Source organism: Rattus norvegicus, chromosome 6, assembly GCF_021556685.1.
Source record: "Rattus norvegicus strain SHRSP/BbbUtx chromosome 6, alternate assembly SHRSP_T2T, whole genome shotgun sequence".
NCBI classification, from domain to species: Eukaryota; Metazoa; Chordata; class Mammalia; order Rodentia; family Muridae; genus Rattus; species Rattus norvegicus.
In genome coordinates, this window is record NC_141539.1 from 89,890,349 (window position 1) to 89,962,437 (window position 72,089).

Sequence of the window (72,089 nt, forward strand, 5' to 3'; positions counted from 1 at the left end):
ATGTGTATTGTTCAAAATGCTCCTCTTTTTTTTGTCCAATGTAAGTTTAGCCACAATATTTTAAACATATTTTTGAAAATTTCCTTCAGTGTGTTATGAGAGTCTCTTTGTGTGACTTTGAGGTTTAAGTGTTTTTAATATTCTGTCATTGTGCACATAGCAAAGTAAGTGGTCATGTTTGCTAACAATTAAAAAATGAGATATGAATTATCATGCCTATCCTAGTTTTGTGTCCTTTGCTGTGACTAAACACCGCAACAAAAAGCAATGGGAGAAAGTGATCAACTTAGGCTGCAATTCCAAACCCTAGTTCATCAGTGAGGGGAACACAAGGCAACCACATCCCCAGTCAAGAGCAGAAACAGTGGATTACTGTACACATGTTTGTGCTCAGCCCACTTCTTTTCTCAAAGTCCGGAAGAGGGACTGAAGAGCTTGCTCAGTGGTTAGAAGCAGTTGCTGCACTTACAAAGTCCCAGAGATCTGTCTCCAGTGTTGTGGTCCAGGAATCACCTCAGAAACAACATGAACACCAATAAAACTCAGACATGTATAGTCTATTGGGCATACGTCCCAGACTGATTGATCAGGGGCCATGGTCCAGATTTGGGAACTAAACTGTGTCCCTGAGTTAAGATCCTACAGGGTTTTTTAAGCCTGATGTCTGCAAATATCTGTGCCAAGCTATTCCACTTATCAAGATTTAGGGATTGGGGGTTTCCTTAGGAACATGGCTTTGTTGTACTTTATCTTCCTCCCATTGATTAGGGTGTTCAACTGTGGCAGTGTCTAATATTGCCTTGTCTAATATTCATGTCTTAACTTGTCAACCAGGATAGGCCTGGTCTTATCTAACATTCATGTCTTAACTTGACAACCAGGGTGTCAGATATCCATGAATATGTCTCTTTCTTGCCAAGTAGGATGTCAGTTCCCAAGGATGTCTTAGGAATTTAAACTATACTTGACCACTACTCAAAATGAAAATCTTATTTTAAATAGTTTCTTATATCTCTTATCTTAGGATTCATTCTTGGGGCAGCTTATAAAAGCAAACACCATAAAATACCATAAAAGCTTAAATATAGGCACAGGATGTGCTACTGGATGGTTGATTCAGGTTCAAGCTTATTGTGGATAATTACTCAAAGCAGTTGTACAGACTTCTGTCGTGATTGGATTCAAGGATATAGAACATGAAAGAGTATGTAATCAACTTGACATTAGAAAGTTTCATAGTAACATCACAAACATTTGTGAAAGTTTCCTTGTAATAACAGGCTAGTCCCACAGTTATCTAGGCCTTACCATTTCTACTAGGCCTTACATTGCATCTAGGCCTTATTTTATCTAGGTCTTAACACCTAGCACCTACATCGGTTGGCTCACAATTCCAACTTTGGGGGATCTCATACCACCTTCTGACCCTCATAAATACCAGTATACACACACATCAGTAAAGTAAATAAATAGATCTTAAAGACAAAACAGAATTCAAATTCAGTGAACGGTAACACCCACTTTTAGATTGGGTATTCTCACAAGAGTTAACAATCAAGACAGATATACAGACCAACCTAATATAGAAAATTTCTTGTTGAAATTATCTTGTCAGGTGACTCTGTATTGTGCCAAGTTGATGACTGAAACTAACCACTACAATGCCCTACTTGAGCCCTGAGATCAACACATCCTGAAGGAGGCTTCTTTCTTGCTTTTCCTCTCTCAGATTTTGTATGTCATTGAGGTGGGTGGAATGAGTTTTCTAAAACCACGGGAATTATGACAAACAGACAAGCTCCTACTGTTGATAAATGATTGACAAGACTTGTTTGCTTTAATTCTACCATCAAGCATTACAACTTGCAGAACTCTTCCAGAATAACCTTTTTGTTAGTAGTATTCCTCAAGATGTTACCTTCGGATCTTCTATAAGTGGGTTTCTTGTCCATATAAAGTTAAGTCAACTGTCTGGAATTTTTGAGTATCACAAGGCTTGTTGGCCAAAGGCTATGATGATTTTAAAGAAAAATTAATTTAAATTTGTCTTAATGTACTGTTTCTCAGCTACCTTACCTGTATTGAGCCTCTAGAGTACAAAGAACCTTTGGGAAATGCTGGACTGGCCAGAGGCCAAGTCTCTTCTCATTCTGAAAAGTTTAATTATAGTGCCAGACTGTTTCAGAAGTCAGAATCATTTTCCCCATCTGAGATTTGCTTTCCTCCTTGGGTCTCCTTCTCTGCTTCTTAACTGTGAAAATGTAGTTGATCTCAAGACTCAGATCGGATGTGACTTTATGTTACTGCTGGTTTCTAATGAGGCATAGAGACAGGTTGGGGCTGGTTTTATCAAAACAAATGAAAATGTACTTGTAGGAGGGTTAATGTGTAGTAAAATATTTATCGGATTACTTTAAAAGAATGAGAGTTTGACACCATCCAAAGTCAAGAGAAATTGGTAAGAACAGTCACAGCAGTAGAAATGGGAGAATGAACTTCTTTCTTATCAGCCAAGAAGACTTTGTCTCTAATACAGATATTTAGTATCACTGGGGCTTTGGGTTTATGGACCTGACAGTTTATATGGACTAGCTCTCTCACTAACTTTCTTGTGCTAAATCATATTCCTCATCGGGCCACAGCTTCTTTATGTGCAAAATTACAATGTTTCACTCTTGACTAGAAAATTCCCCACGGTCTCCTTCGGTTCCAATTCAGTGATCTTTATGAAACATGGTTTAAAAAGCTCCCATGTTTCATCTACTGTTTGTAAATGCAGCAATGAGCTAAAAAGTTTCCCTCCTTTTTAATTACGTTTGTACTCCCAAGAATAATTTTAGATTAACGTATGGGTCCAGACCTTCCCTGATGAGATTGGTAATACGCATGGTGGAAACAATATGGTGCTGGGAATGACCCAGTAACAAAGAAACCTAACTAGTAATGGGAAATATGAGTCGTGACTTTCTGCAATGTGTAAGTGAACAAATGAGTTTGAGAAAATTAGCATCTTCAGAGCAATAGAGCAAAGATTTTAATGCACAAACTTCTTACTGTTTCAGTGAGTTGTAAAAAAAAAATACCACAAGGGCGGGCCATAGCAGAGAGAAGATAGACAAGTCTGGGCCAAGTAGAGCGTCGGAGATTGCTTTCTGTTTTGGAGAAGAACCTTATGAGCAGGCTGGGACATCATTTCAGATTTTGTTTTCAATTCTCAGCATGTTCTTTTCCTAACCTTTTTCTTCTTAATTGCACCCTCATTTTATCCAAGCCACCAGCTCCCAAACTCCTGTTTTTTTTTTTTTTTTTTTTTTGGTTTCATGCAGACGGTTTGCAAATAGAGCATGTCAGACTTCCTCTGTGGCAGAGACTTTAAAAAGTTAACTCTGATTTTGTGACAAAATGTCTGTACCCACAGCAGCACTTAGTCATGGTCCCACACAAAGTGACTTCATTAAGCCATCTGGTCATGATGCTGCTCAAAGAAAGGCTGTAAAATGACTCAAACATGTTTAGTAGCCATAAGCAGTTACCAGTGGATGATCCTGAAGTGCACTTCTAGTGAAGAACAGCCTGCAACTTGAGGATATTTTAGAAGTCCGAGTAGTCAGTGGTGCTGACGGAGTGACCAGTTTTAATTTTCCTATGGAACTATTGGGTTTAGGAGCCATACACAGTGCCCACTTTTAGTATTAAGGGATTTTTCAGTTCAAATGTTTTCTTCTCCAGTTTGAACCTGCAATTGCAAACCCCATATTCTCCTTGCGCTTGTCATATCCTTGGGGCTTTGTTCCGCCAAATTGTTGGCTTCACCAATTTCCATGGTAATTTATAGAACTCCGTTCACTTTGTGTCACCACAGGTTACAAATGAAATTGGAAGCAATTTGCTGTTAAGAAATCTGTCTGAAAGCAAATGCAAGTAACACATCGAACGGACTAAGGCTGTTTTAAAGGAGCAGTAGAGCAATTACAGGAGGTTGTGGTACAGGAAATTTTGTTTTTTGTCTTTTGTTTTTTTGTCTAAGTAGTCTATCCCCTCCCTCCTCTCTTTTTCCTTCCTTCAGAGAATATTCTATACTTAAATTAAAATGCCTTTTTGAAGTAAGAGTTGATCCACTTCAGTTTTCCCAATCAGCTGGTGTCACTGCACTGCTGTGGGAGTGGGAACTTCACAGTTATTTGCAGCCCCAGGTCTAAAACACATCTGTAGTCACTAAGCCTTGTTGGTAGAAACAGTAATTTGTTTAATATACTACTGGGTCATCCTTTTCATATATATCACAGGTCGTGATTTAAAATATACAGCTTTTTAAGAACTGGGTTAAAATCATGGAAAGCCTTCAGTGCTGTGTGTGCTTACAGCTTCCCAGAGTATGACCTGCATCCAAGGGTCCCCCCAGCCCCCCCAGGAAAGAGGAGGTTCCTGCCCGCAGCTACCAACCATTTCTCTCTCTAGCATTTACAATTAAATGGTCATTAACTGCATCGTTATGAATTGCTAAAATGATTCATTTTTAGAAAATTTATTAATCATCAGCTCGTGGATGTCCAGAAATGACTAGCAAGAATCTTGTGCATGTAAGTGCTTATTCAGTTTGAGGAGAGATGCCACAGGGTGTTCATCCCTTTTTTAAAAAATCTGTGAATGTAGCAAAATGAGGAACTAGCATGTGAGGAGGGAAGCTCTGAGTTTTCTTAGTATAGATGGTGCTTGCTTTCCTTCCTTCCTTCCTTCCTTCCTTCCTTCCTTCCTTCCTTCCTCCCTCCCTCCCTTTCATTCATCCTTTCTTTCTTTTCCTTCCTTCCTTTCATTCATCCTTTCTTTCTTTTCCTTCCTTCCTTCTCTTTTATTTTCATGTGCCCATATTGTAGTAAATTCTTTTATAACAGAGGGTAACCTTGAACTTTGGATACTTCTGCCTCTACATTCTGAATCCTGTAATAGTTATCTGCAATATTTTGTGGGTAGAGTAGCAAATTCCCAAAATAAATTGCCTATGCTCTTATAACTGTAAGCAGTTATGGACAAATATATATATATATGTATATATATATACAAATATATATATATATATATGTGTAAAATCATATGTACACACACATGTACACATGTATGTTTTTGAGACAGGGTTTCTCTGTGTAACCCTGGCTGTCCTGGAACTCTCTGGCTGTCCTGGCTATTCTTAAACTGAGAGACCCAAGTGCCTCAGCCTTCTGAATATTGGGAGCAAAAGCACATGACATGCTGCCATACCTGGCTTAAGTTTTAGATATTATTATTCATTCTTTCAGAAAATTTCTACCAATACTGCCAAAGACCACCTTGACACCACAGGGTAAACCCAGGCAGGCAGCTGGTAGGGGTCAGCAGGTGACGGGATCTATACAGATACCTATGGGGACTACTGCCTATGGTAGCCAGTGATTAGAGAAGAGAAAAGGGGGATCAAACACTCACACACGAGAATAGTTGAAACAAAAGAGAAGCTCCAGAGATGTATTTCTTCTCTTAACCCCTTTTCACACCCCTTAAGACAAAGTTTGTTCTATTAGGAAGAAAATTATCTCATAGCTGTAAGTTACATATTTTCCAGATATAATCTTTTCACACCCCTTAAGACAAAGTTTGTTCTATTAGGAAGAAAATTATCTCATAGCTGTAAGTTACATATTTTCCAGATATAATCATCAAAACCACATATTCTTTAAAAACAGGTTAAAATCAATACACAAGAGGAAATTACAACAGGATATTGATTACATATTTTTATATGAAATTTATATCTAACTAAATGATTCTTTCCAAAAGATCATTGTGCCTCAAAGCAGTCATCTTTTAGTCATTGATTAGCAAAGTCTAAGCAGGCCTAGTCTATAGAAGCAAGCTTCTCTTTGTGCTTGGTCAACAACAATTTGTACTTACTAAAAAGCTATCTTACATCTTATTTTGTACTGTTTCGGCTAGGCTGGCTATTAATCTGCTTTCTGTTCTTATACTCATATCAGAATCATTTGCTCTTTATTATAACCTTAGTATTTCCTGGTACACACTAGCAACCTATTACCTCATCCCTGGATCCTAGATGAAGGAACTCAGGCCCAACCTAGAGTGTACGCTTTCTTTGATCATTAGCTTGTCCTAAGCCCATTCTTCTTGTTTCTATAATTATGTGCTTGTGCTTATAATGAATGCATGAATGCCCACTGTAGTCTTTTCTCTAACTCAAGCAGCTTTCGACATTCTATCAGGAAGGGGTACAATTTCCTCTTGATTCTGACTTAAAACTTCTATCAACTGTCCTAATTAGTAAACTTTATATTTTCTATCAATTACCCCAATTTCCTCAAATTATTTCCATCAAGATAATTTGCTGCTTTTTCAGTATTTCTACCCAAGATACCAAATTCAAATAAGGATTTCAGTTTACCTAGTGCAGTGATTCTCAATTTGTGGGTTACATATTAGATATCCTAGATATCAGATATTCACATTATGATTTATAACAGGAGCAAAATTACAATTATGAAGTAGCAATGAAAATATTATTATTGGGGGGGTCACTACAATGTGAGGCACTGTATTAAAGGGTTTCTGCACGAGGAAGGTTGAGAACCACTGACCTAGTGTATAATAATGTGGATGAAATAGATGATGTTTGAGAAGAGCAAAACTCAGAAAATGAATATTTCTTTTAATTTCTATAAAATTCAGACTCACTGATTAGAAAGCACAAAGCATTCAATCATACACAGAAAGGTCTTTTTCTTCGTATCATTTGTCAGCCCAACAACAGCCTAGATTCTGAATCCTGCCTGTGATCTCACATAACTTGGAGATGCAATTTGGATGATGTTACCTGTGTTGTAGTGTGTCAATAAAATATGGAAAACTACAAAATTCTAGTTTAAAGTTTTGGTTAGTACTGCAATATGTCTACCCACCAAATAGTAAGTGCTGCGATTCACAAAAATCACAAAAGACGACAAGATTCTGCCTTTGGGAACTCATATTCTTCTAAGTTGTATCATATGATGCAGCTTCAGCAGTGACTTTTGACTAATGAGCTAGAATATTTTATATTTTATACTTTATTAAGATTTACCTGTATAGAGATTTATAAATCTTAAGTGTCAAGATTCAGTACATTTTGACAAGTGTATACATACATGTAAACTACATCTACATCAAAACATTTTTTACATGGCTGTTTTTAGTGGGCCATTGTTTAAAGTTGCGTGTGTATGGTATATGTATATTTTCTTATGGGTGTGTGCACCTCTGTGGAGCTGGTGTGTGTGTACACATGGAGGCTAGTAGCACATGTTGGGTGTCTGCCTTATTGTTCTCCACTGTCTTTTTTTTTTTTGAGATAGTATTTAATCAATTTGGCCAAACTGGTTGGTCTATAAGCTCTATAACTGTTGAGACCACAAGCTGACCAGTGTACCAGACTTTTATGTAGGTTCTGGGGATCCAAATTCAGGTTGTTATGTTGGTGTGGCAAGCACTTTGGTGGCAAGCCACAGCCCCAGCCCCACTGTTTTGACTTTTATCAGTGTAAACCCGTTTGGATTACTCACCAACCTTAAGTACTTGCTGTTTTGCGCACATATTTTTGATAGGCTTCTTATTTCTTTCTTCACTACTTTGTCTCCCTTTTTTTGGTCCTCATTTTAGTAGCAAACTATTTATCTCTTAGTCTACTGATGGACTCTGGGATTTTCCAGTTTTTAGCTACTGTGTATAGAACTGCTAAAACTTTCTTATAGTTTCATACCCATGTACTCCTGTGTGGCCCTGGTTAAACCAGGAGGGCTACAATATAGAGGCGAAGACAAAACAGAAAGACATGAGAGAGGGAAGGGGGCTTGTTGAGAGAGAAAGGTGGCACAGGGTTAGGAGTGGGTAGAGCAGAGTGACCAAAAATAAGGATATATAAAAGTCAGAATAAATGGATTAAAAAACAATTAAAAATGCTCCTATTAGGAGTGTAGTCAGTAGGATTTATTTTCCTTTTGAAAATGAAGAAATTAGAACAATTAAAGATATTCATTCTTCTTTATGTTTACTTAATTTTTCTTCATGCCTGTTTTATTCCTTGGTTTTTGAGGTGCCTTAAAACACTAAATAAACATTGCCTGCTTGTCTCAGAACCGTCACCTGGCAGTCAGGAATTTGCCTTTAGTAAGTTCTTGCGACCTTTTTCCTCTAGGAAATAAATAGCTAAGGAGTCAGGTTGAACTTCAGAAAAGGCAAGGAGGGTATGGACCGTATAACCCTTGTTAGGTTAGAAGGAGCAGCTCACAGTTTGGAGACCTCGATGCTGTTTTCTTCTGTTATTTATTTCCTGCTGTTGTTTGTATTCCGAGATATACATAGGACAGAACTTTGCCTTCAGTGTGTGGGTAAATTTTGTTGTTGACTTTCGGAGTATGAAGTTTTGCTTTCTCTTTTGTCTGTCTGCCTCTGAAATATGATTGGAAGTTTTGTTTCTTGTTATGGTTCAAAAAGCACGAAGATGTGTTGGGCAAATTGCTCTCTTGCTTATGAAATACATTTGAAATGCTATCTTTTTTACAAGCAGCACACATTTGTTTCTATCAATTTTGCTTTTAAATCTTAGAATTGTCACTAATCAAGAACAACAAGTTGTGCTTTAAAAAATATTTTTAAAGTTGGGCCTGGGGAGATACTCAGTGGATAAAGTGCTTTCTGTCGAAGGACTTGAGATTGGCTTTCCAGCACTCACTTGAAAGGCCGATGTTGAGATAAGCCTGTAATTCCAGTGGTGGACAAGGTGACTGGAGAATTCCTGAGGCTTGCAGGGAGCTGGTCTAGCTACTGTGGCAAACTGCAGGTTCAGTGAGAGACTCTGCCTCAAAAAACATAAGGTAAAAAGCAATAGATTAAACCAGATGAAATCTACCCCTTATTCCACATGTGCATGTATATACACACACAACTTTTAAATTAAATGAGAAAGAATTAGTCCAGAGGAAATAGAGCATTTTGGCAGAATAGCAATTCTTGTTAGACATGTACTGTAATTACTGTTTACTTTTTCTGACAGCTGAAGGCTTTGGTGAGATACTTTTCTTATGCATCAGAAACTTCATCAGAAACTATTTTATCCTCCACTTTTACAAATTCTTTTGTTTGGTAAAAACCCTCTACCATATTAAAAAAAATTCACTGCATGTTAAGAACCTTTTAGTGAACTGTCAGCCTGCCACTGAGCTCTTTTAATGGGGTACTCTTTACCCTCAGCACCTGCAGTAATGTCTCCTGTAAGGAGATACATAGCAAGAATGTAAAAACTAAGCCCTTGGTTTAAAATTTCTATATCAGATGTCAGTTCTTTATTTTAAAACCCATCCTCTAAGGTGCTGCTTAAAAATATCGTACCAATATAATTTAGATTATTTAATGGGTCTAGCTTTATAATAGACAATGTATAGACTTTTGAACCTTATACTGTTTTATATTATTTTTTAAATTCAAGTCAGACTATAAAGAGATTACATTTTCCATTTCTTTTTTTCTTTTTATTTTTTTTATTAACTTGAGTATTTCTTATTTACATTTCGAATGTTATTCCCTTTCCTGGTTTCCAGGCAAACATCCCCCTAATCCCTCCCCCTCCCCTTCTTTATGGGTGTTCCCCTTCCCCTCCCCCCCATTGCCGCCCTCCCCCCAACAGTCTAGTTCACTGGGGGTTCAGTCTTAGCAGGACCCAGGGCTTCCCCTTCCACTGGTGCTCTTACTAGGATATTCATTGCTACCTATGAGGTCAGAGTCCAGGGTCAGTCCATGTATAGTCTTTAGGTAGTGGCTTAGTCCCTGGAAGCTCTAGTTGCTTGGCATTGTTGTTCATAAAGGGTCTCAAGCCCCTTCAAGCTCAAAGAATTATAAAATGAACTATTTGATATGCCGTACTTAAAATCTGATACCTGCTTCTTCCTTCTGTGTTTTGAAGACTTCTGTGGAAATTATTCTCTGTTCTTAGTTTTAAAACTTTTTATTAATTCTTTGTGAATTTCACATCATGCACCCCAATCTTACTCATCTCCTACTCCCTCCTTATCTGACCTCTGTCCTTACAACCTTCCTTAAAAAAGAAAACAAAACTAAAAACAAATTTTAAAAAGAAAGAGCATCATACCATGGAAGCAGCCATGTGTCACAGTGTAGCACACAGTAAACCCTTTTGCCCAAATAGCTTTACTTTCGAATGTTCATCGCAGTAAGTCACTGGTCCGTCTGGAGGCCTCTGGTTTCTGTTACACCATCAACACTAGATCCTCACTGGGACTCCTCTCAGATATCCTGTTGTTTTTCTGGGTCATGGAGATCCTATAGCTTTGGTACTGCAGAAGCAGTCCCTTCACATACTCCGGTAGCTCATTGATGGGGTAAATATTTGTGGTTCAGAATTCTGCTTCCTCCTGGGGGATGCTCAGGCACCGGTGCACATCGGATCAGAAAGGGTGGAGCAGGTCAGATCCTCGAGCGGCTGGGTCATCAGGGGCTTTATAAACCTTGGTGAGTGAGAAGGGGTTTTCCTTAGGGCGAATACACATTGGCTGAGATTTAATATAATAAGATTGCACCATTTGCATGGAGAGGCATTCCAGGTAGTTGCTGGACAGGAAAGGATGTTGAATCTGTAATTTCACAGAAGGGAAGACTGTGTGACACTCCTCAGGTAAGGGATATGGGGCTCCACAGATAAAGTCAGGCAGAGAAGATGAAGTTCCACTGGGAAAGGAAGTCCTCCATTTTGCCCTGAGCTCAATGTATCTGTCCGGACATGATAGCCTAGACCTGAATAGCAAGACCTTCCAATAGTTGTTGGGGTGAGCCAATTCTTGATCAGTTGGTCCTGAGAACATTCCAGAGTCCTGTGCTGTGTCTGCTCCTGCTGCTGCCTCAGGTCTTTGGAAGTCTGAGTACTTAGCTGGGATTTGGGAAGCACTAACCAGCCTTCATTCACTACAATCATCCACTCTCCTTTGCACACTCAGAATCAACATCTTTCCAACATAAACACCCACGGTCCCTGTAAACATTTTCAGCACACGAAAAAGATCACTTCTTTAGTTGTATTTGCTAGAGTGTGCTCGTTCATCCACACTCTTCCTATAAAAGGATTACTACATTGAAATTCTTTGATAAATCCTGTTGCAAGAGCTTTGCATAGAGAAGGAAATGACTTAAAAGACACAGAGATGATACAATAGTCACAAACTGGAGTTTTGCTGCATGTATGGAAGCACTTGCTCGTGAGTGGAAATGGGCCTGGGATCCTTTGGGATTTGAATTCTGGGGCGCCCATGGAAGAAACATGTAGGGTTGAAACGTAAAGGCACATGCAGTGCAGAGGTGAGATCAAGCATCTGGACCGTGATTCACCCAGCTTCCTTTTCAGCTTCAACCCATGAATATGCCTAGTGTAGTGAACAGAGTGAATGAGAGTAAATTGACTTTCATCCTCCAGCAGGGGAGGGGAGCTGTGCAAATGTGGATCCATCACCCGCTATGGCTGTCCTGACAGCACTCATCCGCCGGAGCCAACTTCTGTGTGGGCAATGCCAGGGAAATTTATTTCTCTGAGTGAGTTTACTGCTTGCATTCAGGGTGTCTCATCTTTCTGGCAATCAGGATAAATTGTGTCTCCCTAATAACACTGTAGCGAGCTATTCTTTACCACGAGGAGTCGGTAATAACTGTGTCTCACATTTGCATTCATTCTGACAAGATTTACTGGTGCTTGCTGATCTGTAAATTTCAAAATGGCAAACAGCATCAAAGGTCAACACAGTGATAATATTAATAGCTTTAGAAAAAGGTTGAGAGGCTCAGAAATTCCAGATGGTAGCCTGGGTAAGAGGGAAATTCACTGAGCAACGGTGTTCTTATTCCTGCTACTGCTTCTTCCTTTTTTATAGGGCAGTTATAACACCCTAGCAAATGAATCAAGCAACTCAAAAGGTCAATAATGGTAAATTTTGTTGAGTCACAGGTAATACTTTTCCAGAATCTATACCTTATAAAAGAGCAGAAAAATCTGGTAAAAGTCACGGTTTTTTATATATCAAGGTTAAGGCTAAGCATATAGGTGTGTGTGTTTATATGTGTATATGTATATATATATATATATATGTGTGTGTGTGTGTGTGTTTATATGTATATATATATGTTTACTTGTTCACATCTTTGCATATGTGTGTGTGTATACATGTGACCATGTGTGCATTAGCATGTGGGGGCCAGAAGTTGACATTTGATGTCTTCCTCAATCATCCTCTACCTTATTTTCTGAGAAGTGTTTCCTACCCTGCATGTTTGCTCTTCAGTTTCAAGACTCCTCCTGTCTATGCCTCCTGAGCACTGGCAATGCAGACATACCTGGTCTTTTAGGAATAGTTTTTGAAGGTTAATGACCAAATGACTGCACAATCATCTTAAAGTAGTCTTCATTAACTGGAAACCTTAAAAGGGAGATTTAATTATAAAGAGAAACAGTCACTTGGACTCTTCAGGTTTCTTTAGGAGAAACATATTTTATACAACACTGGATTTTCTATTTTGTGTGAAAGCTTTCCCTATTGATTCCAAAAGGCACTGAAGCTTCTGGATGCTGATAATTGCTACCAGAGTTTGATTTCATTCTTCATAACAAAGTATCCAAAATTGGGTAATGTATAGATGGAAAAGATTTCTTTTTGACTTATGTTCTGGAGACTGGGGATCTAACCAAGATTAGGCAGCCATATCTAGTAAGACACTCAACGCAGCTAAACTCATCACAGAAACAAAAACAAAAACAAAAGCCAGATGGTCTGATGGGTAGAAGAGAACAAATGCCCTCGTTAACTTCATCTCAGGAGAAAAAGCATAGCCTCAGCTTATTGACCTAAAGGTCAAATTGAAGTACACCAACTGTAAGAATAAGCTATGTATTTGAGACAATAAATTCCAGCCATCTAGAAGTAGCGCTCCTATCCCAACCTTAAATAACATCAGAAAGAATGAGGAGGCAAAGGGGGAAAGTGAGAATTAAAAGTGCTATTTTTCTGGAGAAGGAATACAGGATACTGATTGGTAGTTTGCAAATTATTGAGTAGGGTATCACCAGGTCGCTCAGACTGGCTTTATCCAAACCTACTATGGTTGCCAGACTGGCCTTGAACTTAGGATCCTCAAGTCTCACTCTCCTGAATGCTGCAATGAAAGATACACACCCCTTTGTCCAGCTAGTTTAGGCGTCTTGAGGCCCAAAGAAGAATAGATATAAAACAACTAAATCTGCAATATGAGAAGAGAAACAAAAGAGTTGCATTACAATTAAACCTGAGTGAAATACCCAGCAGACTATAAATGGTGCTGAGCTATCTGGTGTAGCTGATATTTTGACATATTGGAGTTGGCCTTTGTTTTGTTAGTTCAAGTCTTCTAAGCCGTGTGATGGCTTGAGATCATTTTCTTTGCATTAGAATACTTTTCTAGACAGGGGCACACAAGTCTTCATTTACAGCCTTTGTTCAACAGATTCCCAAAGAGATTTGATCCCACTGAGAAACTAGTACAAATGTCCTTGGTTTTCCGTTGGTTTATGGTCTTGTACCTACTTATTTACTTTGTTTCTTCACGCTCTGAGTTTTCAGGATGACTCTTAAACTACCTTTAATGTGGCTATTAGAGTGGTTGAATTCTATTGTTTCTGAGGACAGAATTTCATGAATGGGGTCTGAGCCAAGAAAAAGCTTCCTTTGAGCTGAAGGGCCACGCCAGCTGTTCTGTAACATCGTTCAATATTCTTTCTGGCTAAAATGGATCATCATTTTCCTTTTGAATCATTTCCCATCTGGTGAGACATGAGCCTTGGAGACATAGACATGGAACGAAAACAGACAAACATATCTGTTTATTTAGACACTTTTAACAGCTTGTAGCTGCTAACATGCCAGGTATCATAAAGAATAGAAAAATTGTACAGCACTGTCACTGTGGGGAGAAGAATTTTTCTTTGTCTTCTCAGCAAGTTCCCCTGTTGTAGAATAAATGAATGTTTCACTCTTTTTTTTACGTCCTCTTCATTAAATAGCTCTTCTCATATCCATGTCCTTTCTTATGCAAATGAAAGATTTGGCTGAGGATGCTGGCCCACCTGTAGTGGACAGCTTGGTTTTATGCTTTACTTTGGCTAATGGATAGCAGAATCAGACAGGCAAAGGCCTGGAATATATTTCCCTGCTTGCATTTTCCTTCTTTTGCCCGTGACAAGTCCTCCTTTTTGCCTCTTGTCCTTTTTGTCTAGGCAAGGGAATGAACTCTCTGGGCATTGATCTTTTGAATCCAACTTGTAAAAGATAGACGGGTCAGTCCCATAGGTCTGTGACTTGAAGCAGAGGCAACTAATGTAGGTCAGCTAGCTATCCTTCAGGAACCAAAAGCCATTCGAAGGACAAAGAATGGCGGTTGTCTTAAAGTAATTTTTCTGAAATGGGTGCAGCTTCCTGGTTGCTACTGGACGTTTGTAGGTTCAAAACAGAGACTGTGCAATGTCTCACTACAAAGAGTTACTTATCCTCAAAGTGCGGCAAAGGAGACCTCTTTAAGACAATAGCTACCACCGTCTACTGCTACTACTACTGCCTCCTTCCTCTAATAACAACTTCTAGGGATTGGCTGTGGTTTTCTGTAGTGGTTACATCTGTTCTTGATGAGGGGTGAAGACTTCTCTTGTATGTTGTCGTCCTTCAAGGAACTGTGATGAATTGGTTCCACGGGTCTTGGTCCCCTGGAAAAGCCAAAAGTGTTATAGCTCTTAGAAGGGAAACAAAGAGGTTTGGGTGGCTTGTGAAAGGCAGGTAGCTGGGATCCCAGGTCTTGTCTGCTGCTATCCCAGCAGCACTAGTGCCAGAGGCACGGGTGACAGTAGATGGTGGCATGTGCCTCACCATCCAGGCAGGCCTGAGGTCCAATGATAAAAGCTTCAGGAGAAAACTCTTCCTAAGTGGTGCAGCTCAGTAAAACAAACACTCAGAGGATCCTTGGTGAAATAACGTGTGTGCACTTTATTCCCTGTAGATAGGGACTTTTTAAACATTGAGGAGTAGGGCGGCCCAGCCCAGGGGTAGATGCTTCCCATTGCTCAGCTTGAAATGCTAGCGATGCTGTATTTGCACAGGAAAGGACTCCAAGTGTTTTCCCTATGGGAGTGACCCTCATGGTCCTTTTAGTGGGGTGTTGTGGTTCTATGTTCCAGAGCACATAGAGACAGGCAAGGACTGGCCCCATTACTACTGTTCTCGATTCTGAGATTCATGGCATTTGAGCTCCCTCAACTTTAATAGTTCTGGTAAGTGTCTGGTGGCACAGTCCTACAGTCTGTAGGTATAAAGATAAATGTTCATGGGTTGTTATTTGGGACTATACTGGTTTAGTAAATTAATGGTGATAGATTTTCCTCCAATTACTATTACTTCACTAGCAGCAATATTGCGTTAGGTAGGTTTCCAGTATCAGGCATGTTATCCATTTTGTTTAGCAGGTCTTAAGTCCAGTATGAGAATAATTGGTTACCATCAAAGTTTGAGTGTGGTTATTCAACCAGTAGGGATATCTTGTCAAGCTTGTTGTTGTGGTTCATAGGTATCATAGTTGAGGAAGACTTTTGGTTGCCTCCCTCTTTTGAAAATTTTCACGGCACTTTCTGGTGCCATAAAAGCTAGCCTTCTGGGAGGGGCTGTTCAGCTTAGCCCTAGCCTTCTGTTTCTGAAGTTCACCATGTCTTCAGCAACAGGGACTTACTTGGCTTCCACCTAGAACAAGGAGAAAGCTACAAGCAGGAATTGACAGATCCTGTGCAGTTTTCTGTCTGACTCCTGTCTTGAATAAATTTCAGATACTCATTATCAGGCATTTCTTTGCTTCCAAGAAACATCCAAAGTGTTTTGAAATACTGGAAACAAAGGTAAAAGTGTCTAGAAGTGAAAATACATTCTGCTGTTGACTTTTTGCTCTCTGACATTCCTGAGCCCATCTGTCTTTCAGCCTCGTGCTCATCCGGACTCCTTAAATGTCCTTTTCAGGGATCTGTATTTATGGTTTTTCTTTTGCATAATAGAATACTTCACTTTGTGTGAATCCGACGAATCTCCTTTAAATATATGATGAACCCAGCTTCTCTCTGTCCTGCATTTAAGTACGTGCCACAGGAGCTCAGGAACAATACACTTAACATGCACTAAAGGAGTCAGGTTTTAGTGGAAGCCATCATTCACAAATACTATCCAGCACTCTTCCTGAAAAGAAGTGAGTTTGTTATTCAAAGCTGCATTTAATCAGCAGAATTTTCATCAGTGTAGTTTATCGCAGAGCAGAAATCAAAATTGCATGCTGCCATAGTACAAGGGCCACTATCTTCTTGAGCAAGAGAACAACGGGCATGATTGCAAGAGCTCAGTGAGGAGAAGGTTTCTAACTTAGAGGCCAAGAAAGGTGTTGAAGCTCAGTCAGATAGGTACACATTGAGCTCTAATTATTAGTGAGGCCACTCGACTCTTCCTTTAAAGGGGCAAAGGCAACTCCATGATCCTCTATTTGTTTTGCATTTCTTCAGGAAGTTTAAGTGACCAGAGAGTTGAATTCCGTGCTGATTTTTGCCCAAACTTATTTTGCTCTAAAATAAATGATGGCCATTTTGGAATCATTTGTTCAGCTACTGTGATTTTTTTAAGGTTTCCATTTTGTTCACTGAATAAATTCTTAATTATCTCAGGGCAATTGAAACGCTTCACAAATCTTTGTGCAGTCAAAGTTATTTCTGTAAATAATGCACAAACTAACCTCTAGGGAGTCTTCTGTATTTGAAAGGTTTCCTAATGGGCCCCTTCTTCCCCTTGCACATATGCTGGTTGATAATTTCCTGTGGCCCTCCAGGAGTCGTGTCTAATCCCTGAGCCCTGCTGCACATCATAGCATACAGTTTTCAGCTGCCACAAATCCCAGGCTGGGAACCCGCCTCACTTTCTTTCCCCTGCAGTTTATGATATTTTGTTTCTGTGGTTTCAGTATTTCTAGTTACTTAATTGAGCTGAAACCATGTTATTTTATTTCATTACAACCTCCCCACAGCTTCCTCCTTCGAAGATATAGATTTATGTCTTTACAATATTTTTACTTCCCAGCTCCACAAATGGATCATCATCATTTCTTTTAATAATCAAGTGATTGCTGACGGCCTCGGAACAATCGGGAAGGCTCTGAGTGGTTTTATGGATGCTTCTGTTGTTGCTGTTCATTACCACCCATCTTAGTGACAGATCTGCCAGTTCCTCTTGCCTTAGCGGATGCTTCTTCAAATCAAAAACGATTGTCTCTGAGAAGAGCAGTTATCTTTTATCTTCTTGTTTGCTCTTGGATTTGTAGAGGGAAAGAAAGTCAAGTTAATTACATTTTACTCTTTTTTTTAATTTTTTTTTCTATTTCAGCTCTTGACAGGCATTTTCAAACAGCCCATGTAATGACACCTTCATTAGGAACATCTACAAAAGAAGTTAAATTACACTGTCATCTTTAGATTTTTTTCTTATATTTCCAATTTATTTAAGGGGCTAGTTTAGAAAAACATCTTAAGCCCAATGTAGTTTTTTCTTAACTACAACTCTATGCCTGTTGGGAAACCCTGCAGCACCAAAGCCCACCTTCCGTAACCCAGCCACAGTGGCCATTGTCATTACCAGCTGCCCAAAGTGCCACATTTCTATGGTTCCTTATGCTCAACCCTTTATAAAGCCTGTGCCCTCATGACCTGCTTGCTCTCTTTTCTCCTTCACCCTCACTCAGAGGCCACCAAAATAAATCTGTTGCATGAAGCCTGTTGTGTGACTTTGTGGCTTTCTTTGGTCACAATCTGCCAAAGTACTTTTTCATCAGCTTTGAGACCGTAACAATACTCTTTACTTATTTTTTTCACTTTTTAAAAAATTTATTAAAGGAACACAAAATGCATCTAAATAATTTTTGTTTTGTTTTTTGTTTTGTTTTTGTTTTTTGTTTTTTTTTTATTAACTTGAGTATTTCTTATTTACATTTCGAGTGTTATTCCCTTTCCCGGATTCCGGGCAAACATCCCCCTCCCCCCTCCCCTTTATATGGGTGTTCCCCTCCCCATCCTCCCCCCATTGCCACACTCCCGCCAACAATCTAGTTCACTGGGGGTTCAGTCTTAGCAGGACCCAGGGCTTCCCCTTCCACTGGTGATCTTACTAGGATATTCATTGCTACCTTTGAGGTCAGAGTCCAGGGTCAGTTCATGTATAGTCTTTAGGTAGTGGCTTAGTCCCTGGAAGCTCTGGTTGCTTGGAATTGTTGTTCCTATGTGGTCTTGAGCCCCTTCAAGCTCTTCCAGTTCTTTCCCTGATTCCTTCAACGGGGGTCCTGTTCTCAGTTCAGTGGTTTGCTGCTGGCATTGGCCTCTGTACTTGCTGTATTCTAGCTGTGTCTCCCAGGAGAGATCTACATCCGGCCCCTGTCTGCCTGCACTTCTTTGCTTCATCCATCTTGTCTAATTGGGTGGCTGTATATGTATGGGCCACATGTGGGGCAGGCTCTGAATGGGTGTGCCTTCTGTCTCTGTTTTAATCTTTGCCCTCTATTCCCTGCCAAGGGTATTCTTGTTCCCCTTTTAAAGAAGGAGTGAAACATTCACATTTTGATCATCCGTCTTGAGTTTCATGTGTTCTAGGCATCTAGGGTAATTCAAGCATTTGGGCTAATAGCCATTTATCAATGAGTGCATACCATGTGTGTTTTTCTGTGATTGGGTTACCTCACTCAGGATGAAATTTTCCAGTTCCAACCATTTGCCTATGAATTTGATAAAGTCATTGTTTTTGATAGCTGAGTAATATTCCATTGTGTAGATGTACCACATTTTCTGTATCCATTCCTCTGTTGAAGGGCATCTGGGTTCTTTCTAGCTTCTGGCTATTATAAATAAGGCTACTATGAACATAGTAGAGCATGTGTCCTTTTTATATGTTGGGACTTCTTTTGGGTATATGCCCAAGAGAGGTATACCTGGGTCCTCGGGTAGTTCAATGTCCAATTTTCTGAGGAACCTCCCGACTGATTTTCAGAATGGCTGTACCAGTCTGCAATCCCACCAACAATGGAGGAGTGTTCCTCTTTCTCCGCATCCTCAGCAGCATCTGCTGTCACCTGAGTTTTTGATCTTAGCCATTCTCACTGGTGTGAGGTGAAATCTCAGAGTTGTTTTGATTTGCATTTCCCTTATGACTAAAGATGTTGAACATTTCTTTAGGTGTTTCTCAGCCATTCGGCATTCCTCAGCTGTGAATTCTTTGTTTAGCTCTGAACCCCATTTTAAATAGGGTTATTTGTCTCCCTGCATTCTAACTTCTTGGGTTCTTTGTATATTTTGGATATAAGCCCTCTATCAGTTGTAGGATTGGTAAAGATCTTTTCCCAATCTGTTGGTTGCCGTTTTGTCCTAACCACAGTGTCCTTTGCCTTACAGAAGCTTTGCAGTTTTATGAGATCCCATTTGTTGATTCTTGATCTTAGAGCATAAGCCATTGGTGTTTTGTTCAGGAATTTTTTTCCAGTGCCCATGTGTTCCAGATGCTTCCCTAGTTTTTCTTCTATTAGTTTGAGTGTGTCTGGTTTGATGTGGAGGTCCTTGATCCACTTAGACTTAAGCTTTCTACAGGGTGATAAGCATGGATCGATCTGCATTCTTCTACATGTTGACCTCCAGTTGAACCAGCACCATTTGCTGAAAATGCTATCTTTTTTCCATTTGATGGTTTTGGCTCCTTTGTCAAAAATCAGGTGCCCATACGTGTGTGGGTTCATTTCTGGGTCTTCAATTCTGTTCCATTGGTCTATCTGTCTGTCTCTGTACCAATACCATGCAGTTTTTATCACTATTGCTCTGTAATACTGCTTGAGTTCAGGGATAGTGATTCCCCCTGAAGTCCTTTTATTGTTGAGGATAGTTTTAGCTATCTTGGGTTTTTTTTTATTCCAGATGAATTTGCAAATTGTTCTGTCTAAGTCTTTGAAGAATTGGATTGGTATTTTGATGGGGATTGCATTGAATCTGTAGATCGCTTTTGGTAAAATGGCCATTTTTACTATATTAATCCTGCCAGTCCATGGCATGGGGAGATCTTTCCATCTTCTGAGGTCTTCTTCAAATTCTTCCTTCAGAGTCTTGAAGTTCTTGTTGTACAGATCTTTTACTTGCTTGGTTAAAGTCACACCGAGGTACTTTATATTATTTGGATCTATAATGAAGGGTGTCGTTTCCCTAATTTCTTTCTCGGCTTGTTTCTCTTTTGTGTAGAGGAAGGCTACTGATTTATTTGAGTTAATTCTATACCCAGCCACTTTGCTGAAGTTGTTTATCAGCTTTAGTACTTCTCTGGTGGAACTTTTGGGATCACTTAAATATACTATCATATCATCTGCAAATAGTGATATTTTGACTTCTTCTTTTCCGATCTGTATCCCCTTGACCTCCTTTTGTTGTCTGATTGCTCTGGTTAGAACCTCAAGAACTATATTGAATAAGTAGGGAGAGAGTGGGCAGCCTTGTCTAGTCCCTGAGTTTAGTGGGATTGCTTCAAGTTTCTCTCCATTTAGTTTAATGTTAGCAACTGGTTTGTTCTTTCAGTTTGTTTATATAATGGATCACGTTGATGGTTTTCTGTGTATTAAACCATCCCTGCATGCCTGGGATGAAGCCTACTTGATCATGGTGGATGATTGTTTTGATGTGCTCTTGGATTCAGTTTGCCAGAATTTTATTGAGTATTTTTGCCTCCATATTCATAAGGGAAATTGGTCTGAAGTTCTCTTTCTTTGTTGGGTCTTTGTGTGGTTTAGGTATAAGCGTAATTGTGGCTTCATAGGAGGAATTCGGTAGTGCTCCATCTGTTTCAATTTTGTGGAATAGTTTGGATAATATTGGTATGAGGTCTTTTATGAAGGTCTGATAGAATTCTGCACTAAACCTGTCTGGACCAGGGCTCTTTTTGGTTGGGAGACCTTTAATGACTGCTTGTATTTCCTTAGGAGTTATTGGGTTGTTTAACTGGTTTATCTGTTCCTGATTTAACTTCAGTACCTGGTATCTGTCTAGGAAATTGTCCATTTCCTGCAGATTTTCAAGTTTTGTTGAATATAGGCTTTTATAGTAAGATCTGATGATTTTTTGAATTTCCTCTGAATCTGTAGTTATGTCTCCCTTTTCATTTCTGATTTTGTTAATTTGGACGCACTCTCTGTGTCCTCTCGTTAGTCTGGCTAAGGGTTTATCTATCTTGTTGAATTTCTCAAAGAACCAACTTTTGGTTCTGTTGATTCTTTCTATGGTCCTTTTTGTTTCTACTTGGTTGAATTCACCTCTGAGTTTGATTATTTCCTGCCTTCTACTCCTCCTGGGTGTGTTTGCTTCTTTTTGTTCTAGAGCTTTTAGGTGTGCTGTCAAGCTGCTGACATATGCTCTTTCCTGTTTCTTTCTGCAGGCACTCAGCGCTATGAGTTTTCCTCTTAGCACAGCTTTCATTGTGTCCCATAAGTTTGGGTATGTTGTACCTTCATTTTTATTAAATTCTAAGAAGTCTTTAATTTCTTTCTTTATTTTTTCCTTGACCAGGTTATCCTTGAGTAGAGCATTGTTCAATTTCCATGGATATGTGGGCATTCTTCCCTTATTGTTATTGAAGACCAGTTTTAGGCCGTGGTGGTCTGATAGCACGCATGGGATTATTTCTATCTTTCTGTACCTGTTGAGGCCCGTTTTTTGACCAATTATATGGTCAATTTTGGAGAAAGTACCATGAGGAGCTGTGAAGAATGTATATTCTTTTGCTTTAGGATAGAATGTTCTATAAATATCTGTTAAGTCCTTTTGGCTAATGACTTCTCTTAGTCTGTCTACGTCTCTATTTAATTTCTGTTTCCATGATCTGTCCATTGATGAGAGTGGGGTGTTGAAATCTCCTACTATTATTGTGTGGTGCAATGTGTGTTTTGAGCTTTAGTAAGGTTTCTTTTACATATGTAGGTGCCCTTGTATTTGGGGCATAGATATTTAGGATTGAGAGTTCATCTTGGTGGATTTTTCCTTTGATGAATATGAAGTGTCCTTCCTTATCTTTTTTGATGAGTTTTAGTTGAAAATTGATTTTATTTGATATTAGAATGGCTACTCCAGCTTGCTTCTTCTGACCATTTGCTTGGAAAGTTGTTTTCCAGCCTTTCACTCTGAGGTAGTGTCTGTCTTTGTCTCTGAGTAGTGTTTCCTGTAGGCAGCAGAATGCAGGGTCCTCGTTGGTTATCTAGTTTGTTAATCTATGTCTTTTTATTGGGGAGTTGAGGCCATTGATGTTGAGAGATATTAAGGAATAGTGATTATTGCTTCCTGTTATATTCATATTTGGATATGAAGTTATGTTTGTGTGCTTTTCTTCTGTTTTGTTGCCAAGACGATTAGTTTCTTGCTTCTTCTAGGGTATAGCTTGCCCCCTTATGTTGGGCTTTACCATTTATTATCCTTTGTAGTGCTGGATTTGTAGAAAGATATTGTGTAAATTTGGTTTTGTCATGGAATATCTTGGTTTCTCCATCTATGTTAATTGAGAGTTTTGCAGGATACAGTAACCTGGGCTGGCATTTGTGTTCTCTTAAGGTCTGTATGACATCTGTCCAGGATCTTCTGGCTTTCATAGTTTCTGGTGAAAAGTCTGGTGTGATTCTGATAGGTCTGCCTTTATATGTTACTTGACCTTTTTCCCTTACTGCTTTTAATATTCTTTCTTTATTTTGTGCGTTTGGTGTTTTGACTATTATGTGACGGGAGGTGTTTCTTTTCTGGTCCAATCTATTTGGAGTTCTGTAGGCTTCTTGTATGCCTATGGGTATCTCTTTTTTTTGGTTAGGGAAGTTTTCTTCTATGATATTTTTGAAGATATTTACTGGTCCTTTGAGCTGGGAGTCTTCACTCTCTTCTATACCTATTATCCTTAGGTTTGATCTCCTCATTGAGTCCTGGATTTCCTGTATGTTTTGGACCAGTAGCTTTTTCTGCTTTACATTATCTTTGACAGTTGAGTCAATGATTTCTATGGAATCTTCTGCTCCTGAAATTCTGTCTTCCATCTCTTGTATTCTGTTGGTGAAGCTCATATCTACAGCTCCTTGTCTCTTCTTTTGGTTTTCTATATCCAGGGTTGTTTCCATGTGTTCTTTCTTGATTGCTTCTCTTTCCATTTTTAATTCCTTCAACTGTTTGATTGTGTTTTCCTGGAATTCTTTCAGGGATTTTTGTGATTCCTCTCTATAGGCTTCTACTTGTTTATTTATGTTTTCCTGTGTTTCTCTAAGGGAGTTCTTCATGTCTTTCTTGAAGTCCTCCAGTATCATGATCAAATATGATTTTGAAACTAGATCTTGCTTTTCTGGTGTGTTTGATATTCCGTGTTTGCTTTGGTGTGAAAATTGGGCTCTGATGATGCCATGTAGTCTTGGTTTCTGCTGCTTGGGTTCCTGCGCTTGCCTCTTGCCATCAGATTATCTCTAGAGTTACTTTGTTCTGCTATTTCTGACAGTGGCTTGACTGTCCAATAAGCCTGTGTGTCAGGAGTGCTGTAGACCTGTTTTCCTGTTTTCTTTCAGCCAGTTATGGTGACAGAGTGTTCTGCTTTCGGGCGTGTAGTTTTTCCTATCTACAGGTCTTCAGCTGTTCCTGTGGGCCTGTGTCTGGAGGCGTGTCTGCCTCTCTGAAGGTTTAGCTCTTCCTCCCACGGGATTTGGGTGCAGAGAACTGTTTATCCGGTAGATCCCTTCTGGTTCTGGGCGGTGTCTCAGATGCAGTGGTCTTGCTGCTCCTGGACCCTCCTCTACGGGAACCCAGAGGCCGTATACAATTTCCTCTTGGGCCAGGGATCAGGGCAGGGGTGGTCAGTGTTGGTGGTCTCTTCTGCTCTGCAGCCTTAGGAGTGCCCACCTGACCAGGCGGTGAGGTCTCTCTCCCAAGGGGTTTGGCAGCAGAGGGCTGCTGTGGGCCGGGATCCGCGGGTTTGGGACTCCCAGTAAACAGCGTAAGTGCCCGGTCCTAGAGGAATTTTGCCTCTGTGTGTCCTGAGTTCACCAGGCCGGTCTCTTGCAGCAGAAAAGTTGGTCTTACCTGTGGTCCCGAGGCTCAAGTTTGCTCGTGGGGTGCTGCCTACGAGCTCTCTGCGGCGGCAGCAACCACGAAGATCTGCGCCGCCCTTTTCGTTTTGTTTTGTTTTGAGATAGAGTCTCCCAAGTCATGAGATCAAAGGCGTGTGTCGCCATTACTCGCAGAGTCTAAGTGATTTTTTAAAAATCAAAATTTCAAGGTCATCTGCTTACCCACCATTCTATTCAGGCTAAGGGTGTGTGAAGACATCTTCTGATTTCCGTACTGATTGTCTGAATGACTGACTACAAGAGCATGTAAAATCCAGTGGGCTGGTACTTTTTTTTTTTTAAACATTGTTCCACAGTTGCCAACTATTTTCTTCATTTTATTTCTAATTACATGTAACCTAGATATATTAGCACTAGGGCATGAAGCTCCCTAGAGCTTCAGTCCTGTCTGCAACTTGAATCTGTTAAAACATTTCAAGTATCCCAGAAATGCAAAAGGGGTATTAGGTCAGTCTGCAGAAGTCTGTGAGAATGAATTTGGAGTTTGCTTTTACAGAATCCCTGCCTGGCTCCAGTCAGGGCCTCAGTTCCAAATCCAACTGATGGATCTGGGCTCAACAACAACTTAAATAAAATTCGGCTGATTAAAATCTTGATAAGAGTCCTGCTATTTAGATGTTCTTGAACTCTGCAACATGGCAGGAACTTTCTTTTACCTGTTATGTTTATAGCAACCCACAATAGTGGGGCCATTTCATTTTATGATGAATCAGTTTTTCATCAAGTTGCTTCCAATTTTATTTTGCTCGTTGTGCTATAATAATAAAATTTAATATTTTAAAGAAAAATAAGTTTGATATCTGCATTGGGTATTTGAAAAGTTCCTCTTTACAGCAGGGCTTTAGGTCTATTAAAGGTATATACAAGAATCCTTTTATACTTTAGCACCATTAAGAGCAAGTCATTCTTTGAAATCTCTACCTTTTCTTGAGCTTTGCCACATTTGTGAGGTTAGAGCACACGAACTCAGGGTACAGAGAATTATAGTAATTCCTTGCTTTCAATTTTGCTGAGAAGCTAGAACTGCTTTGAAACAGGTAAATTTTCTTAAAACAAACAAACAAAATTAAACAAATAAAAACCCCACCAAAACAAACCAAGCAACTAACCAGATGCCTAGAGCAGGTGAATTCAAGCTATTTTGAACTCAGTGGCATGGGATTGTCATGGAAATACAGCAGGGAAGCCATAATGGCTGATTTACATTGGTAATACAACATTCTCCCTTTCCTATTAAACATTTTGTCATGGGAAATGATTAATCTTGTGACATTTTCTTTTTCATTACATTCCCTGTGATGAGAATATGAGACTGTGAAATTCCTATTACATTTTATGAATGATGGCTTGCTGCAGTAACATTTGGATTTTTTTTTTTTTTTTTTGCTACTGCACTATATTGCTGACCAGCTCTCTCATTTGGTTTGACTATGCAGCTTTCTGATTGAATGCTTCAAAGAGTTAGAAAGCACAAATACAGAATATTAAGAGCCTGTAATTCAAAGGCAACATCAATCACACAATGCTATTTTTCCATTAAATAAGATGGTAGTGAGATACGCTAATGGGATAGCATGAACTATCCTCATTAAAATATTAGTGTTCAAGTTGGATGAGAAATGAAGACAAGACTTTTCAACACAATCTATTGCACTCCCTGTCCCAAGCAAACAAACAAACAAATAAACAAATAAACCTAGTGCCTGTAATGGCATTTTTAATGTGACTATGAGATGTGCAGAGATTATGCTCTTATATTTTATATTGTCTATCATTTACTGAGCACATGCTACTTGTAAACAGTGACTCACACTGGCAGCAGCACAGGCACAGAAGAAGAACCAGAATGTAAAGAATGGCTCTATTGGACAAGAGGTTAGGCATCTTGACCTGTTAAAACATTTCAAGAATTTCATAAATGCAAAAGACCATCCCTGGGAGTTAGGTCCCTCTGCAGAGGTCTGGGAATGAATTTGGAGTTTACCTTTACAGAAAAGCCTGCCTGGCTCCTTCAGCTTCTTTCAGCAAGATCTTCCATTCTTATTACTGCTGGTTATTGTTTTCTCCTTGGGTTCCTTGATACATATACTCTGCCTTCTGGAAGAACACCGGAATATTGAATCTTGGGAAATATGGGATGAAAATGCTCAATGGTATCTTCTTCCTTGTGCCAGTGGCATTGCTCTCTATTTTATTTTTGTGCTGACATTCTGAAATGGATGCGCTCTTTAACTCTGTGCTCCATGAAACATGCTTAAATGCAACAACTTTGGATGGATTTGTCACAGTATTCATCTGAATCTATGGTACTTTACACTAAGAGGCATTCAATAAACATTTACAGAATAAACAAAGAGAGAGAGAAAGAGAGAGAGAGAGAGAGAGAGAGAGAGAGAGAAGAGAAAAGAGAGAAGAGAGACGGACACACACACACACAGAGACAGAGACAGAGACACAGTGAGGGACAGAGACAGAGAATAACAAAAGGAAATGAGCATATATTCTACTGAAGATATAATTTTAATTATTTTCATTGTTGAGTTTACAATGAGAATATCAGGGGACACTAATGCCCTAATCTGAATGTTTCTTATTTGTTTTACTACGTTTATTGAATCCCATATTGCTGGAAGTTAGGGGCAGAGAAAGATCATTAGAAGTCCACCCATTTAGAGTATACCCCAAACACGATGTCTTTAGGGATATTTATCAGGAATAAGTTCTAGATTAGATTAGAGTTAAATCGCATTATTGCTGAGGTCCAAATCACTGGTCGAATCCATTTAGGATGGCTTTATTTTCTATGGCTTCTCTGTGCTGGTCTCAAGGGGGAATTTCATTATAGACTATGTGTAACTATACCTTCAATTGTTACTGTGCTGAAGAAAGCTGAAATCTGTTCTGAGATATGCTATCAAAGCTCTTCCTCCCTTTCTTCCCCCTCCCTCCATTTCTCCCTCCCTCCTCCTTCCCTCCCTCCCTCTTTGCCTGCCTGCCTCCCTCCTCTGCAGGATGGTTCTTTGCCAACTTGACATGAGCCAAAGTTATCTGAGAGGATAATTGTGAAAATACCTTCATAAGATTGTGCTGTACCTAAGTCTGTAAGACATTTTCTTTCTTTCTTTCCTTTTTTTTTTTTTTATTAACTTGAGTATTTCTTATATACATTTCGAGTGTTATTCCCTTTCCCGGTATCCGGGCAAACATCCTCCTCCCCCCTCCCCTTCCTTATGGGTGTTCCCCTCATAACCCTCCCCCCATTGCCACCCTTCCCCCAACAGTCTAGTTCACTGGGGGTTCAGTCTTAGCAGGACCCAGGGCTTCCCCTTCCACTGGTGCTCTTACTAGGATATTCATTGCTACATATGAGGTCAGAGTCCAGGGTCAGTCCATGCATAGTCTTTAGGTAGTGGCTTAATCCCTGGAAGCTCTGGTTGCTTGGCATTGTTGTACATATGGGGTCTCGAGCCCCTTCAAGCTTTTCCAGTTCTTTCTCTGATTCCTTCAACGGGGGTCCTATTCTCAGTTCAGTGGTTTGCTGCTGGCATTCGCCTCTGTATTTGCTGTATTCTGGCTGTGTCTCTCAGGAGAGATCTACATCCGGCTCCTTTCGGCCTGCACTTCTTTGCTTCATCCATCTTGTCTAATTGGGTGGCTCTATATGTATGGGCCACATGTGGGGCAGGCTCTGAATGGGTGTTCCTTCTGTGTCTGTTTTAATCTTTGCCTCTCTATTCCCTGCCAAGGGTATTCTTGTTCCCCTTTTAAAGAAGGAGTGAAGCATTCACATTTTGATCATCCGTCTTGAGTTTCATGTGTCCTATGCATCTAGGGTAATTCAAGCATTTGGGCTAATAGCCACTTATCAATGAGTGCATACTATGTGTGTTTTTCTGTGATTGGGTTACCTCACTCAGGATGATATTTTCCAGTTCCAACCATTTGTCTATGAATTTGATAAAGTCATTGTTTTTGATAGCTGAGTAATATTCCATTGTGTAGATGTACCACATTTTCTGTATCCATTCCTCAGTTGAAGGGCATCTGGGTTCTTTCCAGCTTCTGGCTATTATAAATAAGGCTGCTATGAACATAGTGGAGCACGTGTCTTTTTTCTATGTTGGGGCATCTTTTGGGTATATGCCCAAGTGTGGTATAGCTGGAACCTCAGGTAGTTCAATGTCCAATTTTCTGAGGAACCTCCAGACTGATTTCCAGAATGGTTGTATCAGTCTGCAATCCCACCAACAATGGAGGAGTGTTCCTCTTTCTCCACATCCTCGCCAGCATCTGCTGTCACCTGAGTTTTTGATCTTAGCCATTCTCACTAGTGTGAGGTGAAATCTCAGGGTTGTTTTGATTTGCATTTCCCTTATGACTAAAGATGTTGAACATTTCTTTAGGTGTTTCTCAGCCATTCGGCATTCCTCAGCTGTGAATTATTTGTTTAGTTCTGACCCCCATTTTTTAATAGGGTTATTTGTCTCGCTGCGATCTAACTTCTTGAGTTCTTTGTATATTTTGGATATAAGCCCTCTATCTGTTTTAGGATTGGTAAAGATCTTTTCCCAATCTGTTGGTTGCCGTTTTGTCCTAACCACAGTGTCCTTTGCCTTACAGAAGCTTTGCAATTTTATGAGATCCCATTTGTCGATTCTTGATCTTAGAGCGTAAGCCATTGGTGTTTTGTTCAGGAAATTTTTTCCAGTGCCCATGTGTTCCAGATGCTTCCCTAGTTTTTCTTCTATTAGTTTGAGTGTGTCTGGTTTGATGTGGAGGTCCTTGATCCATTTGGACTTAAGCTTTCTACAGGGTGATAAGCATGGCTTGATTTGCATTCTTCTACATGTTGACCTCCAGTTGAACCAGCTGAAAATGCTATCTTTTTTCCATTTGATGGTTTTGGCTCCTTTTTCAAAAATCAGGTGCCCATACGTGTGTGGGTTCATTTCTGGGTCTTCAATTCTGTTCCATTGGTCTATCTGTCTGTCTCTGTACCAATACCATGCAGTTTTTATCACTATTGCTCTGTAATACTGCTTGAGTTCAGGGATAGTGATTCCCCCTGAAGTCCTTTTATTGTTGAGAATAGTTTAGGTATCCTGGGTTTTTTGTTATTCCAGATGAATTTGTAAATTGTTCTGTCTAAGTCTTTGAAGAATTGGATTGGTATTTTGATGGGGATTGCATTGAATCTGTAGAACGCTTTTGGTAAAATGGCCATTTTTACTATATTAATCCTGCCAATCCATGGCATGGGAGATCTTTCCATCTTCTGAGGTCTTCTTCAATTTCTTTCTTCAGAGTCTTGAAGTTCTTGTACAGATCTTTTACTTGCTTGGTTAAAGTCACACCGAGGTACTTTATATTGTTTGGGTCTATTATGAAGGGTGTCATTTCCCTCATTTCTTTCTCAGCTTGTTTCTCTTTTGTGTAGAGGAAGGCTACTGATTTATTTGAGTTAATTTTATACCCAGCCACTTTGCTGAAGTTGTTTATCAGCTTTAGTACTTCTCTGGTGGAACTTTTGGGATCACTTAAATATACTATCATATCATCTGCAAATAGTGATGTTTGACTTCTTCTTTCCAATCTGTTCCCCTTGATTTCTTTTGTTGTCTCATTGCTCTGGTTAGAACTTCAAGAACTATATTGAATAAGTAGGGAGAGAGTGGGCAGCATTGTTTAGTCTGATTTTAGTGGGATTGCTTCAAATTTCTCTCCATTTAGTTTAATGTTAGCAACTGGTTTGCTGTATATGGCTTTTACTATGTTTAGGTATGGGCCTTGAATTCCAATTCTTTCCAGGCCTTTTATCTTGAAGGGGTGTTGAATTTTGTCAAATGCTTTCTCAGCATCTAATGAAATGATCATGTGGTTTTGTTCTTTCAGTTTGTTTATATAATGGATCACGTTGATGGTTTTCCATATATTAAACCATCACTGCATGCCTGGGATGAAGCCTACTTTATCATGGTGGATGATTGTTTTGATGTGCTCTTGGATTCGGTTTGCCAGAATTTTATTGAGTATTTTTGCGTCGATAGTCATAAGGGAAATTGGTCTGAAGTTCTCATTCTTTGTTGTGTCTTTGTGTGGTTTAGGTATAAGAGTAATTGTGGCTAAATAAAAGGAATTCGGTAGTGCTCCATCTCTTTCAGTTTTGTGGAATAGTTTGGATAGTATTGGTATGAGGTCTTCTATGAAGGTCTGATAGAATTTTTCACTAAACTCTTCTGGACCTGGGCTCTTTTTGGTTGGGAGGCCTTTAATGACTGCTTCTATTTCCTTAGGAGTTATGGGGTTGTTTAACTGGTTTATCTGTTCCTGATTTAACTTCGGTACCTGGTATCTGTCTAGGAAATTGTCCATTTCCTGTAGATTTTCAAGTTTTGTTGAATATAGGCTTTTATAGTAAGATCTGATGATTTTTTGAATTTCCTCTGAATCTGTAGTTATGTCTCCCTTTTCATTTCTGATTTTGTTAATTTGGACACACTCTCTGTGTCCTCTCGGTAGTCTGGCTAAGGGCTTATCTATCTTGTTGATTTTGTCAAAGAACCAACTTTTGGTTCTGTTGATTCTTTCTATGGTCCTTTTTGTTTCTACCTGGCTGATTTCAGCTCTGAGTTTGATAATTTCCTGTCTTCTACTCCTCCTGTGTGTATTTGCTTCTTTTTGTTCTAGAGCTTTTAGGTGTGCTGTTAAGCTGCTGACATATGCTCTCTCCTATTTCTTTCTCCAGGCACTCAGAGCTATGAGTTTTCCTCTTAGCACAGCTTTCATTGTGTCCCATAAGTTTGGGTGTGTTGTACCTTCATTTTCATTAAATTCTAAGAAGTCTTTAATTTTTTCTTTATTTCTTCCTTGACCAGGTTATCGTTGAGTAGAGCATTGCTCAACTTCCACGTATATGTGGGCATTCTTCCCTTATTGTTATTGAAGACCAGCTTTAGGCCGTGGTGGTCTGATAGCACGCATGGGATTATTTCTATCTTTCTGTACCTGTTGAAGCCCATTTTTTGACCAATTATATGGTCAGTTTTGGAGAAAGTACCATGAGGAGCTGAGAAGAACGTACATCCTTTTGCTTTAGGATAGAATGTTCTATAAATATCTGTTAAGTCCATTTGGTTTATGATTTCTCTTAGTCTGTCTACGTCTCTGTTTAATTTCTGTTTCCTAGATCTGTCCATTGATGAGAGTGGGGTGTTGAAATCTCCTACTATTATTGTGTGGTGCAATGTGTGTTTTGAGCTTTAGTAAGGTTTCTTTTACGTATGTAGGTACCCTTGTATTTGGGGCATAGATATTTAGGATTGAGAGTTCATCTTGGTGGATTTTTCCTTTGATGAGTATGAAGTGTCCTTCCTTATCTTTTTTGATAAATTTTAGTTGGAAATTGATTTTATTTGATATTAGAATGGCTACTCCAGCTTGCTTCTTCCGACCATTTGCTTGGAAAGTTGTTTTCCAGCCTTTCACTCTGAGGTAGTGTCTGTCTTTGTCTCTGAGTAGTGTTTCCTGTAGGCAGTAGAATGCAGAGTCCTCGTTGCATATTCAGTTTTTTAATCTATGTCTTTTTTTGGGGAGTTGAGACCATTGATGTTGTGAGATATTAAGGAATAGTGATTATTACTTCCTGTTATATTCATATTTGGATGTGAGTTTATGTTTGTGTGCTTTTCTTCTCTTTGTTTTGTTGCCAAGACGATTAGTTTCTTGCTTTTTCTGGGGTGTAGCTTCCTCCTTATGTTGGGCTTTACCATTTATTATCCTTTGTAGTGCTGGATTTGTAGAATGATATTGTGTAAATTTAGTTTTGTCATGGAATATCTTGGTTTCTCCATCTATGTTAATTGAGAGTTTTGCAGGATACAGTACCCTGGGCTGGCATTTGTGTTCTCTTAGGGTGTGTATGACAGTTGTCCAGGATCTTCTGGCTTTCATAGTTTCTGGCGAAAAATCTGGTGTGATTCTGATAGGTCTGCCTTTATTTGTTACTTGACCTTTTTCCCTTACTGCTTTTAATATTCTTTCTTTATTTTGTGCATTTGGTGTTTTGACTATTATGTTTCAGAAGGTGTTTCTTTTTCTGGTCCAATCTCTTTGGAGTTCTGTAGGCTTCTTGTATGCCTATGGGTACCTCTTTTTTTAGGTTAGGGAAGTTTTCTTCTATGATATTGTTGAAGATATTTACTGGTCCTTTTGTCTGGGAGTCTTCACTCTCTTCTATACCTATTATCCTTTGGTTTGATCTTCTCATTGAGTCCTGGATTTCCTGTATGTTTTGGACCAGTAGCTTTTTCTGCTTTACATTATCTTTGACTGTTGAGTCGCTGATTTCTATGGAATCTTCTGCTCCTTCTGCTCTCTTCCATCTCTTATATTCTGTTGGTGAAGCTCATATCTACGGCTCCTTGTCTCTTCCTTTGGTTTTCTATATCCAGGGTTGTTTCCATGTGTTCTGTCTTGATTGCTTCTATATCCATTTTTAATTCCTTCAACTGTTTGATTGTGTGTTCCTGAAATTCTTTCAGGGACTTTTGTGATTCCTCTCTATAGGCTTCTACTTGTTAATTTATATTTTCCTGGAATTCTTTCAGTGATTTTTGTGATTCCTCTCTATAGGCTTCTACTTGTTTATTTATGTTTTCCTGTGTTTCTCTAAGGGAGTTCTTCATGTCTTTCTTGAAGTCCTCCAGCATCATGATCAAATATGATTTTGAAACCAGATCTTGCTTTTCTGGTGTGTTTGGATATTCTGTGTTTGCTTTGGTGGGAGAATTGGGCTTCGATGATGCCATGTAGTCTTGGTTTCTGTTGCTTGGGTTCCTGCGCTTGCCTCTTGCCATCAGATTATCTCTAGTGTTACTTTGTTCTGCTATTTCTGACAGTGGCTAGACTGTCCTATAAGCCTGTGTGTCAGGAGTGCTGTAGACCTGTTTTCCTGTTTTCTTTCAGTCAGTTATGGGGACAGAGTGTTCTGCTTTCCGGCGTGTAGTTTTTTTCCATCTACAGGTCTTCAGCTATTCCTGTGGGCCTGTGTCTTGAGTTCACCAGGCAGGTCGCTTGGAGCTGGAAGGTTTGTATTACCTGTGGTCCCAAGGCCCAAGTTTGCTCGTGGGGTGTTGCTTATGAGCTTTCCGCGGCGGCAGCAACCAGGAAGATCCTTGCCGCCCTTTCCGGGAGCTTTCGTGCTCTAGGGTTCCAGATTGTGTTTGGTGTTTTCCTCTGGAGTCAGAAATGTGGGCAGAGTGTAGTCTCTTCTGGTTTCCCAGGCGTGTCTGCCTCTCTGAAGGTTTAGCTCTCCCTTCCACGGGATTTGGGTGCAGAGAACTCTTTATCAGGTTGGTCCCTTCAGGTTCCTGAGGTGTCTCAGATGCAGCAGATTTCCTGCCTCTGTGCCCTTATGCAAGGGAACCCAGAAGCTGTATACAGTTTCCTCTTGGGCCAGGGATGTGGGCAGGGGTGGGCAGTGTTGGCGTTCTCTTCTGCTCTGCAGCTTCAGGAGTGCCCACCTGTCTCAGAGGTGAGCTCTCTCTCCCATGGGGATGGGAGCAGTGAGCTGGAGGCAGGGAGCGCGAGATTCTGAACATTTCTTTAGGTATTTCTCAGCTGTTCAGCATTCCTCAGCTGTGAATTCTTTGTTTAGCTCTGAACCCCATTTTTAATAGGGTTATTTGTCTCCCTGCAGTCTAAGTTCTTGAGTTCTTTGTATATTTTGGATATAAGCCCTCTATCTGTTCTAGGATTGGTAAAGCTCTTTTCCCAATCTGTTGGTTGCCGTTTTGTCCTAACCACAGTGTCCTTTGCCTTACAGAAGCTTTGCAGTTTTATGAGATGTAAGACATTTTCTTAAGGAGTGATCCATTTAGCCCATTGTGCCTAAATTCTGTCCCTGGACTTGTGGCCCTGGGTTCTGTAAGAAAGCAGACTGAGCAAGCTATGGGGGAACAACCCAGGAAGAAGCACTCCTCAATGGCTTGTGGATCAACTTCTGGCTCCAGGTTTCTGCCCTGCTTTAGTTCTTTCCCTCACTGCTTTTGATAGTGAATTGCTGCAATGGATCTGTAAGCCAAATGGTGTTTCATCACAGCAATAGTAACCCTAATAGTAGCCTTAATGAGGACACTTGTCCTTGCAGTTGGATAACTCTGAATTTCAATTATTTAACTTTTTCAAGAGTTGACAAACAGATAATTCTTCTTTTCAAATTTAATCCTGATGCTTGTTAGAAAAGTAATGTGGGCTTTGAGACCTCTTTTGCCTGATCATAGCTTTAGTTATTTTATGACAGAATGGAGCCTAGGAGCTTTGGTCTCTACCAACAGCCTTTCCGGGAATTGTAAAAAGGAGGAGGATTTCTGAAGGAAAGTGATTAAGCAAGAAACATCTTTCTTCTGTTGGTTGATTCAGACTTGGGCAGCAACATAGATTTTAATGAGCAAAGTGGGATTGTGGCATAAGACCTGTTTATATTCTGCCATTTCTCTGCTTCAGAAAAATGCAAAAATCTACATGGCAACCCTGAAAGTTTAAAATTGATGTGAACTTTATTATGTGACTCTGATTATGATCTCGGCTTAGAATTCAATGTTGAATAACAGCCTGCTCCTCTTTCTGTAGAGATTACGCATGAAAACTTAATAATAAAAGGAGAGGGGAAGTCTTTGGAGATGCTGGCTGCATTTATAGCATAGACAATACAGAAGGTTTTGCTGATATGTACTCTTTTGAGCTCACGAAGTTGCATATATTAAATACATACAGAATGTTGATCATGTGGTAATAAATTGGTTTATAAAATTTTTTTTCTCATGACACATTTAAAACTCATTATGAAAGTATTTCACATAGGACTTAAGAAAACATGATTGTGAGAGATCATGTCATGCTGCTTGTTTCTTTGGGTATGTGGGTTGGACATGAATGAATGGAAATTATGCCAAAGTAGAGAACTTAGTATTATTTGCATCTCTAGTGAGTGACAGCTAAATGAAACATGCTATCAGTTTGTAATACTTAACGATATTTGTGTTCTCTCATTTATTTTATAAAACATAAGTTAAACTATTTAAAACCAAATTCTCAGCCTAGGAACAGATGGCTTTAGAGCAGAATTCTATCAGACCTTTAAAAAAGAACTAATACAAATAGTATTTAAACTATTCTACAAAATAAAAACAGAGAGAACACTACCCAATTTTTTACCAGCTTCACTTATACCTAAACCACACAAAGACACAACAAGGAAAGTGAACTTCAGACCAATTTCCCTTATGAATATCTATGCAAAAATACTCAATAAAACTCTCAAAAACTGAATCCAAGAGTACACTAAAACAATCATATATCATGCTCAAGTAGAGTTAATCTCAGGGATGCAGGATGGTTCAAAATACATAATCCATCTGCATATTCACTATATGAACCAATTCAAAGGAAAAAGACACATAATCATCTCATTAGATGCTAAGAAAGCATTTGACAAAATTCAACACCCCTTCATGATAAAAGTCTTAGAATTATCAGGAATTCAAGGCCCATATCTAAACATAGTAAAAGCAATATACAGCAAACCAGTAGCTAACATCAAAATAAATGCAGAGAAACTTAAATCAATCCCACTAAAATCAGGGACTAGACAAGGCTGCCCACTCTCTCCCTACCTATTCAGTATAGTACTTGAAGTCCTAGCCAGAGCAATTAGACAATAAAAGGAGGTCAAAGTGATACAGATTGGAAAGGAAGAAGTCAAAATATTACTATTTGCAGATGATATAATAGTATACTTAAGTGACACCAAAATTTTACCAGAGAACTACTAAAGCTGATAAACAACTTCAGCAAAGTGGCTGGGTATAAAATTAGCTCAAAGAAATAGGTAGACTTCCTCTACTCAAAGGATAAATAGGCTGAGGAAAAATGGATACAGAAAATATGGTACATTTATACAATGGAGTACTACTCACCTATTCATGAAGCAATAACTTCATGAAATTCATAGGCAAATGGATGGATTGAGAAAATATCATCCTGAATGACGTAACCCACTCACAAAAGAACACACACATGGTATGCAGTCACTGGTAAGTGGATATTAGCCCCAAAGCTTGGAATATTGGAGATACAATTCACAAACCACATGAAGCTCAAGAAGAAGGAAGGCCAAAGTGTGGATGCTTCAGTCCTTAGAAGGAACAAAAATACTCACAGGAGGAAATACAGAGACAAATTGTGGAGCAGAGACTGAAGGAACGGCCATTCAGAGTCTGCCCCACCTGGGGATCTAGCACAAACACAGCCACCAAACCCAGACAATATTGCTGATGCCAAGAAGTGCAAGCTGACAGGAGCCTGATATAGCTGTCTCTTGAGAGGCTCTGCCAGAGCCTGACAAATACAGAGGCAAATGCTCACAGCCAACCATTGAACTGAGAATGGGGCCCCCAATGGTGGAGTTAGATAAAGAATTGAGCTAACTGAGGGGGTTTGCAACCCCATAGGACAAACAATAATAACCAACCAGACACCCCAGAGTTCCCAGGGACTAAGCCATCAACCCATGGCTCCATATGCATATGTAGCAGAGAATGGATCTTGTGGGTCATCAATGGGAGGAGAGGTTCTCAGTCTTGTGATGTCTGGATGCCCCAGTATAGGGGAATGCCAGGATAAGGAGGCAGTAGTGAGTGGATGGGTGGGTGGGTGGGGGGAGCACTGTCAAGAAAGCATGGGTGGGGGAATGGGATAGGGAAATGGGGAAGGGGGATAACATTTGAAATGTTAATAAAGAAAATATCCAATAAAAGAACAGAAAAAGAAAATAGTAATAATAAAAAGAACCAATTCTCTTTACTTGGTATAGCACAGAAATGTACATGGTATAGAAATAGCCTTGATTCTGACTCTGACCCTGTCTCAATGTTAATGCTATTGCTACAAGAATCTTGTCTAGTTCATTCTAGCATGTTGTGATTGTGACTGGTGTTACTACATTCAGTCTATATCTGTGATATAAACTAAGCAAATAGTTATTTATATCGATATTTAGACTTTATTAAATATAAGTCACCTTTACCATATGTACTTATACTGAAACTAGAAAGACCATCTGAAGAACAGTTAATAGTCTGGGGAGATAGCTAAGTAGAGTGTTTGTCTTGCAAGCAAAAGACCTGAGTTTGACCCCCAAATTTTACATAAAAACAATAAAGAAGGTTTCCTGGCTTATGTTTTGTAATCTCAGTGCTTAGCCTGCTTGCTAAGTTGCATGTTAGTGAGAGACACTGTCTCCTACACAGCACAGCAGAACACAACACAGTAAAGAAGGTTGTTGGGACCTGAGGAACCAGCCTGAGGCTGACCTCTGGCTTCTACATGCACTCACACACATGTACACATGCATCCTTACACTGTCATACAAATGAACATTCATAAACACATATGCACAACATACACTTAGCATTTAAACTTAGGATACAGTTATTAAATTTTGAATTAATTGTTCATTGGTGAAGGTGGGGTTCTGTGTGCTGATTCTAAAGAACCCCAGGTATGGCTGACAGGAGATGAGACTGGGGTTTTTTTTGTTTGTTTTTTTGTTTTTTGTTGTTGTTATTATCATCCTCATTTTTAACTTTGTGGGAGATTCTGGATAGAAGGAACATAAATGAGCCTGGAACAAGTTCAGAAAAACACATATACTGGATGGGAAGGAATTTTACGAAGTTTATATTTGACAGAAGATATTAGTTTTAGTATATATTTATGTTACCAGGATGCATTTTCTGACAAATTACTTGTGTAGATCTTTTAAGGTGCCAGCCTTAAGAGATATGGCAGATTTTATGCACACAGTTATGCATCTATATTACTTTATAAGCCACGTCTTCCAGAAATATATTTGCTTTACTTTAGGAATACATATTTCGTGAGTTTTAATATGAGATATTGATCATTTTCTATTAAGCTATTACTATCTACCTTTGTGTTTCTGTTCAGAGATCCTCAACTTATCTTATTATCTGTCTCCTCACTTCTCTGTCTCTGGGTCTCTTGTTTGTTTTCTTTGTTCATGTATTGGACTTATTTGTTCTCTGTCTTGCTTTGTCTTTCTTAATCTCCACCCTTGTTTCTGTTTACAATGCCATTTTGAGTTTCTGATCTCTGGATATAGTAAATCTGGGAAATAGTCTTATCTAACAGGATAGTCGTACATACTTACAGAATGAAAAAAGGAGGACATGACTGCTCTTTGGTATGGTAGGGTAGAAGGATTATCGTAGATGTGAGGGAGAATATAGCTAGAGACAGAGATATCTGGGAAAGTCCAGAGTGGACATGACCAAAATACTGAGCCAGACTGTAGAAGGAAAATGGTGGGGGGAGAGGTGAAAGCCAGGATCCAAGAAGCCAGGAGTCCAAAAAAAGTCAAAGCTTAAAAGGGCTTCATAACCAAAATTGCTATATAGGGTTATATAGGGAAGAGCAGCTAGAGGGAGGACAATGCAGCCTCTGGGCTGGAAAAGTTCAGGGCAGAGGGTGGGGTATGCAAGCCAGGAGGACCTGTTACAGCTAGGGATGTAGGGGTGTGGGGAGAAGAATGTGGCAGCCACAGTGTCTCTGGCTGTGATGTGTTAATAGGCATCTCAGCTGTTTGTTCCTGGTTTTGACACATAACATTTCTGTAGCTTAAATTTTGGTATACATTGCTGTATTTGTCATTTTTGAATGGCTGTAATTGCTCTTTTTCTTTCCACCTGAGTTATACTTTAAATACTAGCTTCTTTGCCTTTTGATCAGCCAGCATTTTCCCAAGCAGGTTCTGCAGTCTTAGATAAAGAACATGGGAAGTTTAGTAGTGTAGACCCAAGGGAGGGTTAGAGAGTGAGAATTATAGGTGCTGTGTCCTTGTATGTGATTTTAACTCTGGGAATTTCACTGAATAGTACAGGTCAGGATGTGGATGCCCCTAGTCTGTAAATATGTTATACATCAACACTATCTATAAGGTTGCCACCTGGAAATCAGAGCAAATTTTCCTGACAAAAATTAGAGTTCGGGTCATAGAATAGCTGTAATATACTTCTTAGATCATTGTTCGGTTTAAAATATCAAATTCCAGAAGAGTTTGTATTTGACTTTTTAAAGCTGAGTTATGAACATCTTTATGAACTGTACAGTTTACTGTCAGTACCATGTCTCTGAATCACAGAGGCTATGAGTATCTTACAAACAAGCAGAGGAGTATTTATAGTGCTGGCTAATTAAGGCAATTGGTATTATTTAAGAAGAGCAGAGGGTAAGCCTTTATTGAGCATTCTTCCCAAGTGATTAAGGAAGATCAATGGAGAGCAGCTTCAGTGAGGTGAGAGCTGTAAATTGGGGAAAAATTACTTTTATCTTACATTTACCTTACTCTGTCCCTGCGGACTTAGGAAGCCATTAGAGAGGTGTATTGCAGAGAATTAGCAGAATGCACTCCTTATTTTCTCCTGATGAGTTTCCACTCTAGCAGTAATCAAGGTGACTCAAACAATAATAATGAAGAAAATGAAAATAAGATCACAAAAAAAACCCAGCAGAATTTTATTTAGTTCCTGTTCTGAAGGGGATTTATCCTGGGGTGTTGTTGCCGATTCATACAATATGAAGAACAGAATTCTTCAGCCTCTGCCTGTCTGTTTTCTTTGTACTATGAGCATTCACTGGGACTGAGGGCTTTCTGCAGTCATGTATGAACTTTGATTTACAGTAATATGTGAATAGGGCAGAGGTTTGAGAATGTCACCTTTAATTGTCTCACTCTGATGTTTGCTATGAGATGGAAGAACGCACGTCTCTCTAGTAGTCTACAACAGGTATGCAAGTTCACGTGTTTAGCCGGCCAACATTCCCAGCTAGGAATTGAGTTAGAAATCTTGCCTAGTTGAGATTCCCTGGGAGTTTTCCTGTAGCTCTGTGCAAACAGAAAATTTATAAGAAGATCTGTGGAGTAGCAGTCAGTTCTCCTGGTGTAAGTGAGCTCAGGGTGGAAGCATTTGTAGCAGCATCTCGACACAGAGGACTTTGTCCTAATGCTTCTTAGTCATCTCTGGGATCGACGTCTCCCAATCAAGTTGCTCGATCATCTTGTCCTAACTGAACTTTTGGTCATCGTGTACAATGATCATATTAATAATTTCTAGAGTTATTTTTGTAGTTATTGATTTTCTTTATCTAGATGAGTTTTCTGTTCTGTAACTCACTCTGCAGACCAGGCTGACCTTGAACTCAGAGATTTGTCTGCCTCTGCCCCTGATGCTGGGTCTAAAGGCATGTGCTATCACTACCTGGCTTACTATAGTTTTTTTCCTTTTATGTGAAAGAAATGATGGCTTCACTTGGCTAAAAACCATCACTGATGTGATTACAATGTTCTCAAGAGGTCTCCAAACTAAGAAAAGGTGTATAAGAGCTTGATCTGCCCCTGCTGAGACTGAAAATAGGACCGTTCACTTAAGCACATTTTTAAACTCTCTTAATGTTTAGAAGTTAGGGTTGTTGTTGTTATTTTGTTTGCACGCAGAAAATTTGTAAAAGGAAATAAAAATCCTCCAATCTATACATATTTTCTTTTACTTTTATGTTTAGAAGTGCTTAAACATCGGTCCCCAGCTCCGAAAAAAAGAACCAAAGGAGAAGTGCTTAAACAGTGGTGACTCAAGAACTTTTTGGGGGAAAATAGGGAAATGAAATCTTCCTAGTGATGGAAAACATCGAAAATAACTGGGTTCACACAAATGCATTTTAGTGGTGTCTGCTTCACATTCTCCTCTGCTTTTCCTGCACACAAATTTGTCTCGTCTTTACTCTCTCCCAGACATTTTAAACCCATCTCCTCAGATCGTAAAGTAATTTCAATGGAATTGATTACCTGCCTATTGAATGTATTAGTTGTAATAACACATATAATGCAGTTTTGTAAAGTGCTATTTTGACCCAGCACTGAGACTAGCTAGCTCAAGGTCTTCTCCATGCTGACCCAGGCCAGGTTCCAAACCACAGCAGAACAGCTCATCAGCCCCAAAGGCACACGGAGGCTGTTCCAAGTTGTTAATCTGTAACCTCCTTCACTGTTTCATTACCCTCAAAAGCCACAATGGGAGTGTTGGCCTACAGCTGCCTTCTGTGGCTGCCCTAATCCCCAGGCCCTGTGTGGACACTTGAGTCTCTTCTGTGCTGTGTGAATGTAACCAACCTGTGAGACCCTTGGTTTCTGCTTCTGCACTCATTTCTGGCAAGGCAGTCCAAATAAACTGATATAACATTTATTTTCCCTAACTGGGAAGCTGTTTAAAAATATTATTAACCTGTAAAGGTTAAGTAAATATGAATCTTAATTCTAAGAGCAGGAGAGGCAAAATTCTGAATAATTCACAGGCTACCTATATGGCAATGATTCCTTAATGTAAGTTTCCTCATGGCTTGGTTTCTCTGCCAGGTTTGAATTTTCAGCTGTTTCCTTGACATCTAAACTTAGCTGCCTATTTGCTATCTCACAGATAAAGTGACTCAGAGTGAGACTGTTTTTCTTAAGCTTGCTCCTCCTCCTCTGTAGTGTGCTAACTCTGTTGCTGGGGCCTCTACAACATCTCTTTCTAAAGCTAAACTCAGAGCCAGTGCTGATTATTTTCCCCAGCACTATGCTGACCCTGTCAGCTCCCCTCCTCAGAAGTAAAGACATGCACTCACTTTACTTCTTATTGTCCACACTCTTTCCTTCCGAGCCAAACTCACAGCACATTTGTACCAATTACATAAATTTCTCTTAGTGACAACTCATCTCATCATATATAATTTTTACAAAACGAACTCTGTTCAAAACATTTTTTTCTTTTCTCTTTAATTTTTTTCATAAAATACAGTTTGATTGTATTCTCCCCACTACAATTCCTTCCAGATCTACTCCACCTCTGAACATACCCAACTCCATGTTTCTCTCTCTTGAAAAGAAACCCAAAATTAAATTCAAAACAAACCAGCCAATCCAAACTCAATAAGACAAAAAAACTACTCAAACAAAATAAAACAAAAAGCACACCACACACGCATGTACGCACGCACGCACGCACGCACGCACAGAGTATATTTTGTGTTGATTTACCACTTTTGGACACAGGTCTGTTGTGGTAAAAAAATAAAGAAGGTGCACGACCAGCTCCCGTGTGTACCGCTCCCATACTTTCTTTCCTGGACTCCGTCTGACCCGGGGGGGTCCACCCTTTCCAGTATAGCACCCTGCCCTCACTCAGCTCCATCCCATATCACACTGAGGAAGGCCTCTCTCTGAGCCCAACAACAATCTATCTACCTATCTAGTTCCCAGGATGAGTTGTTACCGTGCCAGACATACACATCCCAATTCCATGGTGGGATAGTGCATACCCTCTCTTGAACTCAGTTAAGTCACCACATGAAAGAACACACCACACAATAACCTCTGTCCAATTGATAAGATATAATTTGCCCATCTAGATAGCACAAATCCTGTACACACCCATCCCTTAAAAATAATCATAGCCATCTGTATCTATGTAGATACATGGGCCTCCATATTCTCCCAGCTCCTTTCTTCTCACTCCAGCCACCTCTCTGGTCTTCTCTCAGCCTTCTAAAACCTCTGCTCCTGTCTCCCTTACTTCTTGTCCAATGATAGGCCTCATTTTATCTTTTCTGCCTTCACCTTCATAATGACGTCAACCTATACTTCACCCTTTCGGTCTAATTTAAAAAAAAAAAAAACCTTTTTTCTCAAATATGAGCTGAGCACAACTATTATTATTTTATAATTTAAAAGGATAAAATATACCTAACACTCAGTTTAACATTTTATCAGTTAAACAGTACATTTAGTTATCCGAGCTTAAGAAAGACTTAAAATACACATTATATCCTGGCTGGCTTATATACTATCTGATAACTCTAATTAAACATGTTCTCTCAAAGTTAAGCAGCCTGGGTAGGCTGTGAGACTATCTGAGAATGACTGATATATCTGTAAATATAGGAAGCTTAACATGACTTCTAGAACTGAGACTGGTTGTAGAGACAATTTTCTACTTGCACAGTCCCCTCATAGCAACACGTGAGAGCAAATCTTCAGCCTTCTTCCTAGGATCATCTGACAGACTTTTGAAACACAGAATTTAGAAGGGCTAATCACTCTGGCTTGGCAGAAATTATCAGTCAACTTATTCTGTGAGGTATCCTTTTCTGGACAGTATTTAGTCTATAGATGAATGGAGGTAATTCTTGCCTAGTGAATTACCAAATACATCCCATTACCTAGAGGTGGAGATGTTCAAATTCTTCTTTAAATCCACCAAAGGGGAGCCATTAGGAGCAGACATTTCTCAACAAATGATTAATAACAATAAATATCATATTTTGTGGATTTCTGATGTTTTTGAAAACCATCTAGCTATGTAAGTAATCTGGACCGTCATCCATTAATTACCTTAATAAATTACCTTGAAAGCACTCTAACAATAATAAACTTAGAGCCATGAATTTGCTATTTGGCCCTTAACTCACATGTTCAATCATCTCAGATTAGTTTTTTAATAGCAGTAAATGACTGGGTATAAGCCTTGTATACTTAAATGTGTTGTAAGGCACAGTGCCTATACATGAGAATAACAGTATTAATTTTAAATAGATAAGAAATTTATATCAAAGAAAATCTAAACTTGTATCAAATTCTGTACCAATGTAAAAGATTTTAACTTTAGCTTAGTAACAAATATAAGGATTTCTACCAAATGAGATTATGGTTGTACAATCAATTCTAGCTAATTCCTTTTTATTAAATTGTGACCATTTCCAAATTCTCTAGAAAGACAACCCTAGAATAACCACTTTTAGCCTCTCAAAGTTTAGGGAACCAGGGTGATGTCTCTTCAATAACTTCTTCAAGCTGTATGTGGGCGTTTAGATATCCTTAGAGGCAGGAGTAGGGAAAATGAGGGAGTTGTAGCCTGATGTCTGTCTTGACTGTACCTGGCTGAAAGAAAGCCCTTGAGATCAGGAATCCAAGCAGCCCACTTCAGTACTCTGACGATGAGCCTCACTGAGCTGTACATTCTGCAATATGTAATTCTCAAAACAAGAGCTTAGAATCAAGATATCTTTTTGTTTGATTCTCTTGAATTTCGTTTTTCAGAAGGGTTATCTTTATCACATCTAGTCAGCATAACTCTGGTACATGTCCAAAGCCTAATCACCCTTCTTAAAAACACAAAGACAAAACCTTTCCCCCAAATGACAAAACCTTTCCCTCTGGTTCTTTAGTCTGGAACCAGAAGAGCTTGTATCTTGCACTCTCTCCCAGAGAAATAATATAACCACAAGACTCAAAATCATGCCCATTCTGAAAATTAAAACAATTTAAAAAAGATGTAAGCTAAACAATACTGTATGAGTTTAGGCTTTTCTAATCTGTCATGCCAGGAAATTAACCCAAAATTCCTGTGGAGCCCACGTTAAGAGGATATGAGCCTCCTGATGTGGTAAGTATCGAAAATAATCACAAACCCTCGCTAGCTGGCACCGTTGAGCCATATGGCATTAGCGGGTTAATTTATAAAACAATTTAATCACATTTTTAAAAAATACCAATACCAATAAGAAGTAAGCAACTTGTCAAACTAAGATTTTAGCTCAAAATCCATCCATCTGTAAAGCTTTCTAGCCGGAGCGTCAGACTTTTGTTTATTAGTAACTTCTATAATATATGTCTGTATTCACTCTGCCTAATGTTACAGACTTTTATTTATTTCTACCTAGTTCCGAATTGTGGGCGAAATTCCCCACGTGATTCGGACAAACTCTTTATATAAGTATTCTAAAAGCAAATTAACCAGACTTTTAAATAAGCGGTACTCTAATCAACATCTAAGGAAGCAGGCAGCTTCCATTTTCTAACATTTTGTGACTTTGGAGCAGGCTGTTCTTTTCACAGCAGGGGACCTAGAGTCTGTGAGCAGACTCCACCTCTGTTCCATTGTTTAAGGTTCCTGGCCTTCGGCCATCACGTGACTGTACATGGCTCTGTGCCCCTTTTACTTAGAAAATAAAACTTTCTCAGGCTGAAAAACTTCCAAACTTTAATGCATAACACGTTGGTTCGCCACTTGTTTCAGTAAGGATGAACTCTGTACTCTCCTTCTAACTGTAAAACAAATTTAAGCACCTGATATTTCACTGGTGAGAATTAATTTTCCCTTTCCCAGCAGGTATCAGTTGCAAATAGCTTCTTAGTTAAGGGTAGAGCTTCATATCCACTTTCCCTTCTCAGTGTTGGGCTTTAGCCTGGTTTGAGCTTGTGGCAGTCTTGTGCTTGCTGTCACAGTCTCTGAGTTCATCTGCGTATCAGCACTGTCGTTATTGCTTAAATATTTATTCATTGAAGAATGTCTTTTTTGAGTATTTCATACGTGCATAATGAATATGTTCAGATTTACCCCCTATCTCTCCCCTCCGTTTCCTCCTGAACACTACCAAAATGACAAAGCCCAGGTGCATTTTTTAAAATAACTCACTAAAGTCAATGCTTCTCATATGCACATCAGTGCGGGGCTGTATATTGGAGCATAGACAATCTACCCATGGGCATTTCTTCAATAAACAATGATCCTCCTCTATTCACTGCTAGTAGCTCATCAATAAGGATTGGGACCTTGGAAATTACTTAATGGAACTCTGATGGAATTTTGGCTGGCTTGACCTTGTGTTGATCTTGTGTCAGGGACTATGTCTGCTATGAGATTATGATTGTATAGCCATGTCGTGCCCAGAAGATTTCCAAAACACTTCTCCCCATCTTCAAATTTTTATTACTTTTGCTTTCTCTTTCAAGATGGTTTGTGTGTGTGTGTGTGTGTGTGTGTGTGTGTGTGTGTGTGTGTGTGTGTGATTAATATAGATTCCTATTTATGGTTGACTGCCTCTTACTCTCTTAGAAATGATTCATTTCTCCACTGACTGCTGACCACTGCATAAAGAAGCCTCTGACCAGGGCCAAACATTAATAGTAGAGTCTCCCTTAAGGCTTCTGAATTTTAACTTTTATTGAATTCAGTTTTCTGACTTTATTGTTTAATTTTCTTCAAAGCATAGGTCATACTAAAATGTATGTTGCTGGAATGAGTGTTTGCTTATGGTTTTGTCTTACCACTTATTGGGTTGCCTCTCTTAGAGCAGAAGAGCAAGAAAGAAGAGCAAGAAGCACTTCTTTATGAATGAATTTCTTCTATCTGGAGCAGTTATAATCACAACAGTGTGTGACATGTTATAACCACAGCAGTCAGTTTGACAAATGATAGTATAAAATTCAAAATTTGAAGTTATAAAGGAGTTTACGTTCATTTAATTAATTGAGAAAGGATATATAAAACTGGAACATGTGTGGACTGATGAAGTAAACCTACTATATGTATGTAGTCCCAAAGTAAGAAAAAAAACCAAAATGCAAACAACAAACAGTGTTACAAAACTAATCACCAAAGTCAAGAGAAAGTTGTCATGTGATTGATTATTCTGGGATATTATTACATCAGGAAAAGGGAACAAAACAGGGGCTTTAGATGGTATTCAGTGATGTTCTGCCATGGAAACTAAATGGAAAATGTTTCCATGTGGAAATATTAAAGTATTATGCTGTTTTGAAAAAGTGAGATTTTATTTGAAAGAAAAAAGGTATTCATGCTTGATATATTCAGACATTATCTGAATGAAGATTTTTGACATTAACTCCTCTTTTGTATCCCAATTTAAAAAACCAAGGCATTAATTTAGAAATATTTATTTCACTTTTTGGATACTTACCTGTCTTTGAGGATGCTGTCTTAGCCAACATGTATCATCTAATTTTATTTTAGAAGGGGATAATATTTTATATACTCTGTGAGGATGATGTTTTTCCTGATGAACACTTATACCAACAGGTTCATTCAACCTTCGCTTAATAATTCCCCTAATTAGAAGGCTTTGCTTCACTTTTCTCTTTGACCCTTTCTTTTTTTTTTCTTTTTATTAACTTGAGTATTTCTTATTTACATTTCGAGTGTTATTCCCTTTCCCGGTTTCCGGGTCAACATCCCCCTAACCCTTCCCCCTCCCCTTCTTTATGGGTGTTCCCCTCGCCATCCTCCCCCCATTGCCACCCTCCCCCCAACAATCACGTTCACTCGGACCCTTTCATTTATATTCATTTCTGGGACTATTTTTTCCAGTTAAGTATTTATAACTATGAAAGTTTCTGCTAAAAAGAGAAATAAATAGCTTTGACTCATCATCTGCATCAAAAGATAAATGGAGCTAAAGACTCGCTGAGCTCTGTGCAGGGAGCAGGGAAGATGACTCTGTGGTCAGTTTCTAATGAGCAGTGTGCACAAATTAGCTCCCACAGCAGCATGATGAGGGTTAATAAGCATATTGTCTTATGCTTACTTCTCCATTGCTGTAGATGGTGCCATTAAGACTTAAGACGGGCTTTAAGATGCTATATATCTAGTAAGTGGCATAGCAAAGATTTTGAAGTCAGGTTCTCTAGTTTACCTCTGTAGTGGTTTCAATAGGTTTGGCACCCATAAATTCATGTGTTTGAATGCTTGTTCATAAAAAGTGGCACTATTAGGAGGTGTGGCCTTATTGGAAGAGGTGTGGTCTTATTAGAGGAAGGGTGCCATTTTGAAGGTAGGGTTTTGAGGTCATATATATATATATGTATATATATATATATGTATATATATATATATATATATATATATACACATATATATAGGCTCAAACTACACCCAGTGTAAAACACATTGAGTCTCCTCCTGGCTGCCTTTGGATTAAGATATAGAACACCCATGTCTGCTTTCATGCTGCCATGCTTCTTGCCATGATGATAATGGACTAAACCTCTGAAACTATAAGCCAGCCTCAGTGAAATGTTTTTCTTTATAAGAGTTGCCTTGGTCGTGGTGTCTCTTCCCAGCAATAAAACCCTAACTAAGATACCTCCAATCATCTATGTGATGGTTTAGATTTAAATATTTTCTACTCAATAAAACTTTACAATGTACGTCCTTAAAAAATGATGCTAATGTGAAAATCTGTGAAAGAGCAAGAAGAGAGGTCTTGGAGGTGAACCACAGCGGTGACTGTGGGTACATTCATATTTTCCTGGAATCTGTATCACTATCACAGAAGAGCAAACCTGCCAGCCACAATTAGCATTTCATTAACTTCCTACATATCATCTTTCTTCCATTAACTCTTAGAATCTCCTCAATTCAATCTTAAAATCCAGTGAACTGCAAAGTGTAAGATTCAGAAGCAGAATAATATCAGAGCTTAATGGCTGCCCCAAATCCATTTGAAGTGTATCCAACCACATTTCAAAGTCAAAACAAAGCAATTTTAGCATGTGTGAGGTGCTATAAAATCCCCAAACAACAGGAGGGAGAAGATGGATGATGCTTCTATAAATTGCTTCTATAAATACAATACTAATTTTTTGCTTTAAAGTTTTTAATATTCTACTGCTGGTTAACAGATGTGGGCCAGCACAATTTAAGATGACTACACTGATTAGTTTTTGTCAACTTGACTCAACCTGGAGCTGCTTGGGAAGAGGGAACCTCAGCTGAGGAATTTCCTCCCTCAGATAGTCTGTGGGCATGAGTGTGGAACATTTCTATACTCGTGATGGGTGCCCAGACTACTGAGAGCAGTGCCTCCTTTGAGCAAGGTGGTCCCGAACAGTACAAGAAAACAAGGTGAGCAAGTCACAGGAAGTGAGTCAGTAAGCATCTTTCCTCCATTCTCTGCTTCATGTCCTGCCTCCAGTTCTTCCTCCCTTGAGTTCCTGCCTTGATTTCCCTCAGTGCTGAACTAATTCTTATAAATGGTCTCTTTCTCAAGTTGTTTCAAGTCAGTGTTTTATCACAGCAACGGGAAGCAATTTAATACAATAACAAAGGCTGCTTCCTGTTTTCCAAAAAATAGCTGCAAAGATACAGACATGATTTATGGGGCAGCAATGGGAGGGGAGCCCCTTGGCCCTGTGGAGGATGACCCAATGTAGGGGAGGGTTAGGGCACTGAGGCAGGACTGAGTCGGGGGTTGGGGGGGGGACACCATCATAGAAGCAGGGGGGAGGGGAAGGGGATGGGGGTTTATGGAGGAGAAACTGGGAAGGGGGATAACATTTGAAATGTAGGTAAGCAAAATAACCAATAAAAAAAGAAGAACAAAACAAAAAAGTATTTTATAGAAGAAATTACAAATTGAATGTGTTAAACTGTTATCTGTCTTCAGAGTAATACCAGGTAATGAACTAGTTCCCACAAATTCACAATGCATGAGGAAGAGTCTATCACATTCATGGTACGTGCAGTGGTGAATTAGGAATCCTTTTTGGCCTCAATTGGTGTAATATAATGAAGGGTTTTGCATTTGGCTGATCGTGTGTGTGTGCGTGTGCGTGTGCGTATGTGTGTGTGTGTGTGTGTGTGTGTGTGTGTGTGTGTGTGTTGTATGCATTCACAGATGTCCTCCTCAATCCTTCTTTTGAAACAAGGTCTCTCACTTAACCTGGTGCTAGCTGTTTTCTCTGCTAGGCTGGTATGCTCCAGTGAGTCTTCTGGCTTGATGCTCATTCCTTCTCAGCAGCTGAGCTACAAGAGCCACAGGGCCCTGTGGATGCTTAGGAACTGAATTTAGGCCTTCGTGCTTGCTCAACCCCTGCTCTTACCCACTGAGCCATTTTTTTTTCTACCCCTAGAGTCCACTCTTATTGAATGCTTCCCATCTTTCTTAGACTAAAGCATACTTTGTGACTTCGGCAGAAGCACAAACAGGTAAGTATTTTCTGAAATTTTGCTTCTTGTGACTCTTGGTAGAAGGAGGCCAGAGAGTACAGGACAATGCAGAGAGTACAGAGTGAGTGAATTCAGCAGGGTTTGAAAACAGTCAATGCTTGGTTATATGACAATATTATGTAACTATTTTAGATAGATCAACCAGATAAGTAAATACAATTGAAACACATTGTTAATAATTTTGGCTTTGGTAGAGGCAATTATGTTCTTTAATTGAGTACTCTCTTTTGTGGTCAAATGGGATCCTAATGATACAATTATAAATTTTCAGTTTTACCAACTTTAATTTTGACAGAGAGATAAACTAAATGGTTACTCAAGAATCATAAAGAATTCTGATGTTCTCTGTAGAGAATAGCCATCTATATTTTACCTTTTAAATCTTTGAGTTAAGGTATCATTTTATAACCCAGGCTGTCCTCCACCTCAGGGCCCTGTCTCTGTCTTCCAACTGTATATATTTCATCTTGCCCTGATAAGGTAACTAAAGTATTACTTCTAAATGGCCATTTCTGAAAGCATCATGGTAATGGTATAAGTACAACTGAGAAAATATTTGTCTTTGTGTATAATGTGTCTGTTTCCTAAAACTCACAAGGCCACACCACAAAGCATGTATTATAGATCAGATAATCGAGGAGATTAAGGATCAAACATAGAGTATTGAGATCTAGCCAGATAAAAAGATCTGTCAGCTCTACTAACAGTTCCACTGCAGTAGATGTCTCAATCCACATAGACTAAATAGCTTGATTATTGCTGTGCATATAGGGTTATCAGCCCATCTTTTATTTAATTATAAATATCTTTAAGTGTGCTATTATCTTTGAATAGACTTATTGAAGTATAATCCACATTTAATAGGCTATGATTATTTCATGAGTTTTGATCAATATGAACACTGCTGAAACCAATTCTACTACCATGGTTCAGAACACTTACATCCTACAGAAAATTCCCTCATGACACTCAAGGTCACTCCAAAACCCAAGCTTTTGCTTCTGATATCACTGGATTTGCTTTCTGTCATTACAGTTTGATTTTTTCCATATTTTCAATTGCATAGGATTTATGTTCAGCCTTTTCCCCCCATTACCACTTTTCAGAGACCACCAGCGTTGTGAGTCTGTAAACTATCATGGAGTCCTTTTCTCATTTGTATTGAACACTTTGGCATTATATGGATATATTACATTTTGTTTCTCACCTGCTGATAGATATCTGAGTATCAGTGTTGGGCTACTGTGGTTTAGGTCATCAGCATTCAAGCTTTGGTGTAGACATTTGTCTATATGTCTTTAGAAATGCATATTACAGATGTTGAATATATAATTCATTTTCGAGGACATTTTTGGTGGAGTGTCTCAAGTGACCCATAAGCAGTGATGTTTCTCTATTCTGTGACATAGGTTGAGTTGTATACTCACAGAGTACATATGTTCAAGACCTGTCCCCAGAATGTGACAGGCTCTAAAAGAACGATTACAGTTGTATTTAGATGCAGCGAGATCTTCAGTTTGACTGGAGTTCTCACAAAAAGATAAAATTTGGGCTGTAGGTTTCACATAGGAATAATGCTATGTGAATGAGAAGCATGGAGCTTACAGAGAAACTGAAGTATCTCAGACCCCTATCTTCCCATCCTAGGTAGGTTTCTGTTGCTTACGTCTCTTGGTTTGACATAACTTCTCGTTCTTTCTCAGACAGCCCAGCAGAATGACTACAGTCTGCAGCTTCAACAGTGTTTAGTATAGCAGTGCCATGTTTTGGGGTTTGGATTTAAACTGCCTTGTGTTTATTGACTGCTTATGTATTCCATTTTACCTACTTTTAGCTTAGTGTCTTTGTGTGTGTGATAGTTGCAAATATTTTGTCTCACCATGTGGCTTGTGCTTTCATTTCAAAGCAGTATTTGAAGACCAAATGTATTTTAAATATTTTTTGGGGGAGGGTGGTAGATATATTCTCCTCTGGAAGTTCTATAGTTCATATTTTACCAGTGGAGCTGTCATCTGAAGTGGAATCTTAAGGGTTCTTTGGAAAGTCAGCTGTGTTGGGTGGTGTTTTGCTGAGGCAAACACATGAAGGAGTGTTTTCCTGAAGTAGACACAGGTTAAAGGCTAAGGCAGACTCTTGAAGGAAAATTTCCTGAAGTGGACATAAAGTGAAAGGATGCTCTGCTAAAGCAAACACAGGAAAGGACATGTAGTAACGGGTTCTTCGTTAAAGAGACACATGTACTGGCCTACCTTACATTACATAGCTGTGCTCTTTTTGTCGGGACTCCATACAGAGAAATGCACCCAAAATCTTCTGGTGCTGTGCCTCAGCTTCTGGCCACTTGTGCAGACTCAGCCTTCTTAGCAGAGTGATTTCAGCTGATACAGAGGCCCATGCTGTGGCAAGACACGCATTGAGGACAGGACAGACGGAGGACATGTGATGTTTGGAGGGAAAGTAAAAGGACTCGATGGGCAGTGACAGAGGCTGAGCTTGCCTTGCTTATAGAGCAGCTGTGCAATGCTTGCTGTCTTGCGTCTTTGCTGATCTTTGCTTCAACGAGAGAAGCATAGCTGGCGTTCCCCCTGGTTCCTCCTGCTGACTTGTGCCAAGGCTGAGGCCTGGCCGTTACTGCTAGGTCATGCCACTATGCTGAGTCATGTCCGCTGTCCTGACTCTGCCTAACTGTACTGCTAGTGCATCTGTGAAGTGTTCGAGAGTAGATTAAGCTGCTTTTGCTAACCCAGTAACTGAACTGCAGATTTCCAGACAACACAGATGGGAGATGCTCTGTTTAGAACCATTTCTAAACAGCTCCACTTCTCCCTTATTCTTTCTTTGCCATGACCTCTGGTGGACAGTGCTAAAAGGAGGTTAAAGCTTTCAAGAACCATCACTAAAAATAGGTGTTGAAAAAAATTAAAGTTACAGTTATCCACTGGAATTATTTGTGTGCGAATGGTGGGTGGTAAGACTTCCTGTGTCATTATCTAATGGGTCCAATGCCATTTAGTACAAAGACTGAAATTACATATTGAATTACTGTATGATTTCATTAAAAACCTGCTGACCACAAAAGTAGAAGTAATTTCTGGAGTTCTTCTTGTCCCATGTGTAACTATGTTGCCCTCATGCTAATACCAAGCTGCTTGGATTAACAAAGCTTCATTAAAGTCCAAAACCAATTAGTATAAATCTTTCAGCAGTTTTATTTCCTTTGGGGAAAAATGTATATTGCTATTCTAGGTTCTTTGCAGATATTTTACTGTCTTCTTGTCAGTTTTTTTTTTTAAATTCTTCTTGGATCTTGGTTGAGATTTCAGAACACCAACTAAAATGTAATGCATCTCCTCTTGTCAAGTTTTTCTTAGTAATATTCAGTTTTCTTAGAATATTTTGTAGTTTTCAGTATAAGCTTCTTTTATTCCTTGTTGAGTTCAGCTTATCTAATTATAAATCGTTGGCTATTATACTTCTAGGCTCAAAATGCCCTTTTAAGATAGTTTTTGTGTTGTGTGTGAGAGTAGGTCTCAGGTTGCCCAGGTTGTTCCAGAACTTGTTATGTAGCTGTATTGAGTTCTTTTTATACAGTTCAATCAAGAATATGATTTATCTTGGTTCGTCTACTTCAAGAATTTCTTTCATATCCCAAATCTTTCAAGATTATGACCCTTGAACACCTACAGGCAACAGATCCACAAGCTGTTACTTTTGCCTGGAGCAGAAGGCGATAAGTAGCAAATATTAATGAGAATACAAATGGTACCAACTCTTCACAGACACTCTACCCACTTATTTCAGTTACATCTCAGTGGCTGCCTTCCAAGGAGATTGGAAAACAAATTTTTTGCCATTTTGGGTAAAATATGAATGCTGTGATTAAGGAAGCATGAAGACTAAATCTGTGGTAGTCTGTACCTAAAGAGATGGTTAGCCTAAGGTCATATTTGTGCTAAGTACACATTCTGGTATAGCCTGTGCACATGTAGGCTGTGCCTGGACTTATGAGGCATTATTCTCAGAGATTGCCAATTCACCTAATGATGATACAGGGGTTTTATTCTTGATCTTGAGGTCCATCCCTTATTGCTGATTATTTAGAAACAACAAATTCTGTATGGTCATGATCCGAAGAGTTCAAGACCTTCTGATTATCTAGCATGCATGGACTAGTAGGTTTCCACCTTGTCTCACAGCATTTCCAAAGGAGTTAATTTCTAGAAAGCTGTGCCATCTATGTTGGCAAATAGCTGGATTAAGATATGGTGAGTGAGTTTGGGTCATTAATTCCGAGGGTAATAGGAAAATGACTGAAATGGCTGGCTTACTTCCTAAGGATTATGTACTTGTATCTAGACCTCTAAATTAGCTGGTATAATTTTATACTGAGTCCCATTGACCACAGCAAGTTGCTAGGTCTTCAAGGTCTAGTTAAAATGTCATTTGCCTCCTCCACTTTTTCATTTTTTCATTTCCTCCTCTTAAGTGAAGATATTTATAGACAGGATAAACAATTCTTTGTTTAAGTCTGAATTATAGCTCTTTTTGTATTTTTATGTGTATTGTTTGTATAAAGATGTTCTTTTGTTTATGAAGGAGTTGTATCCTGTTAAAAATTTGGAAAGCTGAAACTAGTGTAAGCTAAAAATGCATCAAATACATATAACCTATTGAATGTTGAAGCTTAGAAATACTGTACATTGAGTCTGTAGGTCAGGCTCCTCTGTGTGTATGACTTGGAACCATTAGCCCTGCTGCTATCCTAATTCATATTGTATTGACAATGAGTGTAGTATTTTAGCTTTCTAGCCTAGTAATATATTAATTGAATGTATACTACTTTTATACCATTATGAAGTTAAAAATACTAAGTTGGAATATAATAATGGCTTAAGCTGATTTTTTTATCTTCAGTGATAAGCAGTTTAGCTCATTATAAATAAAAAATAAATTTATGTCAAATGAATAAAGTGGAAAATTTGGGCTATAAAATTATTTAATCTGATAATTCTCCCCACTTCCTTTCTGTCTTCTTTGCTAGAAATTCGAAAGTTAATGTTTTGGTAGCAAAATAAGATGCTAAGATCCGTGTATTTTTTGTTTCCATGTTTTAGAATGCGTTATTTGATGATTTGGTTTGTTTTCTCTACCTTACATTACTAAGAGTAATATTCTCTATGGGAAGAAATGCATGGCCTTCAGTTTGCATCCATGCATATTCCCACGGCCTCAGGTATTCCTGGACGGACTAGTGAAGACGTGTTTGTCGCATGCATCTTTCACCTCATTGCTATTAAGGCAAGAGTTCAGGTGGTTCTCAAGTGCAGAGTCTAATTATTCTTTCAGAAGAGTATAGTAATTTGCTAGTAAGCAAATTCATAATTAGAGTTGTGGTTCTGGGAAGTGTTTTTATATTTCTTAAGCATTCTTTATAATATTTTAAAGTTAGCAGTATGGCTTAAAGGAAGATTAGGCTCTACGTATAAAAGCTGAACCTATCTAAATATTGCACTTACCCAATCACCATACCATTTAACCATTCACAGTGCTAAGACACTGCAGTATGAGAAAAGCAATGCCGATAGGTTGAAGTAAATACAGTCTCAGCACCGAAGGAGGGGGCAGGATGGGATACATGTGTCTCTTTATATTTCTCTCAAGTCAGCTACAAATTGGAGTTCACATTCTCAAGGAAGAAATATGGTCGATATTTATAAAGACAGGATGTAGACTTGCTGTAAGAAATGTTTGAAGTTACTTTTATTTTATGTCTTTGTGTCCCATATCACTTTAATCTTGAGCCAACTTGGTACTATGTAGACAGAACATACACAAACATATGTGAAGCACACAGGCACAAATGCACATATAAAGATATAACACATGTGTATGCATACAAAGATAGACACATGAAGACAGAGACAAAACATACATGCAACTATCATTTAGACATCTTATTTGTCGGATTTTGACTTTTTTCTATAGACTGCTAATCTTTTAATAAGTCATTTTAATGCCTCCCTCCCACATGACTCTGGCAAGATAAGAAGGACAATTTATATTTTAAAAGGAACTGAACTTATTTACAGAAACAAAGAAAAGCATAGGCAAAGGTTTAGTTAAGATAGAAACTCTCAAAGGTGAGGCTTGTCAGTATCTGAGTTTCTCTCTTTCTCTGTTTGTAAAGTTAGCCTCCTAAATAGGAGATGCCTTTATAAATAGAAACTATTTTTATGGATGGAAATTTCTTCTACAATTAGAAATTTAATATAGCCAACTAATATATTAGAGAGTTTTTTTAAACATATCTTCTTTTTAAATTTTCTTAAAAAACCAGAATACAAAATTTCCATGCATAGCAGAGCTCATTTCATGAAACAAGAGGGAGCTGAAATATAAGTGTTCTGCATGGAAGGCTGGGAATGCAGGAGAGCGTGTGCCAGGGCTCTAAGGATCCAAATGCCAACTTTTATTCAGGAGCAAAGATACTATGCAATCGTTAAACCATGCTCACAAAGACTAGAGAGTTTATCTAATATACTGCCAGGGATAGTGAAGACAAAGTAGTATGGATAGAAAACTACATAGGGCCAGAACTGTTTCTAGGTCTTAAGAGGCAGCACACCCCGTCTTCCTGATACTTCCTGATGTGGAAAGCCCAGTGTTCATCCTTTCTCCTGTCCTCAGTCTCCCAAGGGGAAGAATTCTCTTTGCTGAAGCAGTGTATATTTCTTTCTCAGACAAGGCTGTTGGCCACATCAAATAATGGATTTCACTATGGTATTTGGTTTTGTTGCTCTTCCTTTCTCAATCCCCTCTCTGTCCTGTGCTCCCTTCATGCTGGCCCCTCCTCTCCATCCCTCCCTTCTCCTTGTACCTGCCCTTCTGTTTCCATGTCAAATGTATTCTCTTTTCTATCTATCCATAATCATCTTTTATGACTTCTTACCCTGAGTCTTGTGGTTCTGTCCTAGTTTCATAACCAATACCCACCCTTCTCCAAATGAATATTAAAGTTAAAATCAAGGATCCACATATAAAAGAAAACATAGTATTTGTCTTTCAGAGTTTGATATGCTTCATTTAACACAATAACTTCCACCTTCAATCATTTTTTCTTCAAATGTCATGATTTTATTTCTCACAGTAAATTTTTATTCAGCCGTAACTTATTTTTTTAAATGTTAGATTAGTGGCTTTGGGGTATAGCCTTTAATAAATAAGATAAACACATTCCCTGTGCCAACTTGACTGGAGTTTATGGAAATTTTAGAATATCTTAGAGCTTGCCTTATTTTAATTTCTTTCCTGCTTCATTCATTTAAATCTTGAGTAGGATTTCTGAGTTTGTAGATTGTTATATAAATCCAAATCTGGGCATTTTGTTTTCCTTCTTCTAGTTTCTTTGTTTAGCCTAAGTTGAAAAGGGTTTCCACCTTTTTGTAAAAAGGAAGCACCCTTGTATCAAGTTTCTAAGAAGTTTCTACCAGGAAGAATAGTGTTATAGACTGAACACACAAAATGAGGAAGGATGCACAAATGAGAGGTGCTATTTATGACAGTGTGAGGTTGAGAGCATGACTCCTCTACAACCAGTGATTATTCGACCTGGAGTTTATTCTTCATAATGACATTTCAACATCATTTAGGTATTAGCAAGAAGGAAAAGCTCCCTGTGAATCCTTGAAGCATTTCTTTTTTTTTTCTTTTTTTTTTTTTGTGGTCAAAGTTGGAGGTTTATTTTTAAGGATTTATTTTTAATAAGCCACTTTGTAACGTCCCATACATTGACTAATTTGATTTACATACTGATCCCACAGGCAGCAAATGAGTTATTATTTTCATTAGCTATGAAAGCTGAAGCTTAGAAAGCTTAGGTGACATGCTTGGTGACATAGTAAACTTCAGGTTCAATGTTACTACCAAGGTATTAGCTTTTCACAGTCCATTTGACATTACTATCACATGAATACCTGAATCTGGGTAACTTTATAAAGAAAAGAGATTTCTTTAGCTCACAGTTCTGAAGGTTTAAAAGCATGGTGCCAGTATCAGTTGAGCTGTGGTCAGGATCTCACAGTGCATAGTATTTGTCTTAGGGTTTCATTGCTGTGAAGAGACACCATGACTACAGCAACTCTTACAAAGGAAAATATTTAATTAGGGGGCTGACTTAATAGGTTCAGAGGTTCAGTCCATTATCATCATGGCAGGAAGCATGACAGCATGCAGGCAGACATGGTGCTGGAGAAGCAGCTGAGAGCTCTACATCTTGATCTGAAGGCAGACAATCCACACTGGACAAAGCTTGAGCATAAGAGACCCCCACCGTGACACACTTCCTCCAACAAGGCCACACCTACTCCAACAAGGCCACATCTCCTAATCTTGCCATTCCCTATTGGCCAAGCATCCAAACACATGAGTCTATGGAGGCCAAACCTATTCAACTACCACAGCATTCAACGGTGGGAGGGCCTAAAGGTGTGAGACATGACATCAAATGACAGAAGCTAGCAGAAGAGCAGGTTTTCCCCTTGATAAGAACTGGTTCGTGAGAAATGACTCAAGTCTCAGACAAATGACCTTCATCCCTTCTGGAAGCATGCCCTCAGTGACATCAGCACCTCCCACTAGGCTCCACCTCTTAACGTCACTAGAGTTGAGTACCTGGCTCCTAGACTGGGTTAACGGAAGTGGGGAGATCCACTGTAAATGGATGTGGCACCAGTCTGTGGGTTGAATACAATAAAACAAGCAAGATGAGTGCAGGCATTCAGAGGTCTCTGCTTCCTGAGTTACAGGGTTAGCAGCTTCTTCAAGCTCCGGTGCCATGCAAGACTGTGTCCCTCAAGTGAGGCAAAAGAAACCCTTTCCCCCATAAAGTACCTTTATCAGGAAGTTTGTCTCATTGGTAAGTTAAAGTAGCTAATTCAAATATGCCTCTCCTTTGTAACGTTCAAAGACAGTGAGCGGACAATGCTCTCTGTGAATCAGGAAGCCCACTCTCGCCAGTCACCAAATCTTCCAGAACCTTTGTCTTCAATGCCCTAGGCTTTGGCACCGAGAAGAACAAACCTGTTTGGGGTTTTGTTTTGGTGGAGGTTTTTGTTTGCTTGCTCGATTGCTTGTTCTTGTTTGGTTTTGATTGGTGGTTTTTTGAGACATGGTTTCTCTGTGTAGCCACGGCTGTACCAGGACTCACTCTGTAAACCAGGGTGGTCTCGAACTCTGCCTCCCAAGTGCTGAGATTATAGGGCTATACCATCACTGCTTGGCCAAACCAGGCTATCTTGTTTATGGCATTTTCTTACAGCAGTCTGAATGGACAGGGGGCTGGAGGGATGGCTCAGCGGTTAAAAGCTCTGGCTGCTCTTCCAGAGGACCTGGGCCCAACCTCCAGCAACCACATGACAGCGTACAACCATTTGTAACCCCTCCAGTCTCAGGGTAGCTGACGCCTTCATCTGGCCTCCATAGACACTATAAGCATTATGACATACATTAAAAACATGCAGGCGAAACACCCATATGCACAGAATCAAAATAAAATAAAACACTGGCCCCTGAGTGTTGATTTAAATGACGACTAAGCCAAAAAACACCTGCTTGGAGTTCAATGGACCTCATGTGGTTCTGGTGGCATCCAGCAGAGACTGATTTTTCTCAGGGTATGCCTGTCCCCTGCCTGAAGGTCCTCTTGCTGTTGGTCAATGTTCTCTTTCCAAGAGGAACCCAGGTTCCATTGATCCCCCCTGTGTCTGCCTCCCAAGTGCTGATATTCCAGGGGTGCACCACCTCACCTAGTCATAGGATGCTGGGAATGGAACTCATTGCTCTGCGTGTGTGCTAGTCAAACGTCTACCAACTGAGCTACAGCCCAGCCCATGTCCACAGATGCTTGAAATCTTTTTCCCTCTGTTCTAACTCCAAACCCCAGGATTAGCACACTGCTATTGTCCACAACTTCGTCTTCTTAAAAAGCACTTGATGTCTGGGGCAGCAGCAGCCATCCTGACCCCTTACTCAATGTTGCATTCCTATCTGGTGGCTGTGAGCTCTTCCCACCATGCTCTTCAGAAGCATTTCTATGGGTGTTGCGATGGTTCGAATATGCTTGGTCTAGGGAGTGGCACTTAATTAGGAGGTGTAACCTTGTTGGAGTAGGTGTGTCACTGTGGGTGTGGGCATTAATATCCTAGTCCTAGCTGCCTGGAAAGTGAGTATTCTGCTAGCAGCCTTCAGATGAAGATGTAGAACTCTCAGCTCTTCCTGTGCTGTGCCTGCCTGGATACTGCCATGTTCCCATCTTGGTGGTAATAGACTGAATCTCTGAACCTGTAAGCCAGTCCTTATGAGTTGCCTTAGTTATGGTGTCTGTTCATAGCTGTAAAACCCTAAGACAGGGGTTAAAGGATTGTTTTTAATGAGGTTAAAATCAGAGATTAGGAAGTGGGGAGCTATGCTTCTTGGCTAGGTCACCAAAGAATGTTATGAATGTCTGACTAGAAACTGAACGTAGAATATTGCAGTAATGCTTCGAGTCGTCATTTATATGCCAGATAAACTGTAATGACAACAGAGGTAAGAGGAGCAACTCCCAAAGGCTCTAGATGAGAGAGTCTCTGGATACTGCTCAGATGACCTGGGGGCTCCCACATCTGTCATCAATCAAGGAAATGTACCATGGATTTATCCACAGGCCAAGATGATGAGGACACTTGCTCAAATGAGGTTCCCTTTTCCTCAGTGACTCTGGCTTGGGTCAGGTTGATGTAAAACTATTCAGCACACCTGATTTGTATGCATTTTCATTTTGTAATTTGAGCACTTACGTTTTACAGATCACTGCTGCTGCTTACATCACCAAACTGCTTGTGCCATGTATTTTCCTTTAATGGCTTTATAGTTCTAGCTCTTACATTTAGGTCTGTCCTCTGTTTTCTCTCTCTCTCTCTCTCTCTCTCTCTCTCTCTCTCTCTCTCTCTCTCTCTCTCTCAGTTCAGGGTCTCACCCTATAGCCCTGGCTGGTCTGACATTCATTAAATAAAATATTCTGGCCTTGCATTTTGGACAACCATCCTGTCTCTGCCTCCCCTTTGGTTTTCTAAATTTAGTTGTTAAAAGCATTTATCATCCCCATTTCATAGTAAAACCCATTTGATCAGACTTATGAGAGCTTATTATTTGTGCTGTCAGTTGTCACTGGTCTGTTTGTGTTTATGTCATTCACAATCTTGCACTTTGGTTACTGTTACTTTGTGAGTTTAGACTTAGAAGTGCGAGTTATTTACTTTGTTCCTTTTCAGTGGAGCCCTGTGCAGAAATAGAGAAATTAATCTAGCAAGTCATATTGAATGGAGATTGTTTTGGCTATTCAAAGTCCCTTGATAGTCCATGAACTTTAGGGTGAATTTTCTTGTCATTGCAAAACAAAAATCATTTTAGCAATATGAATTCTTCCAGTCTCTGCACATGGAATGCGTTTTTAATTATTTATATATTTTTAAATTAATTAGTGTCACTTGTTTAGCCAGGGCAGCAGGGAGTCTGTGGACTCTGGAAGTACAAAACTGAATCATCTTCTGTTCTCTGGATAAAAGCTTCTGGTCCCCGAGAAGGCTTGAGAAAGTACACTTGACTAGGTGGTCCGCTCATTATCTTTTCAGGAGCAATTTGCTTGGTTACCGGTAGTTCATTGATCCTGGATAATTGGTTTGAAGGGGGAAAGAAAAGAAAGGTCTATTTTCAGGATAATAAGCTTGATAATTGTTTTTTTAAATTAAGTTTCATTGTTTACTATTTCATGTGTAAACACAATGAAAAATGCTCCAGATGTTCCAGTATCCACCCTCTATCTGTCCTCTCAATCTCCGCTCTGCCTTCTGCTCTTTCTCTCCCTCCTCTTTCTCCTCCTCTTTCTTTTTCCCTACTAAGTCCAATCTGTACTGTTCAAGTGTACATGAGCGTGAAACCCCCCTCTGGAGCATGGGAAATTACCTGTGTTATATCCCCCTTCTAAAAGAAAAGGTTTCATCTCCCCTAATAGCTATCTACTAACTGACAATAGCTTTTCAGTTAGGGCTGGAGTCTGTAGTGTACCTCCTTCACTTACATGGGAAGTTTTGGCTGTTTTTAATCGTTTACAGGCTCTACACAGGTAACCAAACGCTGAAATGAGCTCATGGGTATAATATCCATGTCATGTTCAGTACAGGCATGGCGTGCCAGAGCTTCCCACCTGCCAGCTCTTATTAAGGTTTTTAAAAATTCTTCTCTCATATACTACAGTTCCACCTCCTCCCTTCCCCCAGCTTTCCCACCACTCCACCTTCCCTCTCCCAGATTCACCTCCCACACGACCCTGGGAAGCCTGCACTTATTAAATTATCTTGATTTGTTGAAGACTGTTCATTTTATATATCTTAGACTACAAAAGGTGATTTAAGACTTCTTTTATGATACTGGTTTGTTTGCTTTACTTTATTTTTCTAACTTTTGTTTTATGTATGCAAAACCTTTACAATTTGTGGTCAGTTATTTGTTGCTTTCCTGTTTTTATTATACATTTTATTATACATTTTTATTATAAATTATTATAAAGTTGATATCATAAACTTTCTCATTTTTCTTTTAGATAGAACAGACTAGCTTTGGACTCCTAAAGTAGAGAAGAGGCTGGCTTTAAACTCCCTATGTAGCTTTGGCTCTCCTGAATCTCTGTGTAGCATAGACCTTTTATTGTGCTATAATGTGTATGTGTTAGTCTTAATTTCTAGAATCTTCTTTCATTTGTTATGGGTTTTCATTATTATGGATATAGACCTTGGTAGCTTGTAAGATTTTCATGTTGTTATGCCTGTTTTCATCCCAAATCTTGAAGTTTTTCTTTGAATTCTTTACTTTTAAGACAGACTAACATTTTTCATTAATTAATTTATTTACTTTATATCCATATCACAGCCCCTGCCTCTCACAGTCCCACCCCTAAAGCCCCTATCACCCCTTCTCATTAGAGAAACCCCCTTAGGTACCACCCGGCCCTGAGATATTAAGTAGCAGCAGGACTATACCCATCCTTTCCTACTGAGGCCCAACCAGGCAGTCCAGCTAGGGGAAGGAGATCCAATGGCAGGCAACAGAGTCATAGACAGTCCCAACCCCACTTGTTAGGGGAACCACATGAAGACCAAGCTGTACATGTGCTACAAATGTGTAAGGGGGCCAAGATACTATAGAAAACATTGACACAACCTTCAAAGAAAATGCAAAATGCAAACAGCTCTTAACCCAAAAATTAATCCAGTTAATCCAGGACACAATGAGAAGATCAAACCTAAGGATAATAGTTATAGAAGAGAGTGAAGGTTGCCAAGTTAAAAGGCCAATAAATATCTTCAACAAAATTATAGAAGAAAACTTCCCTAACCTAAAGAAAGAAATGCCCATAAACATACAAGAAGTCTACAGAACTCCAAATAGATTGAACCAGAAAAGAAATCTCCCCCATCCCCTGTCACATAATGGTCAAAAAACCAACTTCACAAAATAAAGAAAAAATATTAAAACCAGTAAAGGATAAAGGTCAAGTAACATATAAAAGCAGACTTACCAGAATTACACTAGACTTCTCAACAAAGACTATGAAAGCTAGAAGATCCTGGGCTGATGTCATGCAGACCCTAAGAGAACACAAATGCCAGCACAGGCTACTATATCCAGCAAAACTCTCAACATAGATGGAAAAACTGAGATATTTTGTGAGAAAACCAAATTTATAAAGTATCTTCCCCCAAATCCAGCCCTACAAAGGATAATAGATGGAAAACTTCAACATAAGAAGGGAAACTATACCCTAGAAAAATCAAGGAAGTAATCTTCTGGCAAAAACTCAAAAGAAGATAGCCACACAAACATAATTCCACCTATAATAACAAAGATAATAGGAAACAACAATCATTGGTCCCTAATATCTCTCAACATCAACGGACCCAATTCCTCAATAAAAAGAAAAGACTAACAGACTAGATATGTTAACAGGACCCAGCATTTTGCTGCATTTAGGAAATGCACCTCAGTGACAAAGACAGACACATCCTCAGAGTAAAAGGCTGGGAAAAATTTTCCAAGCAAATAGTCCCAAGAAACAAGCTGGAGTAGCCATTCTAAAATCAAACAAAATAGACTTTAAACAAAAAGTTATCAAAAAAGATAAGAATGGAAAAATCCACCAAGATGAATTCTCAATTCTAAACATCTATGCTCCAAATGCAAGGGCATCCACATTCATAAAAGAAACTTTAATAAAACATACATTGTACCTCAAACAATAATAGTGGGAGGCTTCATCATACCACTCTCATTGATGGACAGAAACGAAACAGAGACACAGTAAAACTAACAGAAGTTATGAATGAAATGATTTTAACAGGTATCTATAAAAAATGTCATCTTAAAAAAAGAATATACCTTTTTCTCAACGCATCCTGGTACCTTCTCCAAAACTGACCATATAATTGGTCACAAAACAGGCCTCAACAGATACATTATATTGAAATTATTTCATGCATCCTATCAGATCACCACCGACTAAGGCTGGTCTTCAATAACAAAAAGGACAGAAAACCTACATACACATGGAAGCTGAACTCTGCTCTACTCAATGATAACTAGGTCAAGGAAGAAATAAGAAAAGAAATTAAAGACTTTTTAGAATTTAATGAAAATGAAGCCATAACATGCCCAAAGTTATGGAATTCAATGAAAGCAGTGCTGAGGAAAACTCATATCTCTGAGTACCTCCAAAAAGAAACTTTAGAGAGCATATACTTGCAGCTTGACAGCACACCTAAAAACTCTAGAACAAAAAGAAGCAAATACACCTATGAGGAGTAGACAGCATGAAATAATCAAACTCAGTGCTGAAATCAACGAAGTAGAAGCATAGTAAAAGTCTGAGAAAGTTCAGTAACTCAGGTCCATACGTAAACAGTAAAAGCAATATGCCGCAAACCTGTAGCCAACATCAAACTACATGGACAAAAACTTGAAGCCATCCCACTAAAATTAGGGTCTAGACAAGGCTGCCCACTCTCTCCCTACTTATTCAACATAGTACTCAAAGTCCTAGCCAGAGCAATTAGACAACAAATGGAGGTCAAAGGGATACAAATTGGAAAGGAAGAAGTAAAAATATCACTATGTGCAGATGATATAATAGTATACTTAAGTGACCCCAAAAATTCCACCAGAGAACTCCCAAACCTGATAAACAACTTCAGCAAAGTTGCTGGACATAAAAAAATAAGTAGTCTTCCTCTACTCAAAGGATAAACAGACTGAGAAAGAAATTAGGGAAATTACGCCCTTTACAATAATCATAAAATACCTTGGTGTGACTCTAACCAAGCAAGTGAAAGATCTATTTGACAAGAACTTCAAGTTTCTGAAGAAAGAAATTGAAGAAGATCTTAGAATATGGAAAGATCTGCCATGCTGATGGATTGGCAGGATTAATATAGTAAAAATAGCTATCTTGCCAAAAGTAATTTACAGATACAGTGCAATCCCCAGCAAAATCCCAAGTCAATTCTTCAAAGACTTAGAAATAGCAATCTGCAAATTCATTCAGAATAACAAAAAACCCAGGATAGCGAAAACTATAAAACTCAACAATAAAAACTTCTAGGGGAATCACCATTCCTGACCTCAAGGTGTATTACAGAACAATAGTGGTAATAACTGTTTGGTATTGGTACAGAAAGAAACAAATAGATCAGTGGAATAGAACTGAAGACCCATAAATAAACACACACACCTGTGGTCACTTGATCTTTGACAAAGGAGCTAAAGCCATCCAATGTTAAAAAACAAAAACAAAAACAAAAACAAAAACAGAAACAAAAAAAACCCAGCATTTTCAACAAATGGTGCTGGTTCAACAGGAAATCAGCATGTAGAAGAAAGCAAATTGGTCCGTTCTTATCACTTTGTACAAAGCTCAAGTCCAAGTAGATAAATGACCTCCACATAAAACCAGATGCACTGAAACTAATAGAAGAAAAAGTAGAGAAGAGCCTCGAACATATGGGAACATGGAAAAATTTCCAAAACAGAACACCAATGGCTTATTCTCTAAGATCAATATTCGACAATTGGGACCTCATAAAATTGTAAAGCTTCTGTAAGGCAAAGGACACTGTCATTTGGACAAAATGACAACCATCACATTGGGAAAAGATCTTTACCAATCCTATATCTGATAGAGGTCTTGTATTCAATGTACACAAAGCACTTGAGGAATTTGACTCCAGAGAATCAAATAACCCTATTAAAAATGGGGTACAGAGCTAAACAAAGAATTCTCAACTTTGGAATATCAAATGGCCTTGAAGTACTTAAGGAAATGTTGATCATCCTAAATCTTCAGGTAAATGCAAATCAAAACAACTCTGAGATTCTACTTCTCACCAGTGAGAATGGCTAAGATCAAATCTCAGGTGACAGCAGATACTGGAGAGGATGTGGAGAAAGAGGAACACTCCTCCATTGTTGGTGGGATTACAAGCTGATATAATCACTCTGGAAATCAGTCTGGAGGTTCCTCAGAAAAATTGGACATAGTACTACCTGAGGATCCAGCTGTACCACTCCTGCGCATATACCCAAAAGATGCTCCAACATGTAACAAAGACACATGCTCCTCTATGTTCAAAGCAGCCTTATTTATAGTAGTCAGAAGATGGAAACAACCCAGATGTCCTTCAATAAAGTGTTGGATACAGAAAATGTGATACATTTTTACAATGGAATACTACTCAGGTATTTAAAACAATGACTTCATGAAATTCATAGGCAAATGTATGGAACTAGAAAATATCATCCTGAGTGAGGTAACCCAATCACAAAAGAACACACATGGTATGCACTCTCTGATAATTGGGTATTAGCCCCAAAGCTGAGAATACCCAACACATAATTTATAAACCACATGAATATGTGTGGATGCTTCAGTCCTTCTTAGAAGGGGGAACAGTTGTACTCACAGGAGGAGATATTGAGACAAATGTGGCACAAAGACTGAAGGAAAGGCCATCCAGAGACTGCCTCACCTGGGGGAATCCATCTCATATACAGACACCAAACCCAGACAACATTGAGGATACCATGAAGGGTGTGTTGGCAGGAGTTTGTTATAGTTTTCTCTTGAGAGGCTCTGTCAGATCTTGGCAAATAGAGAGGCAGATGCTTTCAGCCAAAGATTGAACTGAGAACAGAGTCCCCAATGGAGGAGTTAGATAAACAACTGAACTGGGGAACTAAAGTGGTTTGTAACCCCATAAGAACAATATCAATCAGCCAACCAATGCTCCCACCCTTGCCAGAGCTCCCAGGGACTAAACCATCATCCCAAAAGTACACAGGGATGGACCTATGGCTCCAGACACATATGTTGCAGAGGATGGCCTTGTTGGGCATCAATGGGTGGGGACGCCCTTGGTCTTGTCAAGACTAGATGCCCCAGTGTAGGGGAATGTCATAGCAGGGAGATGGGAGGGAGTGGGTGGGTGGGGAAATGGGATAACATTTGAAATGTAAATAAAAATATATCCAATAAAAGAAAAAATGCCAAAAAATGAAATGTTAAAATGGAAGAAACTAGGACTGTACACTCTGTCATAATGATGTGCACAATGGAGATGTCTTTGTCTTAGACACCCTCTTGGAAATCTTTCTCTGTATATCAAGAAACACTAATCAGAGAGCCAAGACAGGTTATGTGTATTACTTGTTAATATGAGATCATCCTGGAGAGGCCATGTTGATTTGGTGTGAGGCAGTAAGTTAATTAGTGCAGTAAATTAACATAGCACACAAGTGATAATACTGTATCCAAAGCAATTTATTGGTGTTAATTTCTTCATTTGCAAATGGACAAAGTTCACCTGTTGAAACAGATATTTTAACATGTACTATAAATTGCTTTTGAACTTGTACATTTTAAAAATTAGCTGCAGTTTAGTGATAGTACTAGAGTGGACCTTTTCCACTTAGACTATCATAATTGAGAATTTGGGTTTTTTATATCCACTGTCAGGGCAGATGCAGAATTTTGATGTGTTCCTTGTCTCCTTCTGCCTTCAGGCAGCTGTTTGCTGTGTTCATCATATATATATACACACACACACACACACACACACTTTTCTAAGTTTATTTTGCTCTTTCCTTCCTTGGACTTACACAGTCATGAATTCTTGCTCTTTCAATAGCAATTCCTAGGACGGCTTCTGAAGAATGTTCCTTCTAAGATCTAAGGTCATTCTAAGATCTTATTATCACCATCAATAATACACTTGCTTTTATAATTTGTAAAAGATTTCTACACACTGTGAGCCATTTAGTCACCTGTGCAATACTGTGAGGTAGGTGGCATCTCATGTCTACAAATAACGAAACTGAAACTCAAGAACAAAGAGGAGGCTTTAGAGTTCATGTCTTTGAATTTTTCTTTCTATAGAAATAGATGTCTTGTGATACACAGATGTTATGTAGCTCATAAAAGATAAGGGAGGAAGAAGAACTCTTCCAAGGAAATCAAAATAGAACATAGTGTTACAAAGAATAAAAAGAAAACCAGAACAGTAGGATTTGAGAGGGAAAGAAATGGGAGGGGTGAAAAAAAAGAAATGGGAGGGCAGGGTAAAGGAGGAAATATGGGAAGGCATAGCTAGCAATAAAGACAGATTGAAAGCCACATGGGAACCTACTATTCTCCAACTTCCTAAAATATATAGAATTAACTGAAATGGAGTTACCTTGCAATGTGGAAGACAAGGACCCAACTAGACATCATATGCTACTAATTAGAAACTCAAATTTAACTGCTAAAGGGATTAAGTTTAAAGAAATTTCCTGATGTGCTCAAATCAATACATCTGGTGACGTGTGGAGCCCTGGTAAATGTTCAAGTCTCCACATGATTGTAGTGCTTTATAGGAAAGTATAATCAATACTCGGTATTTCCCTCTGTGACAGTATTTGTAATAGTGTTGGAATTGACAGCTGTTATTTTTACCTCCTCAATACTTTCCCTTTGTTCTGTTAACATTCTTTCCTTTCCTTTGGGAGTATAGTTCCCAGCCACTCCAACTGATCACTCAGCCTAGATATTAGGGACTTTGTATGGACCTCAGTGAGCTGAACCAGAACGCTTCCTTTTATTCTGTTCAGGGAAATATGAAGTCTGTCATCTCTCTTAAGATCAGGTCAGTAGGATCACATAAGCTGAAAACTAAAACCTCTGAATAAGTGATAGTGTAAGCCAGGCTATTCTCCTTCAACTGATAGGAAGACACTTGAAGCAGAAAGAGGAGGCCAATATAAATATAAGAATGGAGAAAATCCTGACGATGTGAACGTCCCTGAGTCAGGATTCCAACAGTCCCGTGAGATAAACATTACCTCGTTTGTATGAACTAAGTTCAGTTGCATATCTTATATGTAAAACTTAAAATAAAGGAATTTAGATGCTAATTTCGTCTTTCAAAGTCCAGAAGTCCAAAGCACCTTCTAGAAATTAAATATAAATTAAATATAAATTAAAGAATAAAATTATTTGTATCTTAAATGAAAACAATGTAGAAAACTTTGACAATGAATTTTAAAAACATTTAAAACTGAATTATTACTGCAACCTGGGGGCATGGGAGGAATTGGAAGGATAAGAGAGAAGGATTTAAAAGAATGTAAATAGAGTATACTATGTATGTGATTTTAAACAGTAAAATCTAAAACAATAAAGCATGATTTTATGTTAAAAATAATTTGAACATATGATAAAATAGGCCACAGTAGTCATATTTCATTATTTCATATGTTATGTTTGGGAAGCTTTTCCCCTACAGCTCTCGGTCTTGGTTCAGGGGTCTGTTCCAAGTTATAGCAAAGCTCTCTCCTTGACTGTTTTATCTGAAAGTACAAATTTCTTGACTCTTTTCTTACTCCACAGAGCATTCAATTCAAAATTCTGATATACTCCACCTATTACTCTGCTTATTTATGTACCATCATCTCCTCCAATTGAATATTAGCTTCATGAAAACAGTGAGTTTTGTCTCACTAAAAAAATGATTTTTTTTTAAGTAGACTAGGAAGCATGGTAATCATGGGGATAAAAATCAGACCATCAAAGACAAGTTGACTAGCTTTGATTAAGTCTATATCCTTCTCTATATGTTTAATTCATACATTTCAGTTTACCTTGTTGTCTGGCATGACCCTGTGATGTATTTGGAAGCAAGCAGGATTGACACGATATCCTAGAGCCTGGCTAGTTAAATTACCCCTACATTGAGGTGCTATCATTTTAGTGCACCTTCACTGTCCCTCTAGTGTGCATTAGGGCCTTCCGTTCTCTAAAGCCAACTGTATAGGCAGCACACTTAAGCTTGGCCCTTATGTGTGTTGCCCACAAGCAAGGTCCACCCTAGAGGTTGTGCAGCTGCACAAACATCATCACCAAGAAGCAAGTTGGGGAGGAAAGAGTTTATTCAGCTTACACTTCCACATCGCTGTTCATCACCAAAGGAAGTCAGGACTGGAACGCAAGCAGGTCAGGAAGCAGGAGCTGATGCAGAGGCCATGGAGGGACGTTACTTACTGGCTTGCTTTCCCTGGCTTGCTCAGCTTGGTCTTTTAGAGAACCTAAGACTATCAGCCCAGGGATGGCACCACCCACAAGGGGCTGGGTCCTCCCCCTTGATCACTACTTGAGAAAATGCCTTTCAGCTGGGTCTCATAGAAGCATTTCCTCAAGGGAGACTCCTTTCTCTGTGATAAATTCAGTTTGTGTCAAGTTGACACATAAAACCAGCCAGTACAGCAGCCTTCCTAAGGAAAACTCCTGGGTCCTTGAGGGACCACTTGAAAGAAAACTGCCCATCTACCTATTGTGGAGTTAAATTTGTGAATAAAATAAATTCCTTTACATATGAGCTATTTTAATTAGAGGAATATAAAAGTTAAATTGCTAGTATTCTCGATATATAATATTGAAAGTGTAAATGCTTATTTTTTTACTAATACAAACACAAATTCACTTTCCAGTTAAAATTACTTGAAAAGGATTAATAAACTAAATCAGTGTACCATTCCAGTATTTTATAATTTTCATTGTAATTCCAACATTGTTAGTGAAATTCAGCTCAAAACCCATTAAACAGCCTGGGTTGGTTGTTCCTCTAGGATGGTTAGTCTGGTTAGTCTACTGTGGAACATTCCATGACTCTGCAGGAACATTACACAATTGGTTAGAATAATTTGATTACTCTATGATCACCAACTGGAAAGTCTAGTCATAATATCATTTTTGTCTTCATTTTGTCTCCTGATAATGCATTCATGAAGCCAATCAAGCTGAATCAAATCTTTCTGGGAGGCAGAAGTCTTGTAAACTGCCTCTAACACCATCTGCCACACAAAGAAAGAAAATATGGCTTACTAATTGGTATGTCATAAAACACCCAAGGGACTGTATGCTGGTGGTTTTAAATTCATGAACTTTTCTGATACCTTGTGCTAAAGAGTTCTTGGTCCTAAAACCTAGGAACATCTCATTCTTAGAGCTTGACTTGATGTCCTACCTTTGTGATCACCCAAAAACAAAAGAAAATAGATTTAAAAAACCCATAATTATATGTTGATTTTTTGTGACTTTCACATCATGTACCCCAATTCCATTTTCTTTTCAGTCCTTCCACATCTGCCCTCCATCCTGTAACTTCTCCCACAAAACAAAATAGAAAAAAAACAGAAAAGAAAAACCCACTTACCTCCTGCTGGAAGGTACAGTGTGTCACAGTATACCCTCTTGTCCACACATCTTTACCTGCAAAA